The sequence below is a fragment of the Quercus robur genome, chromosome 1, assembly GCF_932294415.1.
Source record: "Quercus robur chromosome 1, dhQueRobu3.1, whole genome shotgun sequence".
In the NCBI taxonomy this organism is placed as follows: Eukaryota; Viridiplantae; Streptophyta; class Magnoliopsida; order Fagales; family Fagaceae; genus Quercus; species Quercus robur.
The window spans coordinates 53391786-53463874 of record NC_065534.1 but is presented as its reverse complement, the minus strand read 5'-3'; the positions used below and the strand labels follow the sequence as shown (position 1 = coordinate 53463874).

The 72089-nt window shown below is 38.5% G+C and overlaps 1 long non-coding RNA gene across 1 annotated transcript; it reads right to left on the bottom strand.

Moving 5' to 3' along the window:
* Positions 1 to 26781: 26781 nt before the first annotated feature.
* On the bottom strand, positions 26782 to 39175 carry LOC126691800 (uncharacterized). The gene is made up of 3 exons (XR_007644833.1): positions 38870 to 39175; positions 35855 to 35973; positions 26782 to 27214 (listed from the first exon to the last, which is right to left on the bottom strand). It is a non-coding gene; the product is annotated as an uncharacterized LOC126691800 (long non-coding RNA).
* Positions 39176 to 72089: the final 32914 nt, after the last annotated feature.

Sequence of the window (72089 nt, the reverse complement as noted above, 5' to 3'; positions counted from 1 at the left end):
TTCGAGGTCACCTAGCATGAGATTCTTGTAACCATCTAACCCACCCCAGTGTAGGGGGTAATCCTTGACTGGGTTAAACAAGAAAAGAATTCAACAGACTCAACTAGGTTAGCAAGGGATATTTCTCTGCAAATGGGATGGTAGTGAAATGAATGCCTTTCTCCATCATACTAAGCGCTTACTTCTTAGCCTAAGGAGCTTGAGTGTCAAATTATAAATTTAGGTAATTTATTTTAAAAATATTTTCTTTCTGGCCCAAAGGGGCTATCAAGCAATATAACTGTTTGGATAGCTGAAACAAATGCCTCCGTCATTTCAAATCCAATTAGTTGGTCAATGAAGCTTAAACATATGGTCATTCATTGATTTAGGGTCCACACCAATTTCGGGTGAGGCCTCTCGGAAAAGTGATTGTCAATATGGGAATTAAATATGACACTTTGCAAAAGTGGTAAATATTTCATGAATGCAAGGTTTTTGAGATGATATATCATGATGTGAGTGTTTGGGGATCACATGCCCCTCATCCCTAGTAAGGGATACCCACTTCACTCAAACAACTCTTCCCCCACAAAAGGGGTTTTGGCATTGATTTGCCATTCTTAAAAGATGCACGCATTTCAAAAAATAGATTTTCATGATTTGATGTTTTGATTTGAACCTTTATGCTTTGATTTAATTTTGGAAAACACATTTTGAGAAAAATGGGCCAGATTGCAACAAACCTAAGCCAACCAAGATGAGAGAAGGTTTTGTTGGGATAGTATCTGGGATGACGTGACAGGGCCAAAAATGGGTTCTAATGTCTCCAATGAATGGCATTCCCAATATCCAGAAGCTCTTGCAAAGATCCATATAAGGGATGAAGGTCTCCACATCTCAAAGAAGCCTCAAATGCTTAACTTCAATTTTGGCATACACCTTTTGGATGAAGATTTTCTGATCTGTGGTGAAGATTCTTATGAAGTACAAGCAACGAGCTTCATCTTCATGTCAATCATTGAGATGACTAGACTAGGCAACAGGCCACATTGAGGACCCAAGAAAGGCAATATGAGAACAACAAGAAAGGATGTTAATGTAATTCCCTGATATTTTGATGGGGCACTACCAGCCAGATGTTGAGAAAGCTAGTGGCTCTCTAATCGTATTATCACAAATGTTTAGATGTTTTGTCATCACTATTCACTGAAGAATACAATGTGAGTGACGTCCCATTGGCTTGATTAAAGCACATTCCTGAAAAGGAAATTGAATGGAGTTAGTGACATATCAAGACCATGCCAAACTTGATAAAGCTGGAAGAATTTTATCCCTCATTCGGGACCAAATTTAATCCCTTCACTCTTCCACCATGGTTCACATGTTGGCACTCATCATGAGCAGGTTCTGACATTGTATCACCGAAGTAGTCGAAGCTAATCTTTCATGCACCTAAGAATTACCAAGTGAATCGCCATGGCTGAGGTGGTCCCAATATTGATTGGAATGTTCATTTCCCCCTAAATGAAGGCTTGGTTTGCCTTTTCCATTATCAATCTAGAAATAAAACTTTCAAGGAATGCTTTAAGCAAGTTATAGGATCTTCTGATGGTCTTGCAAAGAAATTGAGACTATGGCTTTAGCTAAAGCTCAAGATGCAACCCAGACTATTGTCCAAAAGTCCGTTCGAAAGGCAGAAACTGTGTGAGAAAAAGCTACCCTAGTGTGGTGTTTTCCATGGTCTCTCAATCACTTTTATAACTTGGTAAGAGGCTTAACTAAATGATATAGGGATTTTCAAATTAAGAAACCTGAAGAAATCCCAGGATATTTGGAAAAAGAAAATATTTTGTTTAGGAAGACCCAAAGGAACCACCTAGACTACCTGAAGGTGAAAGAAGATTTTCTGAGGGAAACCTAAAGGAAAAAACCCATTAAGGTAAGCTGATGAAAACCAAGTTCGAGCTGGTTGATCTTGCTTGAAAGATGTTAGGTTCTTCTCACCCTTTTGGGATGCTTTGATAGAAGAGCTTGCAAGCTGTATGGATTGACTCCAACTTTTGGCTGAATTCCTCTCCTAGACTTGCAGTAGTTAGTCTTCATGGACAATGTGGGAGCTACACAATGGATTTTTAGTGGTCTTATGGGAATGAGACCACAAAAATTCTTCCATAGTATCATATTGAGAGCACCCATAGGCTCGATCTTCTTCTGGTACGTATGGACGTCTTGTGGATCATTGATCTCACTAATCATTCTTTTAATGCCTCAACAGAATTGACTGCTACTAAAATTTGAGATAGAGAATTCAAGGCCCTTAGTGGCTTCCATAAAGGAAATTGGTCGCCATTATGGGAGTAGACAACTCAAGTCATACTTTTCCTACTTGACTTTTCGATAGCTGAAGCAAGTTCCTAAAAAGGAAATTCAAAAGAACAGAGGCTGGCTAGGAATCTTGATCTTGAAAGGACTCGACAAAATTGGAAATAACTATGCCCTCCTCTAATAGATTGGCTTTATGCATCCTTTTAATTGTCTACTCCCATGTCCAACATAGGTGTCTTATGTTGGTTGGTTGAGATGTTGCATCCACAAAGTAATCAAAGTAGGTTTATTGCAATCTTTAACTCCTTGGAGTGGGTTCTTGAGTAAGTTACTTATGGCTCATGCATTCAAGAATGGCTCAAAAAACCTTCATCATGGCCTCCATTGAGGTGAATCCCTACAAAAAGAATGTGGGCATGATTAGTAAAGGATTGTCCCCTAGCTGGGATCCGATAAGATTAGAGACACTTAGCCTCTTTCATCAATGCCTAAAAAATTGGTTGTCACAAAGAACATGGATGACCTATCAATCTTGTGGAGACAGTCCCACGTAGGATTTGTATAAGAATTCATGATGCTTTCTCGACCATTGGCTTCATCCTTTTTTACATGGGAGAAGAATCGAGAAACAATCTGCCTTAGTATGGCATTTTTCCGGTTCTTCGACCATCTAAATGGGCTCTTGAAGATTCCTAGCTAATATGAACCATGACTACTTGGTCTTTTTAAGCGTAGCACTGGCAATACACTTCCTCTAAAAGAGATCTTGATCCCAAAAAATCTTCAGACTAGGGTGATCTTCAACATCCTCCCTATTCTTAAGGTCTTCTTGAAAATTTCACACAACCAGTTAACAACATCAACTAAATCTTGGGGGTGAAGTTAGTGGTGCCTTAAGAAACACTACAAGCAAGAAATTGGCTACATATCAGCTTAATCTCGAGAGCCCACCATTAGGTCTAATTTCCAAACTTGGAAGTAATGTCAAGGAAGTTCCACAGTTTTTCTCGAAGCAATAATGAAAAAGAAATCCCTTTGAGATGAATAACCTAGATTTCTTCCTAACGTCATTTCTCTTCAACTTGTGATTAACAAAATTTGACAAAGGTCTCCTCATAAGGCGTGGGAACCCAACAAAAAATGCCCTAGTATAAGAACATGTTAGGCTCGATTAATCTATCTCCTACCACCTTAGGTTCGATATGAGCTTTTGGTTGAGGCTTTGTGAGTTTTGGTGTGCATGCCCAAAGGGCTAATTCTAGAATTCCTTTCTTCAATGCCAAGAATAGTTGAATCTAGACCAAACATGAAATCATCTTAATAAGCTATGGGAGGGTTGGGCACCATTAGGAGTTTATGCCATTGATAGCCATTTCAGAAGATTTAACTCCAAATACTTTGGTAACACCAATCTTGATGGTATGAGTCAACTAGCTTGGATTGCAAAAGGAGAACATCTCCAGAAGCTTCTTGTTCTTCAGACCATCTTTGGTTCATTCCCCTAGGGTTATGAGACTAGCAAAAGCCATGGACCTAGGTCCTGTTAATCATCCTGTAGACCAGAGCCTTAGACATTTTTGGGAATGTCTTCATCATCTCATTTTCAAGTTTTAGAGAATGCACTCAGATGCCCCTTTCTCTTTTCATCTTTGAGTACTTCCTTTGAAAGTTTCCCCATCCTCTTCTTCCATTTTCTATCAACTAGAATGTCAGGGAGCTACCATAATGTCGAGACAATGATGGTACAAGCATTCAATATCAATTCATGCATATTCCTTTCTAGTTTCAAATGCCATGTGGCAACAAGTCTGACCAAATTGTCTTAAAGAGCCCATACATGAACCAAGACTTCAGTTTGCAACTAGATGACAAAAACTGGTTCCCATTTTGCAATCCCCCAAAGAATGTTGGCTTTTAACTGAAATGGTCCATTGCTTCTGTTCAGTATTTGACTTACTCTTCATTCTTGCCACCTATCCTTTTGTACAAGCTTCGAGACACAAGGATCTTGAACTTCCCACATATTATCTCACACCTCAAGAAAGAATGAGATAGTAAGGAGTTGGGATTACAATTGAGATATTTCCATGGTGGAAACAAAAAACCAAAGAACACGTTAGTTTTATGTCCAAATGCTTTAAGCATGCCTCTATTTCAATTTGCAATTAAGGGGGAGAAGTTCTATGATTTGGACTTCTTGTCATTGAATGGGTTTCTAAAGTGATGCAAAACTTAACATAACCTCTTTGTGGGAAGCGACTGAATATTTGCATAGGATTTGAAAAATCTTGGGATGAACCCCTTTTTCACAATGAAAATTTTAAGGTACAAAACCTTGTCCATTTTTAGAAAAAAATTGGCACAATTTGTATAGCAAAGGTTTTTGCAACAATTAAAGCAAATACAAAGCTCTTTCTCTGATACAATATTCACAATGATCCTTTTGGCAATTTTGAAGAAACATTTGGCCTCTTGCCTATCTCTATGGAAAGATCCAGTTACTTCTCACCCAATTCATTATCTGTACAATTAGGTGAAAGATATCGTGGATGGATGCCTGCCCTTGTAGGGTTGGGGACCTTTAGGACTCAGGTGGATACTAATCCACTAGCGGTTCTGGGACTGCTTCTCCTAGGGTTTCATAATGTTATGCAAGCAAGCAAAGATCATACCTTCATTTGAGAACTGTTCCCTTGCAATTGAAATACTTACGACCATGCTTATATCATTTTCAAAATTTTGGCTTGAACCCTTGATCAGGTTTTCATTATGGTGAGTTTCTATAGTGCTGTTAGATTTAATGCGTAAGCTTGGCAAGTAACCGGAAATTACATAGCATACTTGAAATTTCGGGATGGACCCCTCTCTTTTCATTATGAAAAGAACAATGTTTTTACAATGCCCCCCCCCCCCAAAAAAAACTGCGCTATATACAATGGCTCAAACACTGGGCCTTTTACAATACAAGGAAGTTCAAATTTACACAATGCAAAGGCTTCATTCTGGACGGGCGTCACCTTCTCAAAGAAGATCTTGGACTTTTGGCAATGTCCTCTTTGATGTGGAGTTCCGGATACTTGCCACAAATTTTATCTATACACATTTACATGATGGAGCCATTGGTGTATGCATACATGCCCTTGTATGGTTGGAAACCCTTAGGGTTTAGGTACGATCTAATGTGCAAGCAACGTAGTCACTTTTCCCTACGGGTTGGTCATAAGTGTTGTGCAAGCGGGATGGAAAGAACCTGGAATAGAGCACCACTTTCCAATGCAAGCGAGAATGCATAACCTAGAAATGGTAAATGGACACTTTCCCCTTGAATCATTTCAAAAGCAATCCTAACAAGGATATCCTACCCTAGGCTTAGATGTTTACTCATCTTGGCTTTTCCTAGTGCTCAAGGGAATTTGACTTACTCTAGGCCAACCATATGAGACATGGTTTAACTGGTGAATTGGTCCTAATCTTTTTGATTTTAATACCAATCCTAGGTTAAGAAAAAAGGTCGTTTTTCCTAATCTAATATGTATGGATAAAAAATCTTGATTCTTGAGTTTAGAAGTCTAGTTACGTATGGGGAAGGTATTAGGCAACCCATAATGCTTGTCCAAGGACAGTCCTTTCTCTTGGTAAAATCTTTATTTTCGGACATTGGAAATTAAAAACAAGCTATTGGCATTAGCTTTCGGGGGTTTAAATGAATTGGGCTTTAAGGTTTGATTTTGGAAAGGGTGTGGTCTTGATTGATACTTCCCTAGTGTGTGTGGAATCATTGCCAAATTTCCACGACGAAAATCTGGCAGCATTTCACCTTATTTTCGTGGCAGAAATCTGGCAGTGCTTTGCCTCAAGTGGGTCATAGCACACAAAACACTATTCTTACCAAGCTTTCATAGTGAGAATACGTCAACGGAGGTGCCCCATATTCACAATGAAAATCTGACAAAGTTTCACATTTGGCATGCTATAGCGAACCAACAGGGTTTCACACCTGTGTATACGGCGTATGCCAACATGCTCGTGCTAAAATGAGCAAAAGCCCCTCAAAGCAGCAAGCATATTGATATGTGTCACATACATGAGGAAACCAATGTCATTCAAGTGACATGGATTGAGATAATCACACTACGATGATCATGCACACAATATAGCATGAATATGCACCTACAGCACATACCCACACAACAAGGTCAAGAGCACTCATAACTAGAGAGGGTCACTCTCTTAGCCATGAGAGTCCATCATACAAAGTGCACGATCACCCACAAACAAGCATATATAGATATACATACATCATGCATAATGCTATCACACAGAGCGGGAAAGTAAAGTAGACATTGCCTACATTCCAAGGGTATGGTCCTACAAGGTACGTGAAATGTAAATCAAATATTGCAATACCCAAGGAACGTGGCTCAAGCAAGGTACAAGAAAGATAAAGGAGACATGGAAAGGAAACCCTAGTACATGATTCTAGAGAAAAGGCTAAGAGAGAGAGAGGGAGGAAACCGCTCGAGAAGGCTAGGCCTCCTAATCTACAGAACATTGCCCTTTGTGGGCTTGCATCCTTGCCCTTTTAGCTTGCATCTTGGAAGTCACACCCTCACTCTAAGCATCCTTGCTCCAAGCATGTACATGCAATGACAAAGGAAACAAGCCAACGGATAAGCAAAGAAACGACTAGAAAGAAAGCATGCAAAAGGACAAACTATCAAAGAGAGCCAAACAAGGGCAAACAAGCATGTTATCAAACAAAAGAGGGTGTCCTAGAAGGAAAAATGTAGGTCTAGATCAGGTGTCCATAGTTCCATGAGATTGAAGTACGGACAACACATGTACCATCAAGCAAAGTTCCTAAAAGGACGGGTGAGAACCCGCACAAGATTGTAGGAATTAGGCTTGATGACACAAAGACACTAGCATGAACATATAGGCGAACATGCAAAGATGCAAAGAAACAAAGAAAGCCAAACGGGACAACACAAAGCAAGCAAGGCAAGCATATCATCACATGGAGCAGAGAAAGGTATGCATCGAGCAAACCAACATCACGGAGATGTGTTCTCACAAATGGTTACATCCAAACAAGCCACAAGAGGGACGGACGGATTCAACCAAACAAGTAGGTGGCCCCAAAGACCAACAAGCACAAACCCATGAAGGGAACAAAGCATGGAAAGAACCTAGATCTAGACAAACAAACATGGATCTAAAGCATAGAAGCAAACAAGCATACACATGCATAAAGGAAATGATCCAAACCCTTTGATACAGGCTTAGGTGTATGGATGTAGGCCTAAACCACAAGATCTAGATCTACACCCTACATATGGGCCAAAACACAAGAAAAATACATCACAAGAGATAAAAGGCTAGAAAAGCACAAAGCATAGCATCCAACATGTAGATCTAGGCACATAGACATGGCAAGGAGCACATAAAAATATAGATCTAGGCATAAACATGACAAGAAGCACATAAGCATATAGATCTAAGCATCGACATGGCAAGGAGCACATAAACATGTAGATCCAAGCATAAACCTGGCAAGGAGCACACAAACATGTATATCTAAGCATAAACATGGCAAGGAGCACATAAACATGTAGATCTAAGCACAAGCATGGTACTTGGGCATATCCTAGCCCAAGAAGGCTAGGCCAACATCGTCAAAGAAATAAAACATATTAGAAAGTAAGGAGACATGCTAGAAAATCTATAAAACATGCTAGGAGACATGATAAAGTAAGATATATACCATGGAAAACAATAAAACATATTATAAAGCAAGATAAAGCAAAAAGTGTAGATTGTAGCCAAAAAACTACATCTACACCCTTAAAACCTCAAATCCAAGGTCCTAAGACGAAGGAGAGGAAAAAGCGTGTAAGAACACTGCCCCTTGATTGTTGAGAACAGAGAGAAATCAAAGGTTTTTGGATGGGTGTTGAGAGTGAATTTAGAGAAGAAAAGAGAGACAATCTGCCCAGAAAAGTCTCCAAAATGCCCAAAATCGTTTTTTTTTTTTTTTGGTCTAAAGGAGGTCTGGGGGGTTAATCAAACGCTTGGCATGCTTCTCGAGGCTTGGCACACCTTTAAGGTGTGCCGGGTCAACCTGGAGGCCAATTTATGTGTGCCAGGTCAGGTACGCTGACATCAACATTTTTTCCTTTTTCCTGCCTGACTTTGATCGCATATTAGAAGGCCTTCCTAAACTTTGATTAAGCTGATATTATTGACCCTAAAAAGGTCTATATGTCTAGTTTCCAGAGCACTAAAGAAATTGATATTCCAACGATCGGATCAAATGTTATGACCTCGAGAAGCATTCTGACGAACTCCACACGGTTTTCAAGATATCTCAACTATTTTTAACTCCAATTTTGACCCAAGAATCATCGTTGGAAAGTGAATTCAATGATCTTCACAATGACGCTGGTCTCAATTGGTTCTAATGGTCGGATCAAAATTATGGTTTTTGGTGCCCTTGGGAGTCAACCTCAAGTCAAACTTGGTCAAAGTTGACGAAAATCTCTGAGCAACTCGGATTTGATGTAAAAACATGAAAAATGTTGTCTTGGGGTGATTTCAACTATCTTTGACTTTTGGTCAACCTAGGGTTGACTAGGGGCGGTGATTGTGGGCGCAAGCGCCCACGACAAGTCAACCTTGCTTGGGTGAGTATGCCTTGGCCTAGGATGGACCATGGCGGAGAGTGAAATGGAGTCGTCACCTAGTTTAGGCCTAGGAATTGTAAATATAGTTCCTTTCATGGAAAGACTAATCTTTACTAGAGCACGTGTCTGAAGCTAACGTATGGGGATAGGAATGTGTTAGGCACCTAACCCCACCCAACCCATGGGTCGGCTTCCACCCATTATGTTCCAAATCTTAATCTCATTAAAGGCAAGTTTAATATGTTATTCTAACTTACACACACACTAGCATGCATCTAAGACATACAACATGGCATAATCATCCCAAGCTTAATCATTCACCTATCAAGGCATGTAAGCATATATCTACAAGGGCAGAAACATCACAAGGCGAATTCAATCAAATATGTTATAACATAAAAACCTAAAAACATGGGATTCGATTAAGCATATCATAGCCATCACCCACGTCATGCTCAACAACCAAAAGAATGCATGTTCATACATGACTTACATTGCTTACCTCACTGCATCATAGCACCTATGCATCAATGCATGATTATATTCATATGCATGCTCATGGCATTCAAACCCTCTAAAACCCTAACAAACATCAAATAAATAAAATGAAACAAAACAAAACCAAACAGAGAGATAGAGACCCAAGGACGGACAAAACAGGTTAAACAGAGGCTAAAACATGTGAATAAAACAAAAGGAACAAATAAAAAGAAGCAAATTAGGGTTTCTAGGCAAGAATTTGCGTGTGCATACATAGGGCATGCATGTGCATCCCAACTGTATGCGTACATATGCTATGAGTATGCGTATGCATGCGTACACATACACACCCAAGGCAAGAGCCACAGATGGACACCACAGAGATGTATCCTTTTAGCTCGTAAGAGCACCTTGTTTGTTTGGTTGATGGTTGGGGCTGTTGGCCATGTTTGTTTTTCGTTTTTAGTGACTCTAAGATAGTGAGTCACTAGTCTTTTGCTTGACAATTGGCAAACCAGGTTCTTGGATAGTGACTTGTTGTTACTTGTTTCCCAAGTAACACCTATAGGACTTCAAACATACGAATCCCATGCAACTTTGCAGAGTTATACCCTACCCCATGTATGCATGTTATTTTCCGTTTTCGTGGGTTAGGCCGAGCCATACGTCAAAACTTTGTCTCTTTTTCTTTTGATTCCATAAGCAAAGCTCACAAATCAAAAGAATGGTAACTATAAAAACCTCATTTTGCACCCCTTACAACTCGAGCTCCTGTTCCCCAATGACGACATTACTCTAAGGTCCAAGGTTAATTTAGGGCCCAATCTCATAAAATCTTGACTTGAGGAATTATTTTAGGAAAAAAATCCAATTTTTCAAAGAGAAAGAAAAACATAGAAGATTCACTAGAAAATAGTGAATTAAAGAGGGAGTTTTTTACAAAACATCCTCAAGTCCAGTTTTATTTGGTTGGAAACTATTTTGGTCTTGGCCTTTGAGTTCTAACGCTTACTAACCTACTGGTTTTGGTTGTTGATTAGATTGACTAAGGGGAACGGTCAAATCAAGCTCTAGAGAGTTATTGTTTTGAGGTAAAGGTTCTAACTTTGACTCTTCACTTTCTGTTATTTTTATTGTTTTTTCATATGTTTTATTGCTTGATTATTTTTGTGTTAGCCTAGGTCTATTTTGTGTTTATATTAGAAGCATGATAGGTTGTTAGATTTCTTGTTTTTCTTTAGTTTTCTATTCTGTTTTGCTAGGTTTAGGTTCCTAGGCGTGTATGAGTGTGCATGCTTCATGCATGCGTACACATACTCGAAGTGTGCGTACGCATACAATTGGGGTGTGCATGCACACTCGTATCCAAAAACCCAAACTCACTTTTTCCCTATTTTTTACTTGTTTTCTTTCACAAGTTTAGTCTCTATTTAGCCTATTTTTATGTCTTTTTGAGCCTTTGTTCAATACTTTGTTTCATTTAGTGCCTAGATCTTAATTAGGGTTTTATTAGTTGAATATCATAAGCATGCATTAATGCATAGGTGCTACAATGCAGTAATGTAAGTGAGGTAAATCATGCATAGATCACATGGACATACATTTGGATGTTTGAGTATGAGTTGCTTAAAATGCTTGGTTGAATGAGTTTTGATGTTATGTTTGGATGTTTAGATATGCTTGTTTATTCTGCCTTGTGTTGTTGCAGCCCCTTTGGTGTTTTATGTTTAATGACATGATAGATGAATGCTAGGCTTAAGGATGATATTGTTGGAAAAATACATGTTTGTATCGCATACAAAACATACACAGTGGAAAATTAACGGATCTACTTCATTTGCAATTGATAACATGTACTATATAAGTTTCAGAATTTAAGAACAAGAAAGTGTACCTTGGTGTAATGAAATTCAACCAAAAAAAAAAAAAAAAAAAGATTAGAAGTACTTAGGAACACTTTTAATCTTCACTCAAATTCCACTTAATGCCTAAGAAGTGTGGTCTCTCAATCAGTTTCCAAGGGAGAATAAGAGAGTGTCTTACACTCACATACATGCCATTTCATTCCTTATATGATCTTAATGAAAACTCTTATGATATTCTGTATGTTTCTCTTCTTATATATAATTGATTATCTAATTGGGCTAGCCTTTTGGACCATTCCAATTGGGCTTTAGTATGTGGCTTGGAGTGGGACCAAAAGGGAACAAATAAGCCTTTAGCTCCAATAGGCCTTAGGCTTTTTTGTCAACTCTTGACAAGTCCAAAGTTACCATTAATTATATTCAATACCATTTACACCATCCACCATGGTCCACCCTAGATCAAAGCATACTTCCCACGAGTAAAAAGCCAAAAAGCTCGTCGTAGGCGCTTGCGCCCACACAACTGTTAAGCAACTGTTGGAGGTTCAGGATGCAGCCAAGAAATCAGTAGAGGCCCAAAATGCCTTAAAGGAGAAGACCACTGAGATTGAGAAGAAGATTACTGCCCATGGGGATGAACTCCAAAAAGCCTACCTTCACGGTCAGGAGATGACCAAGGAGTGGCTGAGCCTTCAAGTTTGGAAGTCTTGCCTCAAAGCGTCCGTGGATGGATGGGTAAGTGCCCTTGATGCCCAAGAAGTGGCCGCTGATTCCAAACTCCAGAATGAAGAGGAGATACCCATCCCCAATAACTACCTTCTTGATTAGTTAACGACTCCCAAGGCCAAATAAGGACGTCAAGAGGCCGAAGAAGGAGATCTAGAAGACCAAGAAGGGGGCCCAGTGGTAGAGGTCCTTGATGATGAGATCATTGAGGATGAGAGCCAGCCCATTGCACAATAGTCTTATTTTTATTTTTTTTTATTTTTTTTTATGGTTTTTGTAAGGGTTTTAACGTAATTTTATAATTTTTGTAAGGATTTTATTTTTGTTATCTTAGATTTTCTTAACTTTATCCTTTAATGAATATGACATCTTTTATGGCTTGAAATTTTCTTAGAGTTATACTTTTTTTATATATATTGTCTTTTGTTTTTAATTTGAACTTATTATTTGATGTGTATATAAATACTTATAACTTATGGTCTGGGTGAATCAGTTGTATACCCAACCTTTCGACCACACCCTAATTTTCCTCTCTCCCAATGATCCTAAGATCAAATTGAGTAAAGATATCTGTTTAGGATGTACCCAAGGTAAAGTCATGGTCTAGTACCTCAAGGTTTTATTTTCTAAGCTATCATCGTCCATAGCTTTCAATGAGTGTAGAGGACATGTAGAAATATTCTGCATATGATAATCAGCAAGAGACAAAGATATATAATAATTTGAACAAAGTGACATCTTTATTAATAAAAGTACTTCTTTAGTTTATTTACATTCCACAGTAGGGGGACTGAGTTTCCATCTAAGTCTTCTAACCTGTAAGCCCCTTTTTTTAGCGATCAACGTAACTCTATATGGACCTTCCCAAGTTGGACCCAATTTCCCCCAGCTTGGATCTCAAGTGTTCCCTATGACTTTCCTGAGTACCAAATCTCCTAGGATGAATTCTTAGGTCTTTACATTCTTTTTGTAGCCTCGACTGACCATTTGTTGATATTCAACTAACTTGATTGTGGCAACTTCCCTGCTTTCTTCTATCATGTCCAAGCTTTTGGACAGTGTCAAATCATTGTTTTCTTGACTAAAATTATTAGTTTGTGTTGTTGGCATTCCAACTTCAGTAGGTATAATAGCCTCTGACCCTTAAGTCATGGAAATAGGTGTTTCCCCAATGGATCTCCTCAAACTCATTCTAAATGCCCATAGTACACTCGGAAGTTCCTCAGCCTATCTTCCTTTAGAGTCATCTAGTCTCTTTTTTAAAACCACTAACGATGGATTTATTAGTTGCTTTGGCTTGACCATTGCCTTGAGGGTAGGCTGGAGTTGAATATTGGTTAGTGATCCCTAACTCACAACAATATCTACAAAAAACCTTGTTGTTAAACTGAAGGCCATTCTTCGATACTAAAGTCTGAGGAATTTCGAATCTGGTTACTATGTTGTCTAAAGGCCCGGCTTCAACCCACTTGGTAAAGTATTCAATTGCCAATAGCAACCACCTTCAACTTTCTGTGGCCCTGGGGAATGGTCTTACTATGTCTACCCCTATTGGGAGAATGGCCAAGGGCTAGCTAGTGGGTTTAGAGACCCGCCAAGTTAGTGTTTGCTAGGGGAAAATCTTTGCACTGGTCACACTTCTTGGTGTATTCTTGAGAAATTTTTTCATACTTGGCCACTAGTATCCTTGGGTGATCACCTGATGTGCCAATGTCTGTCCTCCAGTGTGACTACCATAAACACCCTTATGCAGCTCTTCCAAGAATAGCTCCACTACCTCAAGATGAACACGTGGTAAATACGTGCTGGAATATGAATGTTTGCAAAGTTTTCCTTCACTTGATAACCATTATCTCAAAGCTCTCTTTTTAACCTTCTCTGCTTCCGATCTATCATCAGGAAGTCATCTGTCCTTAATATATGCAACAATGGGGTCTATCTAACTACAGCTGGGATGGATACTTGCCAACTATATGTGATCTAAACGATGGACGTCTGGTTGAGATAAAGACTCCATGGTGATTATTCGAGGTATAGAATTGCTAACTGAAGATGCAAAATGTTTCCAAAGACTCTGCATAACTATTATTCCCCCGTGGTATTTGGATTATGGAAATTTGATCAAACTATATTTGCAATGCCCTTACTTCTACCAAGTACTTAACCATTCTTTAATCTCGAGCTTTGAACACCGGATTAACTTGGCTTGCAACCAAGTGAGAATCACAGTGTATCCTAACCTGGGTAGCATTGACCTGTTTAGCCATTGGTAGGCTAGATAGCAATGCCTCATATTCGGCCTCATTATTAGAGGCCGAGAACACCAACCTTACTAATCATTCAAGAGAAATTTTTTTTCTCGAGAAATGAGGATCACTCCTATCCTGGAACCTCGGGAATTGGATGCTTTGTCCACATAAACTTCCAATGGCCAAGCTTAATCCACATAGTGCACTTCATTTGCATAAGAACTCCCTTCCAAACTACCCGGGGTGAATTTAGCCACAAAATCTACCAAGACTTGCCCTTTTATAGAGGTGTGAGGCCTGTAATTGATGTCATATGCTCCTAAATCAGTCCCTCATTTAGCTATCCATCTAGAAAAATTAGTTCTCCTCAAGAGGGCTTGTAGTAGGTGTTCCATTAAAATGATAATCGTGTGGGCCCGAAAGTAATAAGGCAAACGTCTAGTGGCACGCACCAAAGCCAAGGCGAATTTTTCCAAAGGAAGGTATTTGACCTCAGCTTCAAGAAGTGTCTTGTTGACAAAGTACACAGGCTTTTGAATGTCTTCTTCTATTTTGATCAAAACTGCATTGACGGCATGGTCAGATATTAAGAGATACAAGTGTAATTTCTCTCCCTTCTTAGGCTGCAAGAGTTTAGGGGCCTATGTCAAATACTCCTTCAATTCATGAAATGCTTCCTCACATTCAAGAGTCCATTTATAATCCTTCCATTTCTTCAAGAGTTGGAAGAAAGGTTTGCACCACTCAATTGATCTAGAAATAAATCAATTAAGAGCCGCAACCATTCTCATAAGAGGTTGTACTTCCTTAGAGTTCCTCTGAGATTGTAAGCGTTGTATTTCCATTATCTGATCAAGATTCAACTCTATTCCTTGATGAGTTATTGGAGAAACTTCCCTAATCCTACCACAAATGCACATTTTGAGGCATTTAGTCTGAGACGATGCTTCCTCAATACCCCGAATACTTCAGATAAATCCTTCAGATGTTCTTTAGTTTGTTTACTTTTGACTACCATGTCATCAATATATGCTTCCATATTTCTCCTGAGCTGATCCTTAAACATCCTTATGACCATCCTCTGATAAGTTGACCCTACATTTTTTAACCCAAAGGGCATCACCTTATAGTGGTAATTTCCCTCAAAGGAAATGAACGAAGTTTTCTCTTGGACATCGGGAGCTAAGGTGATCTGGTGATAACCTTGAAATGGATCAAGGAAACTCATCCTTAGACAACCGAAATTGGCATCAACCAGTTGATCTATTTTTGGAACCGAGAAGGGCTCCTATGGGCAGGCTTTGTTTAAGTTCATAAAGTCAACACAGACTCTCCACTTCCCTGTCTTCTTTCTTACCACCACTATGTTGTCTAACCAATCTGGATAAAAGACCTCCTTAATAGCCCCCAACACGCTTCAATTTGTCGAGATAAGCCAGCTATGCCTCCTTGAACTTAATTCTTCTAGGTGATGGCAGCAATGCAGCATTGCCAAGTTGTTCCTTAGTCTCCTTTGATTTATACTACTCCTTGCTTGGTAGGAAACTTCACTTTTAGATATAAAGGGAGTAAGCATGTACTATTATGAAATCCACCAGTACTTCCTTTCCTACTCCAACCACGAGGAGCCTAATTTGTCTTGCTGGCATAACTAGCTTACCATCAAAACCCACCAAAGCTGTATCACACTTACTTAAATCCCCTAGATTCAGCCCCGATCCTCGATATAGGTCTAGGTACATAACCTCAGCCATACTTCCATGATGTTCTTGACATCAAAACTATCTATTTGAAGAGTGACTACCAAGGCATCATGATGTGGCTAGATGGTTCTCTCTTTATCTCGGTTAGTGAAGCCTATCACCAAATTTGGCTCATGCATCTTCCTTTTTTCTAACCCGCCCTTGGAATCAAGCCCATATGAGGTGTAACAGTCATAAATCTTGATCCATGTGGAAGGCCATAGACCCCAGCTACATGGATTACTTCTATTAACCTAAGGGGCGGGCAGCTGTTTCTTGACTGTTGCAAACCTTCTGGATTGGAGTTGAAAGCTTGATTTGGTGACAAAAATTCCTTCAAATGCCCTATTTTGGCCAGGTAACTCAAATGATCCTACAAGACTTTACAGTCCTCTCTTGTATGTCCTCGTTCTTGATGATAAGAGTAGTGCAAACTATGGTTTCTTTGTGATGCATCACCACCCATCTTACCTAGCCATTTAAAGTAAGGCTAATGATTGATTTTCTCTAATATCTTACAGATTGGTTCTTTTAAGATTGAGTTTACTACTTTTGCCCTTGGTCTAGGGTTAAATGGGGAAGAAATCCCTTCTCGGCCTTGGGCGTGGTGGGTACATTCTTCCCTCCTTCCTTTCTGCCAAGCTTGAAGCTAATCATCTTCCAACCTTTATACACTCCTCTACCTGCTCCATAAGCCCATGCATGTCTTCTAGCTACCATTCTATAATGGTTCCCCCCGATCTCATTATATAGCTCCCAATACATGTCCGTATAAGCTAGTAAAGTTTCCCCTTCTTTCATGGACATGGTAAAAAAGGCATCAATGGGCTGGGGAACTTGGCTACAAGTTACAAACCTATCACCAAAAGCCCCTGTCAATTCATGGGACTATCAAACCATCTCATGGCTGTAGGTACAAAGCTGGACAGGAAGACTTTGGACATAAGGGCTTCATCACGAGCATGCAGAGCCATACTTTGATTAAAATGGCTCACATGCTTAACAGGGTCAAACTTCCTATTATAATTAAAAAAAAGCAGGTTCGACAAACCTGTGAGGTAGATCCGAAATTTCTATCTCAGCGGAGAAAGGAAACTTAGAGATTTGGTGTAGGGCTCGGCTCATGGCATCCATTCCTAAATTATGTGGTGTGGATTCTTCTCATTGATAAGCTGGCCCTAGTCCTTCTCTCCTCAGGGATCTTGATCTATCCTTGTCTCAGCAAAAATTTTGGTTCCCAGCTCTTGTATTATGATGGCTATCCTCATCCGAATTGTTGATGCCTCGCAGCAGTTCAACCACCCATCACGACGACGCTCACCACGCGCCTGTGGAAGTGCAAGCCCGAGAGCTCGGGTGCTGTGGAAGAAGGTTATACCTCCGGTGTGTGACTAGAAAATGAGTCAATTCTAATCAAGTTACCAAAGGTAAGTGAAGTCACCACCATTTATTAGGTTGTTTCTAAGGTGTGATTTTCCACCTGACTCTATTTGATTTTATTACCAATCCTAGGCTAAGAAAAAGGTTGTTTTTCCAAATCTAATATGGATGGATAAAATATCTTGATTCTTGAGTTTGAAAGTTCGGTTACGTGTAGGGAAGGTGTTAGGCACCCCACTACGCCTATCCGTAGATAGTCCTTTGTTTGGGTAAAATCTTAATTCAAGGGTGTGGTGTTAATCGATGCTTCCCTAGTGTGTTTGGATTCTGTGCCAAATTTCCACGACAAAAATCCCGTAGCATTTTGCCTTATTTTCGTGGCGAAAATCCAGTAGCACTTTGCGTCAAGTGCATTATAGCACACAAAATGCAATTCTCACCAAGCTTTCGCCATGAGAATACTACAACGGGTATGCTCCATTTTCATGGAAAAAATTCAGCAGAGTTTCACGTTTGGTGTGTTATGGCACACCGGCAAGGTTTCAGGCCTATGTATACGACGCATGCCAACATGCTCGTGCTAGGACAAGCCAGAGACCCTCAAACATCAAAAATGTTGATGCGTGTTGCATACATGGGGAAACCAATCACGTAGCACACAATATAGCATGAATATGCACCTATAGCAATTGCCTTAGGCACATACCCACTCTACAAGGTCAAGAGGACTCATGGCTAGAAAAGGTCGCTCACATAGCCACGAGGGTCCATCATACAAATTGCACAATCACCCACATACAAGCATATATATATATATATATATATATATATATACATACATACATACATCATGCCCAATGTCACAACCCAAATCCATGGAACATGGATTTAGATGCATGACTAACCTGCTAAACTTATATAATTCCATAAACATAATTAATCCAAAATAAATCAATACTCCAAGGAAACAATACTCTTAAAAACCTCTTACAAAAATCTAAACTCCACAAATTGGAAATAATCTCCACTATAACAAAAAACATGAATTACAAAATAAAGATAACTAAAATTCTATAAGTCTTTAATCCATACTGAAGTCGCCTACAACTTCCATGCTCTACCTTGCACCTTACAAAGCGACCCAAAGGTTCTATATTCCCAACTACACTTTAATCTGAAAAATAGTAATTGATGGGGTAAGCCACACATCTAGTAAGTAATTATACAGAATACAAAATGGAATAGAGTCAAGCAAAGCACAAGTATTTTGATTTTTCACAAACTCATTCAATGATATCAAAAATAATTATTCCAAAACATATAATGAATCACTTAATACATATGTAATCGCATCTTAAAGTCATTTGAAATCACATACATATAATCAGTGTCACATACACATATCACATATTCTCACATACAATCCTGTGAGCAGATACCAACATCTAACCCCTGCTGGTGAGGGATCAACACATATTCTCACATACAATCCTGTGAGCAGATTTGCACATATATCTAATATATCTGATCAATTCTAAAAACACTTATTTTGAGTCACATATCACAAATCAAAATTTACACAAAATATAATTATTTACTTGGTATTAACATTTCTTTTCAAATACAGAGGCATATCAAAGATCACCACATCAAATAGAACATAAATCAAAGGATGCTTGACTCTCTTAGGGAAAGAATAGAGACTGAGGAGTTTATGAAAACATATTACAATTCTTGAGTAAATCTAAAAATTAAATTTTCTAAAAGAAACATTTTAAATACCATTTGGAGAATAGGAATATGACCTTGAAATCACTTGGTTTTAACAAATTTAAAGAACAAGAACCTTTTTAGAAAACTTACATTGAAGCTCAATTATTTACGGAAAATAGTTTAGTTTAGAAATCGTCTTTTAAATGAGATTTGGACATTCAAAATTTATTTAAAATTCGAGGTATCTCTTTAAAACATTATTTAATAGTCGAAATTTCTCTTCCAATGATACAAAAATACTTTTGACAAACTTTTGAAAATATAAGTTTGAAATACAAAACTTTTGAAAACTTTTAACTTCTAAGAACTGAATGGACAAAACTTGTGCATATTATGCATAATTACTTACAACACTTGAATCCCTCTGAAAGTCGAGCCGAAACAACCTCCAAAAAGGCTCAAAACACTCTTAAATAGGACCTATAATCAATCATGAAAATTACTTAATATCCTCCACAAAATATAAATCTTATTGACTTAAACAAATTGACTCACTAAAATTATACTTGCTGAACTAAATGATAACACTAATGCAAAGTACCTCTACCCAAGAATATGTTTCCTTGAATTTATCAAAACTCAGAGCCAGCAGCTAATACTTCAGGATTTAATATATGTCCTAAACAAAAGTAAAACCTTAAACATGAATTAGGCTCTATAACCGTAACTTTGTTCTAAAATTCACACTATGGGTAAACCTAGAATTTAATATGTATCTCAATGAAAACCGTGGGCCAAAACTAATATGACTTGTTCATGGACTTAATATCATTGACCCTAAAGTATTTAATATCTAAGCATTATTTTGAGATGAAATTAGAATTTGATAGAAGAAACAAGTCTGCCATTATCCTTTAAAGAATTGTAGACATGTTGATTTCTAATGGTTCTTTGTGGTAGGGAAATAGTCAAAGTCTAGACAAAGACTACCAAGGCCATTAATCATCCATCAGAGGACTTGGACTTTGACAAAATGAGATTTCATGTGTGGGGTCGGTTGCAATTTCTCCAGCAATTCATAATTAACCCTACGGCATAGATCAACAGCCCAAAAGTTCCTATAGACCTTAAAGCCCTTATAGTCCTACAAAACGATGCAGCCTTATTCATGCTTTAAATAATTTCGGCTGTTCTTTTAGACTCTGAACAGTGGCATTCTAAGATTCAAGAATAATTGAAACAGTGTAAAAATCGTAATCTAAGAAATTACCAATCTCACAATCTACACATCACTAAAGTTTTCCATGATAAAAATTCTAACTCCTTAATTCTTGTTTCTAACGGTGAGAAAACATACCTTGAACAATCTAATTGCTTCTTCAATTGTATGTGCTCTAAACTCCAAGGAAAACTTCTCTTAGCTTCTTTGATAAAACCCTTTCTTTGAAAACCCTGACTATCTCATCCTCTACTTTGTAGTTTGTATTAGAAACGTGGGCTTAGTGGGGTAGTGGGCTGCAGTTATTAATAAAATAATACCTATGGCCCAACAATTATATTTAAAAGAAAACTTAATAATAACCTCAAATAAAAGTATGTGGGGTATTACACCCAATGCTATCATGCAGAGCAAGAAAGTAAAATAGACATTGCCAACGTCCGAAAGGTATAGCCTAACAAGATACAGGAAATGTAAAATAGACATTGCCATACCCAGGGAATGCAGCCCAAGCAAGGTGCATGAAAGATAAAGGGTACATGGAGAGGAAACCCTAATACAAAGCTCTAGAGAAGAGGCTAAGAGAGAGGGAGAAAGATGTAACCACTTGGGGAGGCTAGGCCTCCTAATCTACTAAACATTGCCCTTTTTGGGCTTGCATCCTTGCCCTTGTATCTTACACATAGGAGGTCGTGCCCTCGCTCCAAGCATCCTCGCTCCATACGTGTAGATGCAACAAATAACAAAAGCAGCCAGCAGACAAGCAAAGGAGATAACAAATAGGTAAAGAGAGCATGCAAAGAGACACACTAGCAAAGAGTGCCAAACGGGGGCACACAAACACGTTTTCAAACAAAAGGGGCTGTCCTTGGAGGACAAATGTAGCTTTGGATCAAGTGTCCTTAGTTCCATTGGATTGGAGTATGGACGACACACGTGCCATCAAGCAAAATTCCTAAAGGGACTTAGGGTCTTATGTATCAAAGACAAGTGTGAACCCGCACGAGATGGTAGGAATTAGGCTTGATGACACAAGTAAGCAAGGACTTATGCATGAACATGTAGGCAAGCGTGCAAAAATGCAAAGAAGCAAGGAAAGACAAATTACTGGTGCAAAGCAGGCAAGGCAAGCATAACATCATCACACGGAGTGGAGAAAGGTGTGTTTCAAGCACACCAACAGCACGGAGATGTCTCACAAGTGGTTACATCCAAACAAGCCATAAGAGGGACAGATGCAACTGCACAAGCAAGTGGCCCCAAAGACCAACAAGCACAAGTCCACAGAGTGCACAAAGCATGGCAAAGCCTAGATCTAGACAGGCAAACATGGATATAAAGCATAGAAGCAAGCAAGCATACACATGCATAAAGAAAATTATCCAAACCCTTTGATATAGGCCTAGGTATATATATGTAGGCCTAGACCACAAGATCTAGATCTACACCTTACTATAGGGCCAAAACACAAGAAAGAGGTACATCAAGAGACAAAAAGGCTATAGAATCATATGGCATAGCAACCAACATGTAGATCTAGACCCATCAACATGGCACGGAGCACATGAAGATATAGTTCTAAGCATAAACATGGCAAAAAGCACCTAGGCATGTAGATCTAAGCACAAACACAATATTTTGGCATATCCTAGCCCAAGAAGGCTAGGCCAACATCATCAAAGTGATAAAACATGATAGAAAGAAAGGAGACATGCTAGAATATCTATAAAACATGCTAGAAAGCAAGATAAAGCAAAGATATACTATGGAAAGCAATAAAGCATGTTATGAAGCAAGATAAAGCAAAGGGTGTAGATAATTGCTAAAAAGCTAAATCTACACCCTAAAAAACTCAAATCCAAGGCCTTAAGACCAAGGACAGGAAAAAGAGTGCAAGAATACTACCTCTTGATTGTTGAGAAAAGAGAGGAATCAAAGGTTTTTAGATGTGTAGGAGAGAATTTCGAGAGGAAAAGAAAAAGAATCTGCCTAGAAAATGCTCCAAAAATTCTCAAATTTTTTTTTTTTTTTTTTGAAATCTAGCGGTCTGGGGGGATTTATAGGCCAAAAGTGACCCTTCAGCTTCCGACAGTTGGGGCCGACGGTCCTTTAGTGGCCGCAAGAGTCCAATGCTGACATTAGCAATCCCAGCTTCTTCCTTGGTTCGGCTTTGAATGCATATTTGAAGGCCTTACCAAACTCTGATTGAGCTATTCTTGGTGTCCTTGGAAATATATGGATGTCTAGTTTCTATAGCACTAAAGAAAATGAAATTTTGATGGTCAGAGCAAATGCTATGGCCTTAGGAAGTGAGCTAACGCGCTTTGCACAATTTTCAAGACATCTCAACCGTTTTAACTCCAATTTCAACCAATGAATAGTCTTTGGAAAGGGAATTCAATAATATTTGCAATGATGCTGGTCTCAACCCATTCTGATGGTTGGATCAAAATTAGGGTTTTTGGGCCCTCGGGAGTCAACCTCGAGTCAAACTTAACGAAAATCACTAAGTAACTCGAGTTTAATGTAGAAACATGAAAAATGTTGTTTTGGGATGATTTTGACCAACTTTGAATTTTGATCAACCTAGGGTTAATTAGAGGCATTTTGGTCAATTTGACCTAAAATGGCACTTTGAGTGCTCCGATGCTCAAACGGGTTGCACCACGTCAATCTAGATTTTTCTGCAACCCCATGGAAGAAAGTTAATACTTTTTGAATTTTTGGGGTCCGGCACGTAAATCAAGGGTGGATAAATTACGGTATCTACAAGAACTAGAATGTGAATCTTCTCTGACCCTTTTCCTATTTTTCCTTTTCTCCAAACTTCATGTTGCAAAGATCATACCTGTCTTCTAAGGCCATCCATTTCTCTATCCTGACAATTGTCCTGGAACCCACTAATATGGCTTGGTGGCGTCCTTTCCCTTCTAAGAAGAAGAGATGGAGTTCTAGTAGAACTAGACTCCCATATGGTGTTAATGTGTTCCTCCCTCCTACATCTGATTTGAACAAGATGAAATCCAGCTATTGATCCAACAAACTCGCTTGATCTAGAAACCCTGGGTTTGCTTCTATTTGACATCTTCAAACTATGCTCTCTCCAAACCTACAGCTTAATGGAATTTCCCACAGATGGCGTCAATTATGTGAGGCCAAAACTAAATTAAGGAACAAAGTTTTGGTCACAACTAATTTTTATTTTGGGCTAATAATAATCCAAAATGGAAGATTTGAACAAGAACAATAAACATTTACATAAAAACCATTAAATAAGGTATATTGCTTAATTCATTGGATAGCGTTACAAGGATCCTCACTTTTTCTCTCCACAATTCTTTCTCTAGTCTTTTCTCATCCCTCTCTTGTGTGTCCTCTGTTTTGCCTTTATCCTCCCTTATATTTGCCCTTCTTGCTTCTCTAGGATGTGCTATCCCTGCATAGCTAGTTAACTTTCTGTCTCATCAGGCTCTTCCTTCTTCATTTTCATCATGAATGGAGACTTTTGAGGCTTTTTTTCACTATTCAAGCTATCATCCTGCATTAAATGCGACTTTGCCAAGCATGTGACCCTTATTAATTCAGAGGTTACTGTAAAATCATCCGAAAGCTTCAAAAGGCTTCCTTGGACAATCTCATGTCTTCTAGAATTCTTCCTCGGGAGCTTGATGGGCTCTTTGTTTCTACCAATTCAGCATGGATCTTGACCTCAGACATGGTCCATGGTGGAGTAATCCTTAAATCTAAAGGACACCCCGTCTGGTCCGTGGTCTGAGGCTCGATTCTTTTAGGAAAGCCTATTCTTAAAGTGGGCCGGCCTATAGTGGGCTTATATTTGCCTATGGCCCAATATTGTTTGGGCTAGGCTCCATAAGACCATGTTCCTACTGTTATCAATGAAATTCTCAATTTTAATTTGTCCAACCACTATTTATATAATAATAATACTATATAAGAAAAAAAATATATTGATAGCAAATGTTATCAATTTTATATTGTGCTCAAGTTTAGTTTACATTGGTTTAGATTTAGTTTAGATGGGAACAAAACCTAAGCTGAAGCCTAAGTCCAACATAAATATTGTTGTAGCATTTTAATATTATCTAATTAAAATAAATAAAAATGACAACTTAAATATAAAGATATGAGAGTTAATATGGAATATAAGGAGCTAGTAAAAAATGTTTAATCCCACATTGAAAAGAAGATAAACTCCTTTATTGTTTTTAAATGTGGAGATTAATGGGCTGAAATGTATTGGAACAAATATTGGGCCAAATACGTGCCCCTGGGGAAGGTGAAGGGTGGAGGTTAGATAAGGTCTGCACCGGTTACAAAGATTAGTCAACTGAGGGCTTGAATCTTCTTAAAGAGAGCGAGTCTAGCACCTTAGTCCAAATAGTGGTATGTATCTATTCTCAAATATAAATTTTATTTTTGTTAGTTATTATTTATTTTTAAATTTCCCCAAAATTCTCATTGCCAACAATCTCGTTAATACATTGTCAAAGTCAAACAAACAATTCTTTTTCCTTTTTTTTTTTTTTGTTTTACTATTTGACTTTTACACTAACTAGCATTTAACCCATGCAATGCACGGAGAACATTTTACACTTTTAAAACATTTAATATTTTTATTAAAGGCTTTGTTTTAATAATGCCAATCATTTCAAAAAACAAAAATGACAATAACAATGTCAAAAGTCCATAATTCCCCAAAGCAGAAAATAAAGTCTAAGAACTCATTAACCAAAAAAAACATTTAGTGAGCTAAGCCATATTCTAGCCCTGATGCACTATAAGTGCCAGCTCTGTTTCACTTGGATGAATTGAGCCACAGCATTCACCTGCAAAAACTATAGCACATATGGAGAACCCCCTTAAATGTAGTCCATTTTGAACATGCCAACTACAAAGGTATACACAAAATGGATTCTTTGGTGTGCTAAATGGGCGATTGTTGTCCAACCCGCAAAGGCAATAGCATAATGAAGACCTATTTAAATGTAACCTTTGAAATGATAGAAACTAATACAACCTTTTGAGCCCACGTTTCAAAAATTGTTTTCTTAAGTAGAAGTGCACTTCTATTCGTAATCCACTCAAACTATTTATGCTGATCTATAACAATCACGAAAACTAAGGAAAACATATTCAATATTAATATAAGGTAAAATTCCAATGTATAAATACAAAGAAACAATATTTTAATTTCTATTGGTAGAAACACTCTAAGAGGCAAAATTTAAATGTCGAAAAAAACACCAACTTAAATTCTCTAAATTTAGTGGTTTTAATCTAAATGACGCTGATATAGTAACTAATTGATAAGAGAAAACATAGCTGATAGTTCAAAGGAACTCTAATGTACTTATAAGTATTATAAGATCTTTTATAGCCTTAGCACTAAGCAACAAAATGACTTACTATTGCTAGGGAAATCCAACCTAGGATGTAGATGCCCGAGATTGATGCTCTAATCTTAACTAGATATTAAAAAAAAATCAAATATAGTTAGAAATTGCAATTTTTAATATACAAACAGCATCTAAATTAAATATATGAAAAGTTGAAAACCACAAAAGAACATAAACAAAATTGGAAAAGAAAAATAAATTCATATTTTTTCTCGAGCAAGTTACAATTTGCTAAATCTTTTGTAGTCTCTAAGAATGCATCTTACAATCTGAACCACCAAATTTCCACTATGGAAGTTTCAAGCGTGTAATGGTCATAAGCACTATAGTGTCAAGAATTTTTTTTTTTTAAAATAATTAAAAGCACATAATTCTTGTAATTCAAACAATTTTGTTTTTTGATAAGTTGTAATTCAAGTGGCTCTTTAGAAATTTTTACTAAACCGATGTCCAATGTTGAAGCACATACATACTAGAGGATTTGCATCTAAATTCTCATCTTTAGCATGGGTTCCAGTTAGTTCAACTGGTAAAGTCTCTGATGGTTGAGTAAGAGATCTGGGGTTTAATCCCCACCTACACCAAAAACCAATTGATATCTTGATTTGATGATAAAGAGCATCATCAGGAGCGGATGCCATAAGTTAAAACTCTCTAAAAAAATCTCATCTTTAACAAATTTAAACACATCAAGTAGTTTGGATATTTTCTGTTTTCTTAACTTTTTACATCATAGAATGGAGTAAATTCCTTCTTTTCACCAAGTACAGACATTTTCTTCACCTTTTTTTTTAGGTAGGAAAAAAAACTTCTTGGTGTATAAATGACTCAACATAGTTCTCCTAATTTACCCAAGACACTATACACAACACCATGTCCTCTATTCCTTAGTTTCTTTCTTTCTTTTTGACCCTTTCCCATAAATATAAAAAATTTAAAATGCATAGCAGAAAGAAAAACACATATCCATTTCTGAACAAACAACATTAAAAAAAAAAAAAAAAAAATCTCAAGTGGAACAAACTACTTTCTCTTCTTCCCAAATAGCACTTGAATTTACATATCCAAAAATTGGGTTTTATTAAATACACCAGAATAGTAAAAAAAATAAAAAATTCAAAACTCAGTCAATAATTAATTATTTTCATTCATATACAAAAGCAACAATACCTGAAGCACCTTCGAAAATATAAGCCTTTTTTTGTTCTTCACGTGCAAAATTCTAACAATGCAAAACAGCTACCAGTTCAACTTCTAAAGTATCTTCAATTTTTTTTTTTTTTTTTTTTTTTTTTTTTTTTTTTTTTTTTTTTTTGCATAGCACTGTCATTGGAAGAAACACTGAATTTCAGATAATGGAACCCACTCCAACAGCTCCCAACTACTAAAAATATCTTCCTATGGTGGTTAATTGTGCATTGTACCCCGATTTTCTGCACTATTTTGTTACTGTTAAACTGACAGAATTCATCCAAAAGCAAACTAAATTTCAGTTATTGAAAACAATTGAAATAAAAAAAAAAAAAATTATTCAATATCTAAATGAATTTGTTTGACTGCCAAATGTATATTGAACAATATATAATAAAACCTTGAATAAATAAAAAATTACATTAACTCACACTAAAAAAAAAAAAAAAAAGATTGATTTATGAGTCCAAAATCTTCTCAACTACCTTACCACCAACAGATCATTTCACTTGTCCTTCCTAAAGTTGCTTGCAAATACGTAAATTGACAGCTTACAAATAAAGGAAATATACATTGTCTCACACACTCACACACACACACACACATATATATATATATATATATGATAAAGCTTTAATCCTCTCAAAACATAATAAAAGTACTAACAGAGCATGCTCTTAAAAAAATTCCATGGCATAGATAGGAGCTTTTGCTATGAATAACCTTAAGCTATGTGTCCACACCCAATTTTGCATCCCACAAATTAGCAAACAATATTTTTAAAAGGCAATCTTTCAAAGAAAAAGCATATTATCACCAATACTAATCAAAGATGTAAATGTGTTTGTGAAGTTGATTTCCCAATTGAATTTCTATAAGCTTTTATTAAAAAGATAAATAGCACATACAAATGTGACCCATAGAAACTAAAGCAATAGAAACCCAAATATAAAAATCAAAACCCACAAATGGAAATATCAACACATATAACACATGAGAGCTACATTACCCTCACACCAGTCTTCCCTATAAGTAGGTTTAAAATATTCTCACTATTGTTAATGCCTTTTCATAACATTAATTTTTTCAAGATTCTTCTATTTTAAAAATCTTTATGAATTTTCATCTCTTTAAATTTTATATAAGAGACATTTAATACCGCATGACTATGAGAAATTTCATCAAATATATGGCACGCAACATTGACCAAAAATCTCCAAGTTCCAAAGTCTCCAAATTTTAAATGTCAATTTCAAAACTTTCAAGTTTCAAAAAATAAAATGTTTCTCAAAAATAGAATCTTTTGTCAATCAAACTTTTCTTGATAAAGATTCAAATCAAGAAGGAACAAATGAAAATCACATCTCAAAAAACAGTGGGATCAAAAAGCTCTCATAATTTAAAAGTCTAACCCCCAAATTTTGACTTTTTGCAGGCAACACTCCAGATCAAGGTAGAGAAGCCCTAGATCGACATTTCAACAAACTCCAAATCAAAGTAGAGAAACCCTAGATCGAAATTTCAACAAACTCTAGATTGGAGTAGAGAAGACCTTTGATCGCCATTTCAACAGTCCAAATTGAAGTAGAGAAGACCTTTGATTGCCATTCCAAAAATTCTAGATCGAATTAGAAAAGACCTTTGATCAACATTTCAGCAGTCCAGATCGAAGTAGAGAAGACCTTTGATTGACACTTCAACAAGTCTAGATTGATGTAGAGAAGACCTTTGATCGACATTTCAACAGTTCTAGATCGAAGTGGAGAATACCTTTGATCGACATTTCAACAATTCCAGAATAAAGTACAGAAGACCTTTGATCGTCATTTCAACAGTCTAGATTGAAGTAGAAAAGACATTTGATCAACATTTCAACAACTTCAAATCAAAGTACAGAAGACCTTTGATCGACATTCCAATAATTTCATATTGAAGTAGAGAAGACCTCTGATCAAACATTTCATAAAGTCAAGATCAAAGTAGAGAAGCCCATGATCGACATTTCAACAACTTCATATTGAAGTAGAGAAGACCTTTAATTGACATTTCAACAAGTCCAGATTGAGATTGAGGTACAGAAGACCTTTGATCGACATTTTAACAACTCCAGATCAAGGTAGAAAAGCCCTTGGGTCGCAAATAGCTCCTAATTGAGGTAGAGAAGCCCTTAGGTCACAAACAGCTTAGTTTCAAGGTAGAGAAGCCTTTAGGTCACAAACAGCTTCAGTTTCAAGGTAGAGAAGCCCTTTAGTTACCTTTCATCAAGATCGAGGTTGAGAAGCCTTTCAGTCGCAGACAACTTCGTATTCTAGATCAGGATTGAAAAGCCTCTTGGTTACATCGATTGTCAAGAATCATTTCTAGAGTCATCCATTGCCAGCTAACTCAAGTATTTTCATTTTTTGTCAAAAGATAAGGCATTAGTTCTATGTTCCAAAGTTTTAGGTTCGAAGGTTAGGTAATCTTTGAAAATGTTAGGACATATGTGATTCACTTATTAGGAACATATGTCACTATTTTATGTAATTGACTAATCTTTTGACAAAACGCATTTTACATGTATTTGGGTAGATCTAGGATGTGTTTAATACCAAGAAACTTTGTTTCAAGTTCAAGTGTTGAAGGCATGCAAGTCTATCCAAGATTCAAGTGTGAAAAGTGTTGTTCATTAAAACTCGACAGCTAGCTATCTATCGAGACCTGTAGAGCTGTTGAAGCCTGTGACTCGACAGCAGCTCGACAGATAGGGTATTTGTCGAGGTTTATGAAATTCAGTTTTTCAGGACTATTTTTCATTCAATCCGTGATTGTATGTTTGGGCTTTCGTTTCTCACAACCCTAGACATATAAAAGGATTATCTTCTCGATCGTCAAAGGTGACACAAGTTGCACAAGTGTCGAGCAAAGTTTGTTCAAGCAAATTGTGACCGAAGACAGAATTTGCCCTAGTTCATCTTTCTTGTGAAGAAGCTGTTGTGTTTGTACACCGTAGAGTTTTGTGACCAAGCATTTTCTCAATCTTCATCATGTGATGAACTGCAGAATTTTACAGCCAACAACCTTCTCTAGTTGGTGACTGAAGTCGCGTACTGAGATCTACGCAATTGGTTAGTCATATACTGGGAGTCGTGCATCAAAAGGAGAGATTGTCACTACAGAACAAGTCCAATTGGGTATTGGGGTAAGGGTTCAACTGTAGGTTGGTCTAAGGTACTGGGATTCCTCTACTTGTAACCACTTGTTTTAATAATAGTGGATTCTTGGGAGTGGTGACCTTAAAATCACCCAGTAGGGTTTTTGCCATGTAAGTTTTCCCCATTCGTAAACAAATCACCGTGTCAAATTTATTTTCTGCTGCATATTTAGTTATTTGGTGATTTGTTTGTGCTACCATATGCTTTGCATGTAATTAACTTAATTAATTCACTTGGCTAAATTAATTGGTTAATTTATCACAATGGGTCAATACGTTTTTGGCCTATCAGAAAATTCAACCTCAATTAAATCATGGTCACTAAAATCAGTGTCTTTGTTTTACATTGACATTCGCTTTCCAAGCTCTATCAATGAGGGGTATTTTGTAGGCACTCGATTTTGCAACCATGATTTGATCAAGGGGAATAACTTGAATGATCATTCATGTACCTGAAAAATCATGATTGCATTACATGCATCAATTTGTTCTGTCATTGCATGCATTAACTCATTTATTGCATATCATAAAAATGATCTTGAGATTCTAACGATCACAACGGTGTGCAAGGGTTTCCAAATCAGACCATCGGATCGAAATATATCGCATGATCAAGTTGCATGATCAACATGCATTGTGTCTAGATAGAGTTGACCATACATGATCAATTTAAATTAATTCTAATTGGTTAAGAAATTAAAATTAATTAAATAATTTTGTGATTGGTTGATAATTAGTGTTTAAAATATGGATGCATGCATAGGAATAAAAAGGATGATTGGATAACAATAAAATTGCGGATAATCTAAACATTATCAAGATTTATTTTAGAGTACTTATCTACAAGATAATTGTTCCTGAAAAAGACTGAATTATCTAGAAAAGAGATAAAATAAATAAATAAATAAATAAAAAATCATAGACTAAGGATGAAAACACGTCTAGGTGCGGGGACCGGATCAAAAAACCCTAGCCTTTTCGATCTTTACACAAAAAGATGAGTCCCGATTCGCATTCTACACATCAGAGCTATTTTTAGAGTCCTCTGACCTCTATAAATAGAGGCTACATCTCATAATTCAACATCTTTTTTCGACGCTCTGAAAAGCATACGTTTTGAAGCTCTTAAATTGCTAATATTTGCTTATTTGCTGATCCTTTCTGAGATTTGCTGCTTAAATTAGGGTTTTTAGGTTTCAAAGATAATTGAATAAATTCCTTTGAACCCTAAAACATCCTCTCAAGAAAAAGGAGTGCTCATGCAAGAGGTTGTTTTCAATCACCTTTTCTTTTTATGCTTCTTGTTTATGATGATGAATGTTTTTCTTTATCCATGAATTATTATTTATTGTTTTGTTAAAGCATGATCTTGATTTTTAAACAATTGTTATGATATTTTTCTTAATTCCAATAGTCTGCATGTGAATAATTCTTTTTCTTAAAACAAAAACAGAACTGCATCTTTCTTATATGTATTTCTGAATTTTTCTCAATAATAAAAAATAGAGCTACATCTTTCTTAGATGTAGAACTAAATTTTTATCAATAACCAAAAACAGATCTACATCTTTCTTAAATGTAGATCTGAAATTTTCTTAAAACAAAAATAGATCTGCATCTTTCTTAGATTTATTAGATGCAGATCTGAATTTTTCTTAAATAAAAAAACTGATTTGTTTCTTTCTTAGATACAGACCTAATTTTTCTTTAACATATGCAGATTTTTGAAATAAAGAAAAAGATTAAACATGGTTGTGTTTGTGTTTGTGTTTGTTTTATTTAATTCATGTTGCATAAATTTAAATTAAGAGTGAGACTTTCTTCTTAAAAAATATTTTTCATTCTTTTAAAACATATAAAAAAATAGATCTAATTTTTCTATTCTCAAAAAACCATTTTTTAGTTCTTAAAAAAACAAATCTAATATTTTTCAAATCAAAAGACTTTATTTCATGTGATAAACACAGATCTGAATTTTCTATCTCCAAAAACCACCTTTTTCTACATCCTACAAAACAGATCTGGTATTTTGACAAATCAAAACCAATTTTTTTTACCAATCAAAACAAATCTAAATTTTTTAAACAAAAGAAGAGACTTCATTCATAAATAAATTTATGTGATTTAATCTTTATTTAACATGTTCAACATATCATTCATGACATGCATAAAAAGGTACATTGGTTACAAGTGTCTAGAAGACCAAACTCTGTCTAGGCGGAATGGGAGCCTAACACCTTCCCATTCCATAACCTAGCCTCCGGATTTAGGTTTTTGGTTAAGTAGATCTAAACCTTGTCTTTACTTTTTATTTTGGGTAGAATGTAACTAGGACAAAAGGCCAAGTAATTATTTGGTAGTTTGTAACTAGGACCCAAAGCCATGTAATTTTTCAATTTTCCAAATGATGATGCCGAAAAAGTCACCAGTGAGCCACAGGTACTTGCACACTTGAAATAGCACCTGCACATGATTTCAGCGGCTACTCCTTGAAGGTGCATCAAGGTCTTGAAGGTCTCTAGGTGATCTAGAGGGTCCTTGACTCCGTCATAACTATCTATCTGTGGCATGTGAAACTTATGCGGTAAGGGGAAGGAATTGACGGAGGCGGTGAACGATGAGTCAATTCGGTTGACGAGATCATCAAGATCGCTAGACACTCATCCCTTGAGGGCGTTCATCATAACTTCCATCTGTTCCTTTGTCGCCTGTATCTCTGCGGCAACAGGCGGTGGGGTCACATCCGTGAGGGATGGGAGGCTTACATTTTGTCACTCTAGTCTGCTTGGGGTGTTACTACGCTCTGGTCCCTCTCGGTCCCGTCTCTCGGCGCTGGTACCCTCTTGGTCCTCTTCCTGAGCACCATGTCCTGCCTTCCAGCGTGGTTGTTCTTCCAAAATCTGGTTTTGCTTGGTGAGGCTTTCCACGGCCGTGGTTAGAGTCTGCACTTGTCTCTCGAGAGCAAATGGTCGCGGCTCGTCTTCCTGGACGTTGTTGGTGGTCGCCATTGATCGAGTAAGTACCATGCAACTATTTGTCCGGGAAGCGTTTGCTATGACTTACAAATCTCCTTCCCACAGACGGTGCCAACTAATGATACCGAAAAAATACCAGTGAGCCACATGGTCCTCATGTACTCCTAACAAGAACCTGCACAACACAAAAGCTAAAGACCTTAAGAAGAATACCGGTGTGGTGCCGACCAAATACCCTCCGACGGTCAAGTTAGTGAAATCTCTTGTTCACAACTCTAGAGTACTAGAGGTAGGGTGAATTATGTGTACCTTGGCTAGTGAGGGTTTTGGGGCTTTTATAGTAGTAGAGGGTTGACATCTTTTTCTTGCTGTAGAAGTCTTTTCCTTATAGGAGTCTCTTTGAGCGTATTTGGCGGGATCCTTTCCTTATAGGAATCCCTTTGAGTAGCACCAAACATGGAGGGCAATACTTTTCCTTATATATGCAATTGTGGGCACCAAGCAAACCGCTATAAGAATCGTCAGCTTATTCAGGACCGTCAGCTTATCGCACTCCCTTCAGTTTTACAGGTGTCATCTTATTGATGCCATCAGCCATTTGGTATTGCCTGCCGACTACCCCTTTCAAGTCTCTTCTTGCCGTCAGCTTGCAATGGATGCTGACGGTTTTGCCTGCTCACGCCTTAAGCACTACGTTTGTCCATATCACAAGATATCTTATTATACATGCATGTGTTGAGCTCAAGTAAAGCCACATCAGAACCGTCGGGGTCTTGCATACCCCCTTCAGCTTATAGTCATCAGCTTTCCATCGACGCTCTAGGTGTTCCCGTCAACTTTAAGGTGGACCCATAGACTTCCTCATGTCGTCACTTGTCAATAGACTGTTGCTTCATCCCTTTTCATTGGTGATTCTAACATTGTAAATTTATCCTTATCACTCATTAATACACATATCTCATGGGATCCTTTCCTGCCTTCAGCTTTCTCCTCGTCAGCTTTTCATTCCGTCTAGGCGTAGATGCCAACAGGTCGTAAGATGAAGTCGTCAGCTTAACGGCTTTGTCTTGTGTGAAGTTGTCAACTTAGAGATTGACGGCTTCATCTTGCATGAAGTCTTCAGCTTAGAGACTAACGGCTTCATCTTGCATGAAGTCGTCAGTATGCATAATAAAGCTGACAGGTCTTTGGAGATCAACAACAACTTTTATTTTGCCAATTAGAAATTCCCCTTATCACCAAATATGTAATTTTTTATTCAATCAATGAAAAGAATAATTCAATCATGTATTTAGTTTTTTTTTTTTTTTTTTTTTGTATAAAAAATAGAGGTGCCCTAAAAGAGAGGTGCGGTGCCCTAAAAAACACTCCAATAATCTCTCTTTTTTGAGAGGCAACTTTCGAGGTCTCTCACAGTGAAAAATTGGGAAAAATCCCTATACATACCGCTAAATTACTAATATTCAATGTAATGCAATTATATATATTAATCACTGTCATCTGTGAATTCTTTCACGTTTATATCGCAACCCCAAGGAAAACTTAATAATATAAAAAGCGCTCAAAGAACCTAAAAATAACGGGTAAAAAAGGAACATATGAAAAAAAATTAATAAAGAAAGAAAAATGTTTCAATACAGATTTATAATTTAAAAAATAAATAATAAATAAATAAATAAACCATTATCATCCAGAGTCCTCCATTTACAACAGCGTATATATACCAAAAACTAAGAGGGTGTTTGGTCATTGATTTCAAAACATATTGTTTAGTGTTTAAACACTAAACAATATTGTTCAAAAACAAAAAAAAATATGTTTGGTCATTGATTTCAAAAAGTATTGTTTAAAAAATATTGCTCAAAACATATGTTTCAAACAATAGTTTTTGAAATCAGCTTAGGACTGATTTTGAACAACAAAAACCATTGCTGAGTGGCATTTTCGTAATTACGTTGAACAGTACCGGTCAACTTTTTCACCCACACTGAACAGTACCGGCAGCTTTTAAACAATATTTTATATTTTTTTTGTACTTTGCTGATTTAAAAAATATTTATTTTGTACTTTATTCAGCTTTTTTTTACCATCTAACACACACATACCAAACACATATTTTATGTTTTTGAACACTGAAACATGTTATTTAAACCATGATACCAAACACATTTTTTTGTTTTATAAACACTAAAAACATATATTTCAATAACACTTTTTAAACTACAATTTTCACATCTTTTTAAACAATAATTTTTGAACTCTATAACCAAACGGGCCCTAAACCATTCTAATCTGAGTCCTTAATAAAAACTAAATCTTACCCAAATACCCAATTGAAAAACAATCCAACCAAAAGAACCAAATCTAAAGCATATTTAATCCACAAATTTTTAAAAGAAATTAAAAAAAAAAATGATTGTATTGGTAGTTTTCTAAAATTTTAAAATGATGCAATTGCCTATACGAATAATTATGTGTTTTTAAAATTCTACACTCTAAACTTTCATATTTGAAAGCATCAAACGTTAATCAAGGGTGATATTCCTAATGTTTTCAAAACAAAAGAACAGAGATGATTCTTAATAAAAATAAAAAAATAAAATAAAAAGAGATGATAATTTGAGACCAAAGCATCAAAATAAAAAGAATAAATAGAGGGCTTTTAATTCAAATTCGAACAAAAGTGAGAAGTTCTAGGGAAAATCAATGCGTACCTTTTGAATACACCGTTGAAGAGAAAGGATGGTAGCAGAAATGAACGGAGCAGCGAACGGAGCAGCGATTTCTGTCTCTTTCTCCGTATAGCAAGCCTTTTGATTGTACGGGATGTGCACTGTTGCAATTAGAATGAATATTGAAATGATGGGGTGAAATTTATTTTCCTGGTTTGTATTTAGTTTTGATGAACTGTCTCTTTCTCTATCACCGTATTAATCCTTTTGAACGAATTTTAAGTTTCAACCGGTTAGTTTTCTTTCAATATTGAGAGACTCTCAAATGGTGTTTTAGTGTCACCGAAACAGTATAATGTTTTGCTTTTTAATTGTAAGTGTGGCAGATTTTTAGATGGACATTTTTTCTTATGTGGCAGCACGGCCTTAATTGCAGGAAAAGGCTTCTGCTTTTATATGTAGCTAGTGCTCACCTAGGCTCTGTTAGCATCATAGAAAATGCATTAGACGAATTCAAAATTCTTTCATGTCTTCAAACAAACACCAAAAAGAGTGAAGGTAAAATGGCCCAGATATTATCTTTCTTGAAGTTTGTTGAAGGCCAACTGCCACTTAGATATTTAGGCTTGCATTTGATATCTAGAAAACTGTCTAGTAGTGACTGCACGCCTTTAAATTCTTGGTGTGACAGAAAACTTTCTTTTGCAGGGATTTTACAACTCATACGATCCATGCTCTATGGTATTCAAGTTTACTGGACTAATATCATCATTCTTCTAGTTAAAGTGATCAAAGAGATAGAGAGGTGCTTCAACAGATTTTTGTCAATGGGTGCTGATTCTATGGTCTCTAGAGGCAGGCATAGCTGCACGGTTTGCTTTTCTAAATCAAAAGGAGGATTGGGGCCTTAAAAAGCTCTAGGACTGGAATAAGGCTGATGTTACTAAGCATGTATGGAATCTCTTTATACAGGCAGGTTCCTTGTGGTTGCAAGGGTACATACCTATCACTTAAAAGGCAAAAGCTTTTGGTATGTCCACACACCCCAATTTGCTCATGGGATTGGAGGAAGATAATAAAGCTTAGAGAGATGGGTAAACCTCTGTTTAGCCATTCTGTAGGTAATGGAGTAAGAACTGTACTTTGGCATGGTAACTAGCATCCTAAAGGTGCTTCAATTCGAGAGTTTGAACTCAAATTGGTATATGAAGCAGTGAGTAGTTTGTTGGAAAATATGGCTAAATAAACAAGTTTTGATTCAACAATACAAACTCTAAAAAATTAGCAATGACAAAAATAAATAGACAGAGTTAGAAAGATCTCACAAACTATAGAATCACGCAAAATGCGTTGTCTTTAAAGGTTGATTCGTGCCACCCAGAGTAGAACTCGGTGTGAATGGCTCTCTTGGCCGAACCCCCCAAGTTTAGACTATAGTAATTTCTTCAAGCTGATCACACACTTAAGCAAGAAGAACTAAGAACAACCTTACTTGCCTTTCCTTTCCTTAAAATAAAAAATATTTGAAGCTGAAATTTCTGTGCAGCAAACCAAAGCAAACAAAGAGAAGATACGGCTGAAGAAGATGAATAAATATATGACTTTTAATAGTGTGAGTTGTAGGGTTTTATATATGCCAACATGTAAGACAAGTGGGCTGACTAGAGGACTAGGCTTCTAACGGTTACTGTGCAGATTTGATGCCCAACGGATTGAACATTAAATGCCCCAACGGGCAGAACCAAAATGGGCTGAAAGGAAAAGAAAGGGAAAAGGAAAGAGGAACAAGAGAGATAGAGACAAACCTAAACCCAACCCAAGCCCAACTCTAACCCTTAGCCCATTATCTTTCAAGCTAACACTTGAGTGGTGCAATGGTTTATAATCCTACATGAGAACACATCTCTAACCAATGTGGGACACAAGCATAGTTTAAGAGTTTGAAACACACATACTCCAACATAGTTATGATGCTAAATTCTTGAGTATTCTTCAAGATGATAACTTGATCTGTCCCCCAGCTAGATCAGATCAGGTGGTAGTTTTTCAAGATGGTCTTTCACAAGTTAGAATTGCAGGTGTTGATTATGTTCACTGGATTCTCTCTAAATCTAGTATGTTATCATATTCTTCTGCTTGGAATAATATTTGAGTTAAACATGAGATAGTAAATGGGGATAAACTGATTTGGCAACCTCTTTGTATTCCTAAACACTCTTTTATCAATTGGCTATCGCTTCTTAAACGGGGATATGGGGGTGATATCACGCGCTTGTTCTACAGAAACTTTATAGAGAGTCGCAGTCATTGTTCTTCAAGTGCTCTCTCACTCATAATTCAGAGCAATCTTATGCATTTGTGTCAATTTCACCAATTAGCATGCTCTTGGGATTAAGTTCTCAAATGGGTATTGATAAGTTGAAGTGTGCTACCTACCATATATGGATTCAGAGAATTGCAAGGTCATTCAATGGGAAGATTTTTTTTGTCAGAGAGCATTGCTACTTTGTATTTTGTTGTATAGAGCGTATAGACAAACAAATGTTTTCCAAGTTTCACACTATAACAAAGCAAAATAAAAAGAGGAAATCATAAAAGCACTACCCATTTCATAAAGCAAAACATTCACATACAAAATGACAGTTCCTTAATCACAAATAAATTCAACAAAGAAAGAACAGAATGAATGAATCATAATTTCCAAAATCATAAGTTACCCAAAAAACAAAAGTGAGTATAACTTACTGAGATTGTGAAAGAGTGAAGTGAGGCAGAGAGACAAACATGGTTGTGAAGAATGGGTCACGCCATTATTAGAGCAACATTCAATCCTATTCTTATTTAATCTCAATGATTTCGTTAAGATTAAATCAATATTTTTAGTGATTTCTGTAATAAAATTTAAAAAAAAATCTAAAATTGAGAAAACAAACATTTTGATAGAGAATCCAAAAACCCAAAACAAAAACAAATCAAATCTAAACCTATCCAACAAAAAAACACAATTAAAAGTAACCTTTCATACCCAAACTGACAAAATGGAGGAAAAAAATGTACCAGTGTCAGTTCCGACAATCTGGTGGTCTAAATGTGGCAAGGAAATGGATGGTGGTGGGGAAACTAATATTTCTCTCTTCGCCGGTAAGAAGTTCCAGAAAAATTCAATCTGTTCCTTCTGAATATGGAGTGAAAGGGATTGTTTTTGCTATTTGGTGTATGGTTCTGACGAACTGATAGTGGCAGATATATAGCCTAATGATGTTGATGCCCATAGATTTTTCACTCTATGTGCTTGCAGTTTCGATGCTCTAAGTCTGGCGAAAGAACAAACGTTGACGACTTACGAACTTTGTCTCCTCTCTCTATATCCTACGGTTTTTTTTTTTTTTTTGGAGTATTGCGTGCCTTTTAATTGTATTTTAACCAGTTATTTTTCTTTTATACCGAGAGGCTATCAAAAGGTGTTTTAACATTGTGAAACAGTATAATTTATCACTTTTTAATAATGAACGTGGCGGAATTTTAGATAGGTTTTTTTCCTACACGGCGGTACAACCTTAATTGTAGGAAAAGACTTCTGCTTTTATATATAACATATGATATGATAACTCACTTAGCACCCAAAAAAAAAAAAAAAACACATATGGGACACATGACACAAAATTGGGAATCTAATTGGATTTTTTTTCCTTAGATTTGACTTTAAATATATGGGTAATGTTAACGGTTGTCCTTAGGACAATTATTAATAAATCATTTTAGGAAAGTTTTGATACAACTTTTATGAAAAATATAAAAAAAATGTAAAAAAAATTGATTACTTTTTTTCTTTTCCCATAAAAATTTTCTACAAATATTTCTTAAATCAATGCCCTCAGGTTGGGGCGAAGCCAAAATTTCTGTCTAGAGGGAGCAAGATTTAAAAAGCAAAACTGAAAGATAAAATTAACTTTAAAATATTAATCAATTTAAATAACAAAATATACAAAGAATTGTTAATCAAGATAAATAACAATCTATTGATGCCACTTTGGCAAGGAGGCCCAATAATAGGAAAAAGCCCAATAATATGGGAGGGAATAAAGAAGAAGAATTAGCAAATTGAGAAGAAAATCATTAAGCCTGAATGGCCAAAATAGTGGACCATAGGCTTGTAAAATAGCACAAGGGCCTCAACGAAAGCAAGCGAGTCCAAAGAAGCCCGAAGAAAGAAGTAGTAAACCCATGGGTATTATGAGAAATAGAAAGTAAGAAAGAATGGGCTGAATAAGCCCAAAGGAATGAATTAAGTAAATAGGGGTTGGTGGAAAAGCCCATAAACCCCAAAAGTAAAGGATATGGTAACTTGGGCCAGGGAAGCCTAAAAGACTTAGCCAAAACCCATGGGAATGAAGGATTGGAATAGGCCAAGGACTCCCAAGAAAATGAAATGGGCCGAGGATGGCCAAAAGAATAAAATGGGCCAAGGGAGCCCGAAAGCGATGAAATGGGCCAAGGAAGCCCAAAACAGCATGAGTACAAGCCCAATGATAGTACTGGGCTACTGGAATTATGCAGAAGGAAAGCATACAACAGGCCCAAAAGAGCTAGCAAGCACAAGTCAAATAATAACAAGGCAAAAGCATCAATCGGCCCGCAAAGAGGTTAAAGGATGGATTGAAGAAGGAAAGGCCCACGACCAAGCAAGACCCAGCCCAAGAAAGAAGTAAGACATAAAGAATGAAAGCCCAAAGACTTATCCATGCCACAAGAGGTCAAGAACGAGTAGCAAAACGTGCAGACAAGCCCTTAGGTCATGGCAAACACACGTACAGCGGACAAGTCATGGACACACATGGAAGTGGAGCATGCACAAGGCTCAGGCACCACCTACTTATACCCAGCCAATACAGGAGTGGTGGGCCATGGGTCAGAGGTAAGAGAGGGTATGGTATAGTGGTGGGGAGAAGGGGAAGGCCTATTCTGGGGTTCCCGCTCAAGCTCTTTTGGGGGAAATGTCCAGCTGGGATGACATATCACCGAAAAGAGGGAAAGATGAGCTGGAATCACTAGGTGCATGCCATAAGGGATAGTAAAAGAGAATGTCCACCCTTATCCTGATGGGAATGCCACGATGAGCAAGAAAACAAAATAAAACTCTTTTGTCAGGGAATGGAATGTGGCACGACCAGCACAGGTAAGTAGTGATGGCTAGGTAGCCAACAAACCAGTGGGTGTTCTAGGAAGGACACCTATACCAGGACAAAAGCTGTTAAGAGGCAAAACAGTAAAAACTCATCATGGCAGGTAGTATAAAAAAGGGACTTAACTGTGCACAGTGGAGGCAGAACAAGGGAGAAGGGAGAAAAGGGAAAGAAAAACATGAGAGACAAAAAAAAAAAAAAAAAAAAGAGAAAAAGAAGTAATAAAATGAGTGAAAGATAAGAGGAAAAAGGAACCAGAGAGGAAAAACAGAGAGTGAGCAAGAGTGTGATAGGAGGCATGCACCAATAGGCTGTTCCTTTCTCTCCTTCTAAAAGCCTACTCTCTAGTAAGGATTAAGGAATTTGAGGAAAAACCATCTAGGCCTATTCTCTCAAAGTGGGCAATTTTTGTGGCAGGATGTCCTAGTGAGATTGCCCATATTGAAGGGTGGTTCCATTCGTGGACTTGACTCCATTGAGAAATCAAGCACAGTAGACTAACCATCCTTCCTTTTATTTTGTTGATCAAGCATTAATATTATTTCCTTTTCTTTTTATCATTGTTATTAACTCATTTCTGCTACATTTACATCACTGCATTATCTCCTCCTTTACTAAGATCATGATTTAGCTTTTCCGTTTTCTTCTGGCTGGTAGTAAACACATTCTTCTTATTATTGTCATATTACACCTGTCTGCCATAACTTTTTTGTAACAGTTTCCTCCGCCATGGGCATGTGTCCAAGGTCTTAGCAAAGGGGTTCTAGCTTGTGCACAAGCTGGCTTGGGGTGTGTTGCAGTCAAGCCAATCCTGACTCTCCTACCCAGAATCATTGGGCCGTAATGTGGCAGGAGATAGCCCAGTCTACAGTTGCAAAAAAGGCCCACCACATAATCAAAGTAATCAATTCTTTATTTCATATCATCAAAATAAATGAGCAAAATTAATCAATTCATTATTAATAACAATCAAAGTAAGAGACTAATCTAAATACATAAAATTTAAATATCTAATTTAATTCCTTCAAATAAATCAATGAATGTTAAGACTTAAGAGTATAGTACTATACTATGTATACATGTCTCACCACCTTGATTACTTTTAAGAAAAAAATATGAAAAAAGAAAGTTTTTTTTCTACCCTATAAGTATTAGGACATAATTTGTTTTGGTTATTATTATTATTATTTTGGGTAAATTTTAGGACCCACTAATTTAAGCCTTGAAGTTGAAGTGCAGTGAGAAAGTTTAAAAAATAAAAAGGGTGATTAGCTATAAAAAGTATTGTGAGTAAAGTGATGATAAGAGTAAATTTGGCATAAGACAATAAAACATGGGTCGTGATTGGCATAATATAGACTTTGCAATGTACGGAGCAACTTTTTTCCTTCCTTTTGATATTTGGTTTCAAGTCAAGTGTGGAGTTTTTTGTTCTTTTTTTTTTTTTTTTTTTTTCTATCAGGAGGGGCAGAGTGCTTAACAATTAATATATAGAAGTCATATGTGAAAATTTTGGTGGAGCTGCCCGGGGGGGGAGTTGCCCCCTCTCACCCCCCCCCCCCCCCGGCTCCGTCCATGTTCTTAGGGCATCTGTTAACTTTTCCCTATATATCACATTCATTGCAACTTCAATTTGTAAATTTTATTTCCCTAAAAAATAATTTGTAAACTTTATGCATTAAAATTTATAATAGTTTTATCATTTTAAATAATTTTGATATCTGTATCATTCATGAGAAAATAATGCACAACCATTTAAAAAAAAATACTTATTGTAAAATTTTGGGCCTTCTTATAATGGGAGTTGGGTCTTTTTTACGAGGGCATAGAGATTTGTTGTAATGTGCACCTTAGGCCCATGCCTAAGTGGGCTAGGCCTTAGGTTAGCCCTGATTAGATTAAAGTGAACATGTGAGCACCATGTGTTGGGTGAGAATTAATTACAGTTCACTTATTCTGACTCACGTGATCCACATGGTCATATTTTTTTTATCCAATAAAAATTGTTAGAAGTCTAATATAGGAGTCAATTGTGTTATTGAAATACCACAAAGGTTATCATCGCGCACCCTTGGTGGGGCGGTCACTCCACAAGTATAAGTGTTTGTGGGGTGTAGGGTGTGGGGGGCAAGGGCTAGGGTTCAAGTCTCCAGGAAGGAGCTTTACACACGTAGATAATTATTGAGTACTCTCAGAGTACCATAAATGCATACTCCCCCCTCTCACATAACTGTGGATCCCACTAATTAAATTTATGGTAGGACCCATAATTCATGTGAAAGGAGTGAGTATGCATTTATGGTACTATGGTTCCCAAACCCAGTGGTACTCCCTATTGGGGGGAATTTGGGCTTCCAATTTATTTGTTTGTAGGTTTCCTTGCACTCCTACTAGGTATAGCTTCAAATGCTGCCTTAATAGCCTAGTGCTCTCACCCTTCCTCCTCCCACACCTAGTCTGTATAATTCACTCTCTTTCCCTCTTGTTTTGTTACCTTCTTGTGTTTCCCAACCCCCTTTCCATTCATCCTCCCTTCCTTTTTATAGTCTCCCCTTAATGGGGATCCAAATAATTACTTTTGCATCAATTCCTATGTAGCCCCCACTTCTGCACAGAATCCCTAGAAAATTGCTCCCTTTTGAGGATTCTCTTGAAACTTGTACTTGACTCCAAGGAACTAATAGTGCTCGGGGTCCGACTCGAGTATTGACTGCTACGCCCTTTGACCAACCTAGGCCTACGCGTCGGTACTAGGCCTAGCCCAGCCCAATTATGGTAGGCCACCTCCGAGTGCTGATCCTATGTCCCTAAACTATGGCCATTGGGCTAGGCCTACCCTAACAATGCTGGGCCAGTATTGGTCACTGACCCTAGGTCCCTACAGCAACCCCCCACGATCCCATTTCATGAAGTGGAAATAGGATCGAGGTCCTTTCTCTTCAGGGATCGGTTAAATTTTTCAAAACTTAGGAAGATCAACTGTCAGCCAATTAATGCAACGAGTATGATAGCTTGCACTTTATGCACGTATGGCTATAACTGCCACATCAAACGGTTAAGATGATCAGACACTTCAATTACCGATGTGTACGTGGAAAGAAGTAATGACAATCATTAATTAACTTCTTGCAGTTGCATTAAATGGTGTGCTCCCTATAAATAAGGCCATGGTTTCAGCCATAATCTTCTTTATTTTCTTCCAAGTTCAAAACCTTACTAATCTCCTCTTCCTGAGCCCTAATTCTCTCCCGAGACCATCTTTGCTAGCACGAGGTTATACAGTAAATTCCTCTACCCCCTACCTCTTTCTTTCCTATTCTTCCTTAGTTATCTTAGTAGAAAAATTGGTTTTTTATATCTTTTAAACACTAATGTAGATGTAGAGTTCTTCAAAACTAAATTAAATATCCCTCATGATGTAAACACAACATACTGTCATGAGGGAGATATAGAGGATCAGAGGTTACCCCGAGTAGTTTTCTTTCCCCTCTTACTTAGGACTCTCAGCTTTTACAAGCTCAGCCCTGACCAGTGCCTGCCCGAATTTTATAGGGTGGTAAGTTATGTGGGGCATCTTAACCTACTAAATGGCCTGAACCTCACACACCATGACATTAACTTCTTATATGGCATCTAGGGTAGTTTGAAGAACGGGTACTATTTTTAGACCCGAAACCCAATGGTTAGACTAATATCGTGTCTCCCCAACTCCAATAGGAATTCTGTTGTGGAGTTTGTTAGAGTGAGCTGGAATTAGCTTAATAGAGAACTCACTTGCCCGACCTCTCCTCGGCAAATAGGTTGGTATTTTTCTCCCCAAGATTTAGCATAACCCTAAAGAACGGATTTTAGTTTGAACTCCGCCCTCCCCCCCTCCCTTTTTTGTTGTTTTGTTTTTTTTTTTTTTTAGTTGTTCAAGCATTTTCTGATTTTTTCATGTAATGTTATTCTATATTTCTTAATGCAGCCTCCAAACGATTTCAACCCGACTTGAACGTCGTACAGATTCGGGACCTCAATTTCATCTTGCACTCAGAGATCTTCGTTCATTACAACGGTCAGCTTAAAGTGTCACATCTGATCCTCAGTTGCATGTCGTCATACACCAACTACCAAGACTTCTTAGGTGCTTTAACAATCGACAGGCCCTTCCTATCCTACTTGGACATTCGGCTGCCAGGTTTTCTACTAAACGGCCTCATAAGCAGCGAGGCTCAGCACTAGGAATTTCAAAGGGTAAGGGAGGGCTCCCTCGAAATGATCTGTGATGGTTCGGCAAACACAGTTTTTCACGACTGAGCAGAACACATCCCCATTAAAGCCCTCATCCCCCTGAATCGACCAAAGACATAGTTCAAAGACGCAACATGGGCCTCGAGCATTGGTTCCTAAGCGCTCAACCCATCGAGGGCTAGGCCATTCCATAACCAATCCCTCAACAGACAATTCCCCCTGTGGCCCGTCCACGCAGGAAGAAGTAGAGGGGCGCTGACGATCCTCTATCAGGGTCCGGTGGCCCTCCTGTTGCACAGTCCCCTGCTCTAGTCTTCGGCTCTGCCGGCCAAGGATACTCCCTCCAAGATAAGGCTCAATGATCAACCGATGACTGTTGGGTCTAACATGGCCTCCACCTCCGCACCCCCTTCCTCGATATGGGAATGCACCTTCATGCTGGGTGACAAGTCCCGCCCTAATGAGTCTTTTGTTCATACTTAAAAGGGTGGCGTGGAAGGGTAGTTGCAGAGAGCCTTGGCCAGGCTCTGCTGTTGCTCGCAGATATGGAGCACTACTTAGGGTGTTAGGATGAAGATCTTATCCTCAAGCTCAAATGGCACAATATAGTTGTAAGTGTGCCCGCCTACTTTTTCTCATCTTTCTTCTTTTTCTTCTTCTCTTTTCTTTTTTTTTTTTTTTTTTTTTTTTGTTTAAGTATCAGTTCTCAGCTTGTACTAATTCTTTGGCTGCTTCTATTATTGTTCCAAGCCGCCCAACTGACCCACATTGTAGAGGGTCAGCTGAAAGGTGTCATAGAGGAGGCCAATAAGGAAAAGGCCCTAAAGCAAGTGGTCGTGGTCACTTTAAACGAAAAGTTCCTTAAGCTGGCCACTAATGAGCGTAGGGAAACTTCTGTTGAGAGGGCTCAAGAACTATTTGAGTAGCAGGTGGAGGCCGTACAGGGCAAGCTCGAGGAGGCTGAGACCAAATTCGCTAAGGCCGCAAGCATTGTCTCGGCCCGTGACAAGGGCTTACGACCCTGAAGGAGACCATAAAGACATGTGAGTAGGAATTCTACAATAGGGGGTTCACTGACGCCGAGAATTCGACGAGTGCGGTCGTCTTCAAAGCTTAGAAGCTTGGGTTTTCAAAGGGTTTGGTGGCAGCAGTGAATGCTATTGGTCTCCTCGAGTCTTCTACGTTCAAGGACCCCAATCAAATCCCCTAGCCCAATGATCCACCCGTTCAGGCCCTAACCTAGGAGCAACCCGATAAAGAAAATGAAGAAGGGAAGGATAGCCCTAGTATGGCGGAGTTGGCTGAGAAAATCGACTCCAATGTAGTGGTAATTAACGTGGACAACCCAGCAACCAACATCGTTCCCGAGGGCCAGGGCACCCCTGAAGTGAACCTAAGACTGACCTTTCCAACTGCCAATGAAGTTTCCTCAGCCACCCCCGCCGTGACCCAGGGTCAGTTTCATTGAAGACACGGACTTGCTTAATCAGTTTTTATTTCTTTTATGTTTTAATTTTGCTAAACTCTATGTATGCATTTACGTTGTATTTGTTTTATTTACTGAACAGTGTTTTGTTTGCTAAATATGGAGATTGAACTCTTTAAGTACGTATGTTTGGTTAAATTCTTTCCTTACAATTTAGACTATTACAGCATTTTGATTAATATGTAATTATGTAACCGATCCCTTTTTTTTGAACAGCGCACTATTACAACTTTAGGATGATATCGTACTAATGATTTTCACAAATTGCTCTAAGTATTTATTGTCGATGACCTGAATGTTGCATAACCGACTCCTTTAGCCTAAATGTTACGCTATTACAATCTTTGAGAAATTTTATGAAACTCCGTTAGCAACTATGGAAGATGCATAGGAAACGTCCCAAACCAAATGACTTGTAGTATAGTTTATATAGCCAAGGTCTTTTAGTTAGACGGTTATTGACCAAGGCTTAATCCTTTGTCTTTAGAACTGAAGATCTGGTAAGGTTTCCACATAGTCGGTGACTGGGGTTAGGTTGAGGCTAGGATTTTGCCCTTAGAAATAATTCATTAAGGTTTCCACCTAGTCGGCGATCGGGGTCAAGCTGAGGCTAGGTTTCTATCCATAGAAATAATTCATTAAGGTATCCACCTAGTTGGTTACTAGGGTCAAGCCGAGGCTAGGTTTCTATCCTTAGAAATAATTCGTTAAGGTTTCCACCTAGTTGGTGACCAAGGTCAAGTCGAGGCTAGGTTTCTGTCCTTAGAAACAATTCATTAACGTTTCCACCTAGTCGGTAACTAGGGTCAGGCCGAGGCTAGGTTTCTGTCCTTAGCAATATGACGAACATCGCGTAAACTAACTAAACAACTTTCAACAGTATTGAGATGAAAAACAACTAGATCCATTCCACGTACTCTGTTCAAACCTACTTACAACATTGGACATTTTTTACAATAATTACAATCAAGGATAATATTTCTATAAATTGCTGACGTTCCAAGGTCGGGGCAAGGGTTTCTCTTCCATTTCCACCAGATAGTAAGCCCCCGTTCCAACTATGGTTGTCACTCAGTAAGGCCCTTCCTAGTTCAAGGCAAGCTTTCCTGCATTCTAGTCTTTCATGCTTCCCACTGCTCTCTGCAGAACCAAGTCTCCTACAATGAACTCTTTAGGCCTCACATTCCTGTTGTACCCCCAAGCCAATTACTGGTAGTAATCAACAAGTCGAATGCACACCATGTCCCATCTCTCTTCCAAGAAGTCCAAATTATCGGTCATTTATGCATCATTACTACCCGAGAGAAACTAGCAACCCTTATACTTAACATGCTTATCTCCACTGGGATGATTACTTTTGCCCCATACGTCATGGAATAATGGGTTTCACCGGTTAACCTACTCGATGTGGTTTGGTAGGCCCATAACACACTCAATAGCTCTTGGACCCAATTCCTTTTCGCCCCCTCTGTCGACGCTCGGCCCAGAACGGAGAACCATCGGGCCTTCATCCAACCACCCACTGTGGCGACACTCCAGCACGCGCGGGGCTCGTTGAAGGCCCCTCTCGAATGACTGTGCAGTTGGTGGTTCGCGCGGAGCTTCGAGTTCTCTCTCTCACTCTTTGTAGAGGAAGGTAGGTCTACCTTTGGAGGTGTGGCAGGAATCTTGGCCAAATTTTAAGGGAATTACCAAAGGTAAATGAAGCTGCCACCAATCATTGGGTTTTTCTAAGGTGTGATTGGTCACCTATTTCTAGTTGATTTTATTACCAATCTTGGGTTAAGAAAAATGACATTTTTCCTAATCTAATATGGATGGCAAAAAATCTTGATTCTTAGGTCTAGAAGTTTGGTTACGTGCGGGGAAGGTGTTAGGCACCCCACAACGCCTGTCTAATGACAGTTCTTTGTTTTGATAAAACCTTAATTTTCAGAAATTGTTAGTAAAAACATGATTTCGACATTGGCTTTCGGGCCTTTGAATGCACGGGGGCTTTGAGGTTTAGCTTTTGAATGGGTGTGGTCCCAGTCTATACTTTCCTAAGGCATTCGAGCAAAGTGCCAGATTTCCATGGCAAAAACCCAGCGACATGTCACCTTGCTTTTGCAGCAGGAATTAGGCATCGCTCGCCTTAGGTGACACTCGGAAAGAACACCTCCTTAATAGCCCCCACCTACTTCTATTCTCCACCTCTTCCTTCACGACTTCCACATATGACTTTGCTGATCTCCTCAACTTTTGCTTTTTTGGTGGCACTAAGGGGTCTACATTCAGCTTATGTGTGATAAAAGTTGGGTCCACCCTGGGCACTTCGTACAAGCTCCATGCAAATACATCAAAGTTCTGTACTAGCAACAGGAGGACTTCCACTCAATCTTCTACTTGCAAGCTCTTCCCTACCTGAAAATACTAGTCAATGTAAGGCAAAATCCGTATTTAAACCAACTCCTTGGCACTGTCAGCCTTTGTTAGGTCCTCGGGGCACTGTAATTGTTATAATTGTTCTGCTTCAACCTGCTCCTTCTGTTTAATCTCATAATTAATTACGGCCACTAAGCACTTCCCCGCAACTTTTTGATCAACTCAGACCACAGCGACTCCATCTTCCGTAGGGAATTTAACCTTCTAATGCAACGTGGATGATACTGCCCCTATAGCATGAATCCAGGGCTAACTCAAGATCACCATATATGGCAAAAAGGCGTTAACTATTATGAAATTTACCATAACCTCCTTTCCCTCAGTCACAATCGAGAGCTTTATCATTCCCTCAAGCACCACTATCTTACCGTCAAATCCCACTAAAGGTGTGTTATACTTGCTCAAATCCTTAAGCTTTAATCCTAATCCCTTGTACAAATCAGGATATATGATCTTAGCCCTGCTCCCTTGGTCTATCATCACTCTCTTCACCAGGAATCCTCCAATCCGCGAAGTCACAACCAGTGCATCATCATATGGCTGTAACGTTCCCTCTAGATCAGCTTCATCAAAAGTGATCAGCTTTGATTCCTTCTAGCTGTGGTAAGTGCAGTACAGGCTTTGATTCTTTCTAGCTGGGTCCCCGCCCATCTTCTCCAACCATTGGAAATATGGCTCGTTCTTAATATGCTCAAGGATCTTGTAGACAGGTTCTTTGAAGGCCACATAAACACCCTTAGGCTGTAGCACCATATTCACACTTAGAACCCTTGGTTCCCTTCTGGTTCTTTGCTAAAATCTCTCGGGTCGAGAGTCTCTCTTGTACCAGAAGGAAACTAGAGCCTTACCCGTGCCTTGCAGCCTATCATCCTCCAACCTTTTATGTTCCTCAATTCTCCTCATTAGTTAGTGCATGTTCTCGGGAGGCCACATGGTCAGAGAGTCCCTCAATTCTGATTCCTGTGGCAACCCGAGCCTAAACATACTTGCTACAAACTGTTCATTCCCTCCTCCTATTTCGTTATATAACTCTCAATACCTGTTTGCATATGACCGAAATGTCTCTTAACTTCCTATCCTTATGGATAACAATGCGTCAATCGGTTGAGGAACCCTACTGCAAGTGATAAATCGCGCCCTAAATGCTTGAATTTATTCCCCGAAGCTATGAATGAACCCTTTCCTCAAACCATTGAACCACCTCATTGCCGTGGGCCTGAGGCTGGATGGGAACACTTTGCACATCAACACATCGTTCTAGGAATATAGAGACATCATTTGAATATAATGGCTAACATGCTCCACTGAGTCAGTTTTGCCATCGTAGCAAGTGAACAACAAGCTATTCAAATGCCTCGGCATTTCTGTACGCTCTTTCTCATCAACTAAAGGTGATCGAGAAGCTCTCTAAAACGCTCGGCTCATGGCGTCCAAAGTTGCATTCTAATGCCCGTGTCAATCCCTATGTGGAGTATCATGATGATGTCCTATGGTCTCGTTGGATCTATCCCTCAACCGATGCGAACCAATACAGTGAGATAATTCAGCAGTGCCACCCCTAGTATAGTCAGGATCATCTGATGGCCCTTCACGATCCCTCCTATGGTGTCGACCTCTAAGCTTTATCTACAACTCTTTGACCTACTTTCATAGGTTTTCCAGCTCTTGGTCTCGCTTGCTACGATACGACTGCTCGTGTGATACCCCAATTTGATTGATTGTGTGATGTGTATGGGTGTGTGATGAGTCTCACATCCAGTATTTACTGGGTAGATCTAGGGTTTATTAACAACTACAAGGAGCCTTAATTATGACTAGTCCTTTTGAGTTATAGCGCAGATGTGGCTAGTGCTTTCCCTTGGGTCGTTACATATGGTATTAGAGTTGGCCTGGTAATCCCGCGTGGGCTCAGAGACACTACCCCACAAAGTGGGCCCTAACAAGGACGTTAGGGATTTAAGTGGGGGAGATTGTGATAACTCAATTTGATTGATTGTGTGATGTGTGTGAGTGTGTGATGAGTCCCACATCCAGTATTTACTGGGTTGATCTGGGGTTTATTAACAACTACAAGGAACCTCAATTGTGACTAGTCCTTTTAAGGTATAGCGCAAATGTGGCTAGCGCTTTTCCTTAGGTCGTTACAGCTCGAGGATGTAAGATACTGTTCGTTCCTCTTGTGAAGACCCTTCATCTAAATAAAGTTTGGTCTGATGCCCTTCTTGCATGCGTTACTGCTCTCTTCTACGCTCCCTCTCCAACCTCCTTTGGCCTCGAGACGAGGCCCTTGAATGATTTCCTCCAGGTCCAACAGATCCTTCTTTTGCAAGTGGTCCTTCCATCTTGGATGGTATCAAGCTAGCTAAAAGTCTTCTGTTAAGTAGGATTCCCATAAATGATGCCAATAGTGGTTACCGAACCCAGCAGTACTCACTATAGGGGGAAATTTGGGCTTCCAATTTATTTGTTAGTGGGTTTCCTTGCACTCCTACTAGGTATAGCTTCAAATGCTGCCTTGACAGCCCAGTGCTCTCACCCTTGCTCCTCCCACACCTAGTCCGTATACTTTTCTCTCTTTCCCTCTTGTTTTGTTACCTTCCTGTGTTTCCCAGCCCCCTTTCCATTCATCCTCCCTTCCTTTTTATAGTCTCCCCTTAGTGGGGATCCAAATAATTACTTTTGCATCTATTCCCACGTTGCCCCCACTTCTGCCCAAAATCCCTAGAAAACTGGTCCATTCTAAGGATTCTCTTGAAACTTGCACCTGACACCGAATAGCACTCAGCAGCGGATTTCCCTAAGGCACTAATAGTGCTCGAGGTTCGACCTAAGAATTAACCGCTCCCCCCTTCAACCATCCTCTGCCTACTCGTCGGTACTAGGCCTAGCCCAGCCCAATGACAGTAGGCCACCTCCGAGCGCTGATCTTATGTCCTTATACTAGATGCCGAATAGCACTCGGCAGCAGATTTCCCCAAGGCACTAACAGTGCTCGAGGTTCGACCCAAGTATTGACTGCTCCCCCCTTCGGCCATCCTTAGCCTACTCGTCGGTACTAGGCCTAGCCCAGCCCAATTACAGCAGGCCACCTCCGAGTGCTGATCTTATGTCCTTGTACTAGGGCCATTAGGCTGGGCCTACCCTAACAACACTGGACCAGTATTGGTCACTAACCCCAGGTCCTTACAGGTTCTCCCAGAGTATTCAATAATTTTCTCATACACATATACACATAGATTATGTTAGAGTAAACATTTTTATCTTGTATAAAAAAATATAAAAAAAAAAAAAAAAAAAAAAAAAACCACGAGGGTTTAAAAATGTGTGATAATGATTAATGACTGATACCACAAGAGGTCTATTTGCAACTAACCCAAAATAGATTTTAAAAGATGGGCATATGGCATGAGAACGCAACACATATAAAGGCGTTTGAAGGAAAAAGGTGCAAGACATTAAATCTGTAAAAAAAAATTATTAAAAAAAAAAAAATGAAATGGCCAAAGTGACAACCAACACAACACCTCCAAAATTACGAAATTTGATTCATCATTATTAAACCCAAATTTAAGTTGGAAGATTTATAAGACCCAAATGGGTTCTCAAATGATACATTGGTGCCAAAACGAGTATGGAGCAGTAGCATTTCCTAATTTCCTAAAAAAGATAATAAAATAGAGTAACCATAATTCCGAAAGCCAGGAAGAAGGAACTTCAAAGAGTAAATGAAAAGGAAAAATAAAAAATAGCAAAGAAATTGAGAACCCACCACAAATTCTGAACAAGAAATGTGGGATATCCAATGTGTTCAATGTTTTAGCACCAAATCTTGAAAAAAGGAAGATAACCTAGATTATGTCAATTACCGAGAGAAACGGAGAGGTTAGCCCAAAAGACAAGCCCAAATAGATAATTTTAAAAAATAATCAAATAATTAGTTAAAATAACTGCCTAGACAGTTAAAAATGTATATATGATTAAAAGGAGATAAAATATTTTTTTTGTGCTACCTCTTGAACACACTTTTTAATAACAGAAGAAAGGGGTGATTACACTTTGTCACCCTAAATTATATCTTAAGATACACTTTGTATCCTAAACTATAACTCATGTTCCACTTTGCACCCTACCATTATCTTGAATTGAAAACCAAAGTTTAGGGGTGAAAAATGTAATTGAGAGTATAGTTTAGGGTGACAAAATGTAATTTCTCCTTTGTTTTTAAGGGATTGAGAACAAGAGCAATACCCTACCATTATATTGAATAGAAAACCAAATTTTGGGGTGAAAAATGTAATTGAGAGTATAATTTAGGGTGACTGTCGACACCTGGCCTCGATCGAGGCAGAGAACCGCCGTCGTGGGCCTTCGTTCGACCACCCACCGTTGGTGGGCCCCTTTCTCTCTCTCAGAGTGGTGCGAGTGTGCATGTGTGTAGTGTGTGTAGTGTGTGGTGTGGTTTGCGTGGGGCTTCGAGTGCTTTCTCTTTCGATGGAGGAAGGTAGGTCTACCTTTGGTGCTATGGCAAGAACCTGGGCCAAATTTTAAGGGATTACCAAAGATAAGTGGAGTCACCACCAATCATTGGGTTTTTCTAAGCTGTGATTGGTCACCTGTTTCTATTTGATTTTATTACCAATCTTAGGCTAAGAAAAAGGGCATTTTTCCTAATCTAATGTGGATGGCAAAAAATCTTGATTCTTAGATCCCGAAGTTTGGTTATGTGTAGAGAAGGTGTTAGGCACCCTACAATGCCTGTCCAAGGACAGTCCTTTGTTTTGATAAAACCTTAATTTTCAGAGATTAGCAGTAAAAACATGATTTTGGCATTGGCTTCCAAGCCTTTGCATGCATAGGGGCTTTAAGGATTGGCTTTTGAATGGGTGTAGTCTCAATCTATGCTTTCCTAAGGCATTCGAGCAAAGTACCAAATTTCCAAGGTGAAAATACGGTGAGATGTCACCTTACTTTCGCGGCGGAAATTAGGCATCACTTGCCTTAAGTGACACGGACTGTGACAATCAAACCGAAAGGGATGAGCAGATATATATATATATACATCATGCACAATGCAAGCACACAAAGTATGAAAGTAAATGCCTACATCCTTAGAGCATGGCCCAAAATGTATAAGTGCAGGAAAATAAATAGGGGTCACCATACTGTAGAGATGAGGACGAATGGTACACGGCATGATATACCTAATACAACCCATCTAAAAGAGAAAGAGAGAAGGAAGGAAGGGGTTTAAAAGAGTACATAACCAAATGGGAGAAGCTAGACTCCTAAATCTACTGAACATTGCTGCTTGGCTCAACCACATGCTTGCATCCGTGCCCTTTTTGCATGCGCCTAGGAGACTATGCCCTAGCTCCAAGCCTCCTCGCTCCATGAGTGTACATGCAAAGGCAAAGACAAGAAACCAACAGACAAGCAATGGAAGGAAAAGATGCAAAGAGCATATGAAAAGGCATAAAGTGGATAAGCATGATAAGCATGGTAAGCAAAGAAGCCAGAAAGCAAGCAAACAAGCAAAAAGGAAAACAAACAAAAAAGCAAACAAAAGGTGGTGTCCGCAAGGGACAAATGAAGGTTTGGATCTGATGTCCATAGCTTCATTGTGTTGAAGCATGGATGACACTAGCAAGCAAGACTCATGCATGGACATGTAAGCAAGCGTGTAAAGACGCATATAAAGCCAACAGGTGGCACAAACAAGCATGGTAAGCATATCATCGCACAAAGCATAAAAGGGGAGAGATATGCATGAGTAGCCGTCATCATGGCGATGCCTCCCAAATGGTTACATCCAAACAAGGCCTCATGGGCATTGGATGTAACCACACAACCACAAACCCGCTATGGGTGTCGAACGTGACAAAGCCTAGAACTAGAGAGGCTAACACAAGCATAAAGCATAGAAGTAGGCATGCATAGACATGCAAAATGGGAATTATCCAAACCATTAGATATGGGCCTTGGTGTATGGACAATGACAAAGACCATAGGGTCTAGATCGGGTCCCAACCATTATGCCAAAACACAATAAAAAAAGACAAAGCGACAAAAGGGCTACAATAGCACATGGCATGACAAACATAGCCTAGGTCTAGGCACACAAACATGGCATGGAGTGCACAAGCACATGAAATATAGCTTAAAGCTTATAGAAAACATAGATCCAAGCACATAGACATGTGAGAACATAGATCGAAATATATAGGCATAGAAACAAACATGTAAACATAGGTAAACAACGTCATACAAGCATGTGAGCACATAACTCTAATCATCAACCTAGAACAAAAAGAGGCATAAAACATAGGAAAACATGGCATAAAACCCTAAGCATGTAGATCTAAACATATAAGCATATAAAAAGGTAGATCAAAGCATGAAACATGGCATAAGGTGTAAAAACAAAGAGATTTAAGCTAGAAACATGAATAAAGCAAGAAACATGCTAAAGAAAGTGATAAATCATGTTATTCAACCAAAAATAGCAAGATAACTACTAGAAAAAGATTTAGAAGGTTGGGGGTGTGGATGGTAGCCAAAAAGCTTCATCCACACCCCTAAATCCCAAGTATAGAACCAAGGAAAAGAAGATTGGGTATAAGAACAATACCTTGTGTTTTTGGTGAAGAGAGAAGAATCAAGAAGCTTTGATGTGTTTTTTTTTTTATATGTTTTTTGTGTGTTTTTTGGTGTTTGGAGAAGAGAAAAACGTGTAGAAAAACTAGGCAGAGAGCGAAACTTAGAAAAAAAATCTCTCCTTCCTAGTTTGAAGGGTGCCCAGGTTAATCTTGACACCCTTGGAAAGATCTTTACTTCCTGTTTCTAAAAAGGTATGGAACTTTAAAATCCAACGGTCGAATCAAAAGTTATGGCTCTCGGAAGATAGCGGTGCATCGATCGGTGCGTCGTCCTGGTTTTCGTGATATCTCGGCCGTTCTAACTCCATTTTTGTCCCATGAATAGTCATTGGAATGAGAATTTGATAATCTTCACAATGGAATTGGTTTCAACCTGTTCTGACAGCCGGATCAAAATTAGGGATTTTAGGCCCACCCGGGATCGACTTCAAGTCAAACTTGGTCAAAGTTGTTAAAAATCTCCGAGAAGCTCAAGTTTTGATGTAAAACCATGAAAAATATTTTTTTGTGAGGGCTTTGACCTCGTTTGACCTTCAATCAAACCTAGGGTTGACCAGGGGCATTTTGGTCATTTTGGGTGAAAAAGGCACTTTGGGTGCTCCGGTGTCCGAATGGGCTACGCCACGTTGTTCTAGATGTTCTCGCAGCCCCATGAAAAAAAATATTTTTGGATTTTTCGGGGTTCGGCACACAAATCGAGGGAAAACAAAATACAGTATCAACAGTGACAAAGTGTAATTTCTCCTTTGTTTTTAAGGGATTGAGAACAAGAGAAATTGAGACTTCTTAAGTAATGTCATCCAAGATAACAGTAAAATTGACTGCAGGTGCAAAATGTAACATGAGTTATAGTTTAAGGTGTAAACCGTACAATCTAGAAGTTTAGGGTGTAAAATGTAGTTTGAAGCATAGTTTAGGGTGGTGTAGACACTCGATTTTGCACCCATAATTTAATCAAGGAAGATGGCTAGAGTGACCATTCATATACCTGACATTTAGAGTTGCATTACATGCATTAATTCATTCATTGCATATCATAAAAATGATCTTGAGTTTCTAACGATCGAGACGGTGTGTCCGATTTCCAAATCGGACCATCGAATTGAAAGATATCACATGATCAAGTTTGCTTAGTCTGCATGCATTTTTTTTTAGGTGGAACCAACCACACATGATTACTTTAAATTAATTCTAATTGGCTAAACAATTAAAATTAATTAAATAATTTTGTGATTGGTTGTTAGTTAGTGTCAAAAATAGACTTGCTTGCATGGGAATAAAGTGGATAATCAGATAACAAGACTTTTTGGTATATTTATCTATAAGATAATTATCACTTTAAAGATTTGAATATATGGAAAAGGGATTAATTTTTAGAATATAGATTAAAAATGCGTCTAAGTACAATTTCCGGCTCAAAAACCCTCAAAAAAGGAGTCTAAATGGGACCAAAATTCAAACATGAGCTTAGCACCTAAGGGAGCCATTCGGCACTTCCCAAGTGCCGATTTGCACAAAATCGTGGTTCGACCCAAGGACTCCTGGACTGAGATAAACCTTACCCTTTTCAATTTTTTAGAGATAAGGACGAGTCCCAATTCGTATCTGATCCCTCACTAATTTTTCAAAGTAATAGAGGATGCCTCTCAAAATTCAGCACACTTTCTGACCCCCCCCCCCCCTTTCTTTCTGGCTCTTCTCTTCTGATTTTTCAATTCCCCTTACGTTAAAGACGTTTTGGAGTCTTTTGCTTTAGGAACTTCTTTTTTGTAAGTAAAATATTTTAGGCTTCAAAGAGTTGAACAAATTTCTTTGAATCCTAAAATATTCTTTCATTAGAAGAGCGCTCTCATGCAAGAGGTATCTCATTTTTCTTCTTTCTTTTCTTCCTTCATTAATTTTTGTTATTGTTTGTTGCATGAATATGTTAGCATGTTTTTATTATGTTTTGTTCTTGATATATAATCTCCATGCTTGAATACATTGCTAGAATTTTCTTTAACATGTGCTTAGGTAATTATGTATTATAATTCTATTTCTTAAGTTTCAAAATCTGTAATGGCTAACAAAATTCTTTTATGAAAACTAAAACTGATCTATATTTTCAGATTTGATTTTCTCTAAATCTAAAAACTGATCTGTATTTTTCAAATCTGATTTTTCTAAACACTAAACAGATCTGATTTTTCTAAACACAAAAACAGATCTGTATCTTTCAGATTTGATTTTTCTAAACTAAAAATAGATCTGTATTTTATAGATCTAGTTTTTTCTAAACCCAAAACTGATCTGTATTTTCATTAAATACAAATCTGATTTTTTTAAACTCAAAACTTATTTGTATTTTCATTAAATACAGACCTGATTTTTTTAAAAAAAGTTTTCTTTGTAACAAAATTGCTCATGAGTTTGAAATTTAAAAGAAGGGATTGAATTTAGGTTGAAGTTTTTTTTTTTTTTTTTATGAAGTTTTTTTTAATATATGATGCATGTATAATAAATTTATCTCATGAATGTGGATCCTTTTTCAAAAAGTCTTTTTTATTTATTTATTTTACATTTAAAAAAAAAGATCTAATTCTTCTTGATAAAATCACATTTTTTTTTAAACTTTACAAAAAATAGATTTGATACTTTTTAACAAAAATCTTATTCTTTCTTTTACATAAAAAAACAGATTTGATTCTTTTACAAACCAATTTTTTTTTTTTTAATTTTTAAAACAGATCTGAATTTTCTTTGAAAAGAGGACATTATTCATAAGGTAAATTTATTTAAATTAATTTTTGTTAAGTGTGTGTCGTGTATGTTCAACATATCATTCAACATCATGAAAAAAAGGGTATATTGGTCATTAGAGTCTAGAAGACTAGACTCTGTCTGGGTGGAATGGGTGTCTAACACCTTTCCATTCCATAACCTAGCCCCTGAGCTTAGGGTTTTTGGATAGGTAGATTAGTGTTTTGTTTTTTAATTTTGGTAGATTGTAACTAGGACCAAAAGCTTTGTATTCTTTTGCATAGATTGTAACTAGGACCTAAAGCCTTGTAAGGATTAATTTACCAAAATTGTACTTGTCTTTATTCAATCAATGACATTCGAAGTATTTTGATCATGTAATTTGTATTTATTTTTTCTTATTTTTTGTATAAAAAATAAGTGGCAACTCCACACCACTTACCCAAAAAGAGAGGTGCCCTTAAAAAATAAGTGGCAACTCCATCCTAAATTTTGTAATCTCTCACAAGTGGTAAAGTGTAATTTCCCCCAAAAGAAAATCAACCTATGAAGAACTGATTGAAAGACTACAAATCTCAGGCACCATGGGTGAATGTGGACGATTATAAAAGACCGAAAAAGAGAAGGCATGCTAAGCTGTGAACACTCGATTCTTCTTTTTTCCGGTTTCCACGTCAAGGGCTTGGTGGCATGGTGATGTGTGTATGTGTTTCTAGGGTGAGGTGTGTGTGTGTGTGTGTCTCTTTTCTTACTTTTATTTCTTTTGGGAATCGCCACCAACTATTGGCTTTATACTAGGTGTGATTGGTCATTTATTTTTCTAATTCATTTTAGTAGGTAATTAACTAAAAACTGATTTAGGGGTGTAGACACTGTATTTTGTCTGCCCTCGATTTCCGTAATGGACCCCAAAAATTCCAAAAATATTATCTTTTCTCCATGGGGCCACAAAACATCTAGATTAACGTGGCGCACCTGTTCAGGCATTAGAGCACTTGAAGTGCCATTTCAGGTCAAATTAACCAAATTGCCCTTGGTCAAACCTAGGTTGAACAAAGTCAAAGTCAGTCAAAATCATCCCAAAACAACATTTTTCATGTTTCTACATCAAACCCGAGCTACTCGGTGATTTTCGTTAACTTTGACTTGAGGTTGACTCTTAGGGGCACCAGAACTCCTAGGGCCATTGTGAAGATTATCAAATTCCCTTTCCAATGACTATTCATGGGTTAAAATCGGAGTTAAAATTGTTGAGATAACCAGAAAACCGTGCAAAGCGCATCAGTATGCTTCCTCAGGTCATAACTTTTGATCCAATTGTTGGGTTTTTAATTTCTTTAGTGTTTTGGAAACTAGACATCTAGAGCTTTCCAGAGATACTAGGATTTGTGCAATCTGTCTCCAAAAAGACCTTCAAATATGTGTCTAAAGCAAAACCAGCCATACAAGGCGTGCCAAAAGTCAAAGGGTCCAGCTATAAAAGCTTCCAGACCCCTCATTTTGCAAGAAAAAAGAAGATTTTGGGTAGTTTCCTAGGCATATTCTCTCTCTCCTCTCTCTAATTTATCTCCTAAACACATCCAAACACCACCAAACACCTTTGATTCTTCTCTTTTCACCACAATTACAAGGTAGCATTCTTGCACCCAATCTTCCTCTCCTTGGTTCCATACCTTGGATTTGAGGTTTATGGGTATGGATGTAGCTTTTTAGTTACAATCCACACCCCTTTTATATATATAGCTTTTCCTAGCTTTTTCTTGTTCAATAATATCTAATTTCTCTCCTAAACACATCCAAACAACACCAAACACCTTTGATTCTTCTCTTTTCACCACAATTACAAGGTAGTGTTCTTGCACCCAATCTTTCTCTCCTTGGTTCCATAACGTGGATTTGTGGTATTGGGGTGTGGATGTAGCTTTTTAGCTACAATCCACACACTTTTTCTATTTATAGCTTTTTTTGGCTTTTTCTTGTTCAATAATATGCTTTATTGCTTTTCCTAGCATGTTCTTGCTTTATAGCATGTTTTATGTTTTCTCAAGCATGTTTCCTTGCTTTCGCCATGATTTATTACTTTGATGTTGTTGGCCTAGCCTTCTTGGGTTAGGATACGTCTAAATTTAATGTTTGTGCTTAGATCCACATGCTTTTAGGCTCCTTGCCATGTTTATGCTTAGATCTACATGCCTATGTGTTCTATGCCATGTTTTTGCTTAGATCTATGTGCTTATGCTTAGATCTATGTGTTTATGTGCTCCGTGCCATGTTTGTTTGCTTAGATCTATGTTGGTTGCTATGCCATATGCTTCTATAGCCCTTTTGTCCCTTGATATCTCTCTTTCTTGTGTTTTGGCCCTTATTGGATGGGTGTAGATCTAGATCTAGTGGTCTAGGCCTACATCCGCACACCTAGGCCTATATCAAAGGGATTGGATCATTTCCTTTGCATATCTATGTTTGTTTGTTCGCTTTTATTCTTTATCTCCATGTTAACCTCTCTAGATCTAGGCTTTGCCATGCTGTGTGCCCCCCATGGGCTTATGCTTGTGTTGTTACATCCATCCCTCTCATGGCCTAATGAGGTGTAACCACTTGTGAGATACACCTCTATGGAGTTGGTGTGCTTGATTCACACCTTTCTCCACTTCGTACGATGTTTATATGCTTGCCTTGCTTGCTTGGTGCGACCCGTTTGGGTTCTTTGCATCTTTCACGCTTGCCTACATGCTCATGCATAAGTCTGTGCGTCGTCCATACTCCAATCCAATGGAACTATGGACACTCAATCCAAACCTACATTTGTCCTCCTAGGAAACCCTCTTTTGTCTAATAGCATGTTTGTCTGCCCTTTCATATGCCTGCCTTGCTTGCTTTGTTTGCCCCCATTTGGCTCTCTTTGTTAGTATGTTCTTTGCATGCTCTCCCTATCTCCTTTTGTTTCTTTCTTACTTGTCTGCTTCTATGTTTCTTTTGTCTTTGCATGTACACGCATGGAGCATGGATGTTTAGAGTAAGGGTGCAACCTCCTGGGTGCAAGCAAAAAGGGCAAGGATGCAAGCAAGAGGTTACAAAACCACAAAGGGCAATGTTCAGTAGATTAGGGGGCCTAGCCCCTCTAGAGTGGTTTTCTCTTTCTCCCTCTCTTTAAGCCTCTTTTCTAGAGCATGTATTAGGATTCCCCCTCTCCTTGTACCCTTTACTTTTCCTACTCTTTACTTAGGCCACGTTCCCTGGGTATGGCAATGTCTATTTTACATCTCCTGTACTTTGCTGGGCCATACCCTTGGAACGTTGGCAATGTCTATTTTACTTTCCTGCTCTATGTGATAGCATTGTGCATGATGTATGTATATATATATATATATGCCTGCGTATGTGTGGGTGATCGTGCACTTTGCATAATGGACTCTTGTGGTTACACGAGCGACCCTCGCTAATCACGAGTGCCCTTGTCCTTTTAGTGTGTGTATGCGCTCAAGGCAGATTGCTGTAGGTGCATATTCATGCTATATTGTGTGCACAATCATCGCGCTATGATTGTCTTGATCCATGTCACCAAATGACATTGGTTTCCCCGTGTATATGGCACGCATCAACTTGCTTGATGCTTTAAAGGGCTTTAGTTCGTCACAGTATAAGCATGTTGATACGCACCGTATACACAGACGCAAACTCCTGCCAATGCACCATAGCGCACCAAACGCGAAACTATGCCGAATTTTCGCCGTGAAAATGGGGCATTCCCATTGCCATATTCTCATGTCAAAAGCTTGGTGAGAATAGCATTTGATGTGCTATGACGCATCTGAGGCGATGCACTGCCAAATTTCTGCCAGGAAAATAAGACGAAATGTTGCCAAATTTTTGCCATGGAAATTTGGCAATAATTCCACACACATTAGGAAAACATCAATCGAGACCACACCCATTCTAAAACCAAACCTCAAAGCCCAATGTGTTTAAAGCCCCAAAAGTTAACGCCAAAAGCTTGTTTTCAACTACCATTGTCCTTAAATTATGATTTCACGAAAACAAAGGACTGTCTATGAACAAACGTTGTGGGGTTCCTAACACCTTCCCCACACATAACTCAAGAATCAAGATTTTTTGCCCATCCACATTAGATTAGGAAAAACAACCTTATTCTTAGCCTAGAATCTGTAATCAAATCAAATAGAGTCAGGTGACCATCATACAACTCTCGCACCGAGACAAAGAGAGGCACGCAAGCGTCGCCGCGATGGGTGGTCTAGCAGCTGTGAGGCATCGATAGACTAGTGACTCCACTGGGGACACTTTGAGAGTTTAGCCATTAGAGCTTTTGATAAGATCCTAATCTTTGGACATTGGCTTTCAAAAACATTAAAATTGGCATTAGCCTTCGAGGCTTTCTTTTTTGAAAATTGCTTTTACTATATCCTAGTAAATTATTTTCAAAACTCAAATGTTTTTCAAATGGTTTTCCAAATACCGGCTTTGAGGTATTTTCATATGTGTGAAGCTTTCCCGCTTTCCTAAGCCTGCTTTACGGCTTTCCTTCACATGTGTGAACCTAAGGTAGTAAGATTTAATTTTTGTTACACCTTTATCTGTGCATATATCTATTGCGCAGCGAAATTCTTTCCCCTTTCATTTCAAAATGCATGACATCACCCCTCATTTTGAGTTGAACCCGGGCTAAACATTTTAAGGTTACCACTTAACTCGCAAACCATAGATAGTTACTAGGCGCCGATTTATAGGCACTTCTGGGTCCATGGGTAGACAAGAGTAGCTGAAAAGGCCCCCCATAATCCACTCTATCTCACAACTTCTATGAAGGGAAAGATTAGATGATCGAGGTCCCCCCCAAGAATAGGACCAACTAACTAATTAAGTCATGTCTCATATAGTTGGCCTAGATTATGTCAAACCCGTGAGGATTGGGAAGAGCCAAATTTGAGTGAACATCCCAGCCTAGGGTAGGATATCCTTCATAGAATTGTTTTCAAAATGAGTCAATGGGAAAGTGTTTAGTTTCCATTTGCAGGTTTACCCTTTTGCTTGCGTCAAAAAGTTGTGCTCTACTCCAGGTTCTATCCATCCTGTTTACATAGCATCTGTGATTAACCCCTAGGGGAAAGTAACCCCATTGCTTACACAATAGATCATACCCAATCCATCTGGGTTTCCAACCCTACAAGGGCATGCATGCATACACTAATGGCTTCGTCATGTACAGATAAATTTTGTGGCAAGCAGCTAGAACTCTACACCAATGAGGACATTGCTAAGGATTCAAAATCTTCCTCGAGAAGGCAAGACCATCCAAAATGAAACCTCTTCATTGTAAATTTGAATTTCCTTATATTGTAAACGGCCGACTATTAGAGCCATTGTCTATAACCCATGATCAGGAGGCATTGTAAAAAGTCAAACTTTTTAAAAGCATTACTTTTCCATGTAATCAAAAGAGAAAGGTCCATCCCGCAATTCTGGTTACTTGCCAAATTTGTGCATTAATTTTGCATCACTATAGAAACTCACCATGATAAATACCCGCTCTAGGGTTCAAGCCAATATTTCGTAAATGATAGGTGCATTTTAAATAAGCAAGAACCTAAACTAACTTAACGTTCATTCTGTGTTTCCACTTTGTCAAATTTTCATACGTACCCCATTTCTTTCCCATCCCATTCTTTTCCTTTCCAAGATTATAAAGAGAAAAGATTGCTCAAAGGAAACAGTCCAAGTTACCATCACACCGTGATCCTATTATCACTAGGTCTCGTGCTAAAGAGATGTCTACTAGTGGTCCTTCCCCTATAGAGGAAAACACTCATGAGATCACTCTCCTAAAAGAGCAGATGGTAGAAATGATATGCATGATGCAACAGCTAGTTGTAGGAGGGAACCAAGAATCATCTGGCCCCACTCTAGAGGGCTCTTCACCCTATTCTGAAATGAGCTTCGGCCTCCACCAGATCCAAATCAGGGCCACACCACGCCACCATTCACCCCACAAGGGAATAACCAAGAAATGGATCCTCCTAAGGATAGGACCTCAAAGTCTAGTTACAGTCAAGTCAAAAGTCAAGTGAAGACAATGACTGAGAAAATCCATATAATAGAGGGCTCCAGTGCCCGAGGAAGTGTCAATCTAAACAACTTGACCAATTTTTCCGAAGTCATTATGCCTCTCAAGTTCAAGGCACTCGAGTTCATCAAGTATGATGGCACTGGAGACCTTGCGCCCATCTGCACATGTTTTGTAGGAAGATGGCACCCTATAGAGACAATCATCCTTTGCTCTGCCAGATTTTCCTTCATAGCTTGACTGGCCCTACAGCCACACGGTATGTGAGATTGGAAAAGATCTCCAACTGGAGAGAGATGGCCAAAGCATTCTTGAAGTATTACTGGTTCAATACTGAGATAGCTCCCGACCGCATAGTCATTCAGAGAAAAGAAAAGAAGAATGGGGAATCTTTCCGTGAGTATGCCTGAAGGTGGCGTAAGCTAGCTGCCCAAGTGCTTCCTCCCATGATGGTAGACAAAATGATCAAGTGGTTCATTGATAACCTTAAGCCTCCTTACTACGAGAAGATGATCAGTGCCCAAGTCACTCATTTTGCAAGCCTGATTCCTATTGGGGAGTGTATTGATAAGGGTATTAGGAGCAAGAAAATCGTCGATTCTGAGGCTTTGAATTCTATGATAGAACAACAGGTGAAGAAGGCAACCAGATGCAAAGGGAAGGAAGCTGATGTTCATATGATCGACAAAGCACCTGAAGGACCAAAGGGTGTTATTTCTGCTTATACAGCCCCGAATGCTCGGCTTTATTAGCAACAGGTTAAGCCAACCCAGGCACCTTATCGAGCATTCAATCAGAGGGAAAGGCCCAATCAACCCCGATATCCCAAGGCGAAGCCACGGAAATTCTCTCCATTACCCATACCCATGGCAAAGCTTTATGCTTATCTATTGGAGAAGAAGCTATTGACTCCAATATTTGCGAAACCCAAAGACGGTCCTCCTTTGCCCTATTTTGACCCATCCAAGGAATGTGAGCACCATTTTGGGGCCGAAGGGCACACTTTGGAAGAATGCACACAGCTGAGGCATCAAATCAAAGCCCTCATTGACAACAAGCTAATACAATTCGAAAACTCGGTCAAGCTAAATGTCATCACTAACCCCTTACCTCCTCATTAGGAAGGGTATGTGAATGCAATTTCCATATTAGAAGAGAGGATCCCTGATTTCACATCCCCCTCATTCCCTTGGAAAGTCATGCTGTGGGCCCTAGCCCAAGAAAGTCACGTTGTTCTCGAGAACATAGGAGCTCTAGGTTTTGACTAAGAAGTCTGCTTATTCTGTGACAGCGGGGACAGATATGTCCTATTCGATTGTAGAGTGCTCCGAGCAAAAGTTCAGAGTCTAGCCAACCATGGTATCATTTAGATCGAAAGGGAGGTTGTACGGAGGAACAATTGCATGGCAGCTAACCTATGCCCTCCAAATACCCAAGGGGAACTAGTCACAGTGTCATAACAATAAGATCAAGGAAAGATTGGGATGAATACTTGCGAGAACGCCTGTGTAAGATTCCTTCAACTCCTCCAACTTCGGCCATCATTGAAGAGATTATAGAATCACCTGTGGATTCAAGGGCGCCAGCTCTGAAGAAAGGACAAGCCATGCCAGCCATTGAAGGCTTTACCCCTTTAGTCTTGGCACTACCTGCAATCGCAAAGCCATCTTCAAGATTTATCCAGAAAGGAAGCCCTGTCGTCCCGGCCATTCAAGGTTTCGATCCTCTAGTCTTGCCAAGGCCCATCCAAGGAATCTCTAGGGCTTCTGGCCCAAAAGCTTTAGAAGCTACTTTACCCAACCCAGCCCAATCGTCATTGGTCTGAAGAAGTTCTCCCTAGCACCAAATCTGCATACTTAAGAAGGTGTGGTAATCCGCATGCCAAAGCCCTTCCCTTAAAAGGATAGCCATCGTGTCCCATAGAAGTACGATATGACTTTAATCTCCACCCAAACTGGAAAGGAAGAGGTTTTCTCTAATACTCTTCAAGCCTAGTAGGACTCACTAGGAGTGGTCGATATTATACTCTTGAAGAACTAGAAAAAATGAGGAAAGAGATTAGCAAAAGCATAGCCAAGCCAGTCAGGAATAGGGTCCCTACTAAAGAAGCGGAGGAATTCTCGAAAACCATCAGAAAGGCCGATTATATCCTGATTCAGCAGTTGAACAAATCTCCAGCTCAAATTTCTATTTTAGCCCTGTTGCTATCTTCTGAGGTCCATCGTGAAGCTCTATTGAAGGTGTTGAAGGAAACACATGTTCGTATTAGTACCACAAACTCCTCCTTCGAGGGTATGGTATCATTAGTGTTAGCCACCAACCAAGTCTCCTTTTCAGATGATGAGTTACCTCTAAAAGGTAAAGATCATACCTTGGCCATGCATATCATAGTCAAGTGTGAAGACATGATTGTCGCAAGGGTGTTAACTAACAATGGATTAGCCCTAAATGTCTGCCTGATGGCCACTCTTGAGCACCTGAAAGTGGATATGTCTCTTATTAAGCCTAGCACCATGATCATCAAATCCTTTGACGTTATGTGTCATGAAGTGCAAGGTGAAATCGAGCTAATGATTGAGATTGACCTAAGATCCTTTATGGTCAACTTCCAAGTGATCAAAGTGGACTCTCCATACAATATGATTTTAGGGAGGACCTAGTTGCATACAGTAGGTGCAGTCGCGTCTACCCTCCATCGGAGACTCAAGTTCATCTCCGAGAATCAATCGATCACCATTATGGCTGAAGAGCCTATAACTATCTTCCAAGAGACATTTATCCCCTACATCAATGCCAACACCTTCCCTGAAGCATCTTTCCATAGCTTCGAGCCAGGGATGCCAAGTGAGATGATAGGCCTTTAGACCATCGAGCCTTGCTTTGTGGTTGCATTGGCTAAGTAAAGAGTATTCAATCAATGAGTGATTGGGCCTCTCAATCACCCGAGAGGGTTGGAATAGCATATCTAGTTTGTTTTGCATGCTTATGTTATTTCCTACTTTATTTTGTATTCCTTGTTCATTTCCCCAGTTTGTTTTCCCAGAAACAACCAAAAAAAAAAAAGCGTTTCCCTTTTATCATTATCAAGCATGAACTTTGTTTTCCCCTACCCATAATCCATTAATGAAATATTTAGTATATTATTCAGGAAATTATTGCATCTCTCTTTATTTGCTTTCCTATGAATATGTGTGTGCAAATTATCTTATGTTTCTCTGTATATGTTCCACTCTATAGGATCTATTCTAATTCCCAAGTGGGTACATCGTCCCTTTGCCATAACGAGGGTGTGGATGATGTAACTGAGACAATAGAGTTGGATCATGATGTTGGAGGAATAGAATAGGTCCCGAACTTACCTTGAGACATCCTAGAAGTGCTGAACAAAGAGAATGAAAGGTCCAAGCCCAATATAGATGAAACAGAGATGATAAACCTAGCCGATGAAGGCAAGATAGAAAGACCCGTCAAGATCGGGGTAAACTTTCCCAAAAACATGAAAGACGGACTCAAGGAAATCTTTGCTTGGTTTTATCAAGACATGCCAGGACTAGATACTGAGATCGTTGTCCATAGGATTCCAATTAATCCTAAATGCCCCTTAGTGCAGCAAGCTTTTCAATGGATGAAGTCAAAGATTATCCTGAAAATCAAAGAAGAAGTAGAAAAGCAGTTGAAAGCCGGTTTTCTTAACGCCATAGCCTACTTCGATTAGGTTGCAAACATTGTTCTCATGCCAAAGAAAGATGGGAAGGTACGCATATGCATCGATTATAGAGATTTGAATCGGGCTAGCCCGAAGGATAATTTTCCCATGCCACATATCGATACCTTGATTGATAACACCGCAACCAACATGTTCTTCTCCTTTATGGACAAATTCTCGGGTTATAATTAAATCAAGATGGCTGAAGAAGACAAAGCCAGACGAGGTTCACCACCCATTGGGGAACCTACGCCTATGATGTCATGCCGTTCGGTTTGGAGAACACTGGGTCGACCTACCAGCAAGCCATGGTAACCCTGTTCCATGATATGATGCATAAAAAGATCGAAGCCTATTTGGATGATATGATTGCTAAGTCACGCACTCCTGGAGATCATTTGATAGATTTGAGAAAACTATTCAAGCACCGCGTCAAGTGTAGGTTAAGGTTTAACCCTAACAAGTGCGTATTCGAAGCCAATTTAGGGGAATTGCTCGGCCTCATAGTCAGCCAAAGAGGAATTGAAGTGGACGCAACAAAAGTCTTGGCCATCAGGGGCATGCCCACACCGAAAACTAAGAAACAAGTTCGAAGCTTTTTAGGAAGGATCAATTACATAGCTTGCTTCATAGCGTAGTTGACCACCACGTGCGATCCCATGTTCAAGCTCTTGAAGAATGATACAAAGATAGAATGGACAGATGAGTGTCAAGCAGCATTTGACAAGATTAAGCAGTATTTGATAAATCCTCCTATTTTGGTTCCCCTAACAATGGGACATCCGTTGATTCTCTATCTAGCGGTGCAAGAAGCATCTATAGGTTTCATGTTAGGCCAGCTGAGGAGAAGGCGATTTACAACTTAAGTAAGAAGTTCACCAGTTGTGAGATCAACTACATCACCATTGAGAAGATGTGTTGCGCCCTAGCATGGGCCTCACATAAATTGTGGCAATACATGCTCTACTTCACCATACAGTTGATTTCCCGCATGGACCTCATCAAGTATATCTTTGAAAAGCCTACCCTCACAGGGAAGATCTCCCGTTGGCAGATGTTGCTATCCAAGTTTGATATTGTGTTTGTGGTGCAAAAGGCCATCAAGGGCCAAGCTATAGCCAATTACCTAATGGACCAACTGTTGAATGATCCAAATTTCTCAAAAGAGGATGTTTTGGCAATAGAGCCAAAACCCGGCAATGTAGAACCATGGCGTTGGAAGCTTTATTTCATTGGAGCTGCCAATAGCACTGGAAATGGAGTGGGAGTAGTTCTAGTATCCCCAAAAGGTCAACAAATCCTTGTTTCAGTCAAGCTGAATTTTGATTGCACGAACAATATCATGGAGTACTAGGCATGCATAGTGGGCCTGCAAGTTGCTTTAGAGTTCAGCCCGTACGATCTGAGCATCTTTGGAGATTCCTTGTTGATCATCTCCCAAATAGAGGGAAAGTGGAAAGCCAGAGATACCAAGTTAATTCCATATCAAAAATGCGTCAACCGCCTAATCCCAAAGTTCCAAAACATCACCTATGCTTATTTGCCCCAAACACACAACTAGTTTGCAGATGCTTTAGCAACCCTAGCTATCATGGTTAAATTGGTAGAAGGAGATGAAATGCAAAAATTACGCATAGAGGTCCGCAACATGCTAGCCTACTGCATGAACATCGAAGAATGCATGAACGTCGAAGCTAAAATTGACGGGAAGCCATGGTAGCATGATATCAAGGCTTATATTAAGAATGGTGAATACCTATCCAGAGCCACAAACAGTGAGAGGAAATTTATCAGGCGCATGGAGTGCCAATTCTTCTTGAGTGAGGAAGTCTTGTATAAGAGGAACCACAATGTCGATGCCTCATGGCTACTCAACCACCCATCGCAACAATGCTCGCGCACCTCTCATCCTGTCTCAACCTTGGTGCAAGAGATGATGGTATGGAGGAGTGTCGTACCTCAAGTGTGTGATTGGAATATGAGTCTATTTTATGGAAATTACCAAGGGTAAGTGAAGTCACCACTAATCACTAGGTTTTTCTAGATGTGATTGGTCACCTGACTCTATTTAATTTTATTACCGATCCTAGGCTAAGAAAATAGTCGTTTTTCCTAATCTAATGTTGTTAGGTTTTAGATCCCTGTAAACTAGATTGTTTAACCTAATTAATTAACCAAGTGAATACTTAGATTTATTATTCAAATCTAGGTTAAAACAAAACAATCATATCCTGCAAAGTAGCGGAAAAGTAAATAACACAACGATATGATGACCCAGGAAAACCAAACTAATAAAAAACCTGGGGAGGATTTAACCTAGCTATCCTCAAGGTAAAAAGCAAATCCACTATAGAGAATCAAAGTTCACAATAAGACTTAGACCACTAACATCCTATTGCTACCATATGTAGAACTTACTGACATGACCACGTACAAGTTCCGAATCCACGAACTCCTTCTCTATTAGGCTTTTGCAACACAAGCACCCACACTTGTGATAAAAAACACAAACTCTCCCATTTATGACCCCAAGACCACCCTTGAAGGTTTAGATCATCAACTATTGTTGATCTTCATGCAACAACTTTAGATCTACTAGTTCTAAAGATATAAGAGTGATATCCGATAGTGACTTTAATAGAGGAAGGCTCAAAACCTTTTAGATCTCATAAGAGCACCTCCAAAGTCATAATAAAACACTCTTAGGGTTTCCTTTATATACTAGAAGAAGTAAATCTAAAACTCTAATCCTTAATGGACTTGAACTACTATTAGGCCGAACTTAAAATTCTGCAGATACGTGTTTCGATCGGTCGAGCCTATTTCTCAATCTGTCGAACCAGGCAATTTTTGATTTCTTCTTTCTGCAGCTTGTATATTCTTGAATCTTGACTTGTATCACCTTGAGCATTGTCTAATAATACCTATAGACTCTAGGATCTATATCTAGACAAGTTTTGGTTCACGATTTGCCAATTGTTCTAAATTTTTTAGAACCTAACAAATGTGGATGTGTAAAAAATCTTGATTCTTGAGTTCGGAAGTCTGGTTTCATGTAGGGAAGGTGTTAGGCACCCCACAACGCTTGTCCGTAGACAATCCTTTGTTTTGGCAAAATCATAATTTAAGGACATTGGCAATTGAAAACAAGCTATTGGCATTAGATGCTTTGTGGTTTTTTGTTTCAGAATGGGTGTGGTCTCAATCGATGCTTTCCAAGTGTGTTTGGAATTGTTGCCAAATTTTCATGACAAAAATCCAGCAGCATTTCACCTTAATTTTGTGACGGAAATCTAGCAGCACTTGGCCTTATATGTGTCATAGCACATAAAACGCTATTCTCACCAAGCTTTCAATGTGAGAATACGGCAATGGAGATGCCCTATTTTCACGGTGAAAATTTGGTAGAGTTTCACATTTGGTGCGCTATGGCGCACTGGCAAGGTTTCACGTCTATGTGTATGGCGCGTATCGACATGCTCATATTGTGACGATCCGAAGCCCTTTAAAGTGTCAAGCATGTTGATGTGTGTCACATACACGAGGAAACTAATGTCACTTGGTGACATAGATCGAGACAATCACACCACGATGACCGTGCACACAATATAGTATGAATATGCACCTACGGCAATCGCCTTAAGCGCATACCCACACTACAAGGATAAGAGCTCTCATGACTAGAAAGGGTCACTCACGTAGCCACGAGAGTCCATCATACAAAGTGCAACACCCACCCACACACACGTAAGCATATATATATATATA